At 47.1% G+C, this 70,602-nt stretch overlaps 2 protein-coding genes across 2 annotated transcripts in view; both read right to left on the minus strand.

The window, feature by feature from the left end:
* Positions 1 to 2,763: 2,763 nt before the first annotated feature.
* Positions 2,764 to 34,354, minus strand: LOC140188673 (pleckstrin homology domain-containing family N member 1). The gene is made up of 12 exons (XM_072245164.1): positions 34,269 to 34,354; positions 32,958 to 33,033; positions 29,657 to 29,713; positions 25,522 to 25,668; positions 24,400 to 24,486; positions 17,554 to 17,617; positions 15,513 to 15,646; positions 12,093 to 12,239; positions 8,336 to 8,422; positions 7,061 to 7,136; positions 6,035 to 6,111; positions 2,764 to 5,425 (listed from the first exon to the last, which is right to left on the minus strand). Exons 1-12 carry the CDS (start codon positions 34,352 to 34,354, stop codon positions 5,342 to 5,344), a joined length of 1,122 nt encoding a protein of 373 aa, XP_072101265.1. The 3' UTR covers positions 2,764 to 5,341.
* Positions 34,355 to 56,166: 21,812 nt separating this feature from the next.
* The window catches only part of LOC140188466 (protein polyglycylase TTLL10-like), a 23,059-nt gene continuing 8,623 nt past the window's right edge, over positions 56,167 to 70,602 (minus strand). The window contains exons 4-11 of the mRNA XM_072244756.1: positions 69,463 to 69,583; positions 67,791 to 67,879; positions 67,091 to 67,262; positions 66,165 to 66,336; positions 65,012 to 65,152; positions 63,299 to 63,415; positions 57,066 to 57,159; positions 56,167 to 56,942 (exon numbers count right to left, since the gene is read on the minus strand). Of these exons, the coding sequence (XP_072100857.1) occupies positions 56,437 to 56,942; positions 57,066 to 57,159; positions 63,299 to 63,415; positions 65,012 to 65,152; positions 66,165 to 66,336; positions 67,091 to 67,262; positions 67,791 to 67,879; positions 69,463 to 69,583 (1,412 nt within the window). The 3' untranslated portion in view covers positions 56,167 to 56,436. The remainder of the gene's footprint in view (positions 56,943 to 57,065; positions 57,160 to 63,298; positions 63,416 to 65,011; positions 65,153 to 66,164; positions 66,337 to 67,090; positions 67,263 to 67,790; positions 67,880 to 69,462; positions 69,584 to 70,602) is intronic.

Consider the following 70,602-nt stretch of genomic DNA (forward strand, 5'->3'; position numbering starts at 1 on the left):
CGTAACTTCCGCCACCTCCAACGGGATCCCACCACTAAGCACATCTTTCCCTCCCCCCCCCCCTGCATTCCGCAGGGATCGCTCCCTACGCAACTCCCTTGTCCATTCGTCCACCCCACTGATCTCCCTCCTGGCACTTATCTGTGTAAGCGGAACAAGTGCTACACATGCCCTTACACTTCCTCCCTTACCACCATTCAGGGCCCCAAACAGTCCTTCCAGGTGAGGCAACACTTCACCTGTGAGTCGGCTGGGGTGATATACTGCGTCCGGTGCTCCCGATGTGGCCTTGTATATATTGGCGAGACCCGACGCAGACTGGGAGACCGCTTTGCTGAACATCTACGCTCTGTCCGCCAGAGAAGGCAGGATCTCCCAGTGGCCACACGTTTTAATTCCACATCCCATTCTGACATGTCTATCCACGGCCTCCTCTACTGTAAAGATGAAGCCACACTCAGGTTGGAGGAACAACACCTTATATTCCGTCTGGGTAGCCTCCAACCTGATAGCATGAACATCGACTTCTCTAACTTCCGCTAAGGCCCCACCTCCCCCTCATACCCCATCTGTTACTTATTTTTATGCACACATTCTTTCTCTCACTCTCCTTTTTCTCCCTCTGTCCCTCTGAATATACCTCTTGCCCATCCTCTGGGTCCCCCCCCCCCTTGTCTTTCTTCCCAGACCTCCTGTCCCATGATCCTCTGGTATCCCCTTTTGCCTATCACCTGTCCAGCTCTTGGCTCTATCCCTCCCCCTCCTGTCTTCTCCTATCATTTTGGATCTCCTCCTCCCCCTCCAACTTTCAAACCCCTCACTCACTCTTCCTTCAGTTAGTCCTGACGAAGGGTCTCGGCCTGAAACGTCGACTGCACCTCTTCCTACAGATGCTGCCTGGCCTGCTGCATTCACCAGCAACTTTGATGTGTGTTGTCTGTGATATTAACCCTGATTCTGATTCTCGCTTTGACTTCAATTACTCATTCTCAAAAGTTCATTAAAATTACACTGCCGGAAGTTGCAGACTTGCAAATAAATCAGTGCACACTCCCTTTAAAACTGAAAGTGATGATGTACCCTAAGCTAGTGATTCAGAGAATGGAATGGCAGGTTTCAGGTACGGGGTTTCATTCCCAATCCATGGAGCACCATTGGGATATAACACTACCATAACTAGTTTACACGTCTAATGGGGATGTTAATTCACAGAACAATCCTGATGTCATTTTCTGCAAATCAATACAAATCACCAAGTGGAAACGCCAACTCAGAAGGGGAAGACTGTATCCCGCAGATAATGTTTCTTCAGCAATATTTACACGTCCTGACGTATTTGCTGGAAGTTTCCATTTTCTTGAGCTTCTGTGACAACCATCGACCACTAAACCATTTCTGCAAACCACTAGTTAGCAGAAGACATCGGAATTAATATTTCTTGTAATTAGAGGGAGTTGAAGTGTCTTGAGGAGTAAAATCCCGTCAAACTCAGGAATGATCCAGCGCCCCGCAGTCACCATAGAGTGGTGCTGTGAGGGGCTGGGGGTGCAGGATCGTCCACTGAGCAGGTCCCAGTCAAAAGGCAGGGTGAGGGTGGAGATTTACTGAATGATCCTGGGTTGAGGAGCTGTTCGGTGGAAAAGGACAAAACGACATCAGGATTAGAATCAGGTTTATTATCAATGACACCTCTGGTAAAATTGATTGTTTTGCAACAGCATTACAGTGCCAGACATAAAAGTTGTTATAAGTTAGAAAAATAAATAATTAGATCAATAGCCTCAATAGTGTTCATAGGTTCAATGTCCATTCAAAAATCTAAAGGCAAAGCTGTTGTAAAATGTTGAGTGTGTGTCTTCCTGTGGTGCTTTCTCCTTGGTGGTAGCAGTGAGAAGAGGGCACGTCACAAATGGTGAGGGTCTTTCTGAGGTGCTGCCTCTTGAAGACATCCTCTTGAGTGCTCGTGATGGAGCTGGCAGGATTTACAGCCCTCCCCAGCCTCTTGCGATCCTGTGCATTGGAGCCTCCACACCAGACGGTGATGCAACCAGTCAGAAAGCTCTCTATGGTACGTCTGTAGAAATTTGATGGAGTCTTTGGTGACATACCAGTTCTCCTCAAACTCCTAATGAAATGTAGCTGCTGATGTGCCTTCTTTGTAATTGCATCAATATGTTGGGCCCAGGTTAGATCCTCTTAGATCCTCAGAGATGTTGACACCCAGGATCTTGAAACTGCTTATCAGTCAATGACGACTGATGTGTTCTTTGACTTACCCTTCCTGTAGTCTGCCTTAGTTCTTTGATCATGCTAATCTTGAATATGAGGTTGTTGTGACACCACACAGCCAGCTGATCTATCTCCATCACAGGAGCAGGGAGAAAGGATGGGTGGTATCTGCCGAGAAACTGTTGCCTTTGACACCAGTCCTGTCCCCTGTTCCCATCACACCCTAATTCCACCCCCACTACAGACCCATCTCCTTCCGTCCCATCTACTCTGAGGTCAGAAAATGAAGGCCCAGCGGTCAGCGGGTAAGGCTTTGAGTCCAGGGTTATGGGTCAGCGTGTGAGGGTCTGGAATCAGCAGGTGAGGTTTGAGTTTGAGGGTGAGGGGGTCAGTGGGTTAGTGAGTGACACTGTGGGGTTGGGGGTGAGGTCTGGGGCAAAGGGTATTGCACCTGAGCAGTTTATTTCTTCAGCCAGTCAGTGGGAAATGAGAAGACAACAGTTTGAATGAAACAAGTAGTGCATAGAGAATTACTTCAAATTGAAATGTCTTTATTTAAGAGAACCCTTGCATGAACAGTGACTTCACCACAGGAGGTGTTGGGACAACTGAAGAGATGAGCAGTTGTTGGTCACAGGTAGGTTCTGTCTTGTGAAGCTGGCTTCAGTGTATGATTTTCCAGTCCACGCGAGTAACACACTCCGTCTACACTAATGACATCATCACCCGTGTTGGCCATGGAGGGAAATTGAAGGAAGTAGTAGGAGGTGACCAGATCACATTATTAAACCCCACTCCATGTGCTCTGTGCCATTGATGGGTGTGAATCAGCGCGCATATTCTCTCTGATCCTGTTTTTATTGTGTCTGCCCACACATCACACTGCCAATGCTGCCTGTAACCCTCTCCCTTGCCACGAGCAGTCTCAAACCCCCGATTTAATATTTCCATCGACCACAGGAATATTTCTGACTTAACCAGAGCCCGGAATGACATCCAGTGACAGGTACAGGCAGGGTGTGAGGCAGCTATATCTCACACCCGGTCGGTGGGATCTACTCATTGTCTCACTGGGACTGAAGATACAGGTAGGAGGGTGCAAATACTGCACCAATTCACCTCCAATACATTTTACATCCAAAGAAGTACTCTGTCACTGTGGTCACCTGACAAAGGACGAAGCCAGGTTACTCACAGAAAGTCCCTACAAACACAAAAGTGATAATGACCAGAGTGGGAGCACAGGAGTGAATTCACTTCAGAAGGCAGAAGGAAAATAAAGACTGCACAATATTATGGACTGTCAGGGAAAAGAACGGGTCATCAGGGGAAAGGATGGTCCATTAGGGGAAAGTGTGGACCATCAGGTGAAAGTATAGACCATCAGGGGAAAGTATAGACCATCAGGGGAAAGGATGGGCCATCAGGGGAAAGGATGGGCCATCAGGGGAAAGTGTGGACCATCAGGGGAAAGGATGGGCCATCAGGGGAAAGGATGGGCCATCAGGGGAAAGTGTGGTCCATCATGGGAAAGTATGGACCATCAGGGGAAAGTATGGACCATCAGAGAAAAGGGTGAACTAGGTGAGGTTTGATGGTCATCCCCACTCTGCAGCTGGTGCCATGATGGGGTGAAGGAGGATCTGTAGACTTGTGCAAAGCTCAGCATACAACACCTATCTTGTTGTCTCTAAATGCGATATGATGAGCTTGGAAGAGTTGTCATTCAGCCAACACCAAGAAGCCTGAAGCACTGGCAATCATTTGATCATTTGGCCCATCGAGACTGTGTGGTCTCCGCGAATGAGCCTTACTCCTTGATGCTCTCCACAAGTATTGCTTCAGCGACTACAAAATAACTTCTTTCAGAACTTTTTATTATTCTTCCCTCCCCATTCAACCTGTGAGACAAACCCTCATCACTCCACGGGTATCTCTTCCTCAATCCAGAGGCCATTCGGGGAAGCTGCTGGCTTCTGTACTCATGGCCAGAATCATAGCACAAAATGTTTTCAAACTTATTGTCCAAATCTGCAGCACAGACACCCGTTGCAAGTCAGTACTAGTGCCTAGCGAGTTGTAAAGTTGAGAGGTTAGTTCACAGTTACGCTTTCTTCATGAGGGTGAGAATCTTTTACACAATAATCTGCAAAGCTGTTGGTACAGAGCTAGAACAATCCTGCACAAACAACTTTGACTGGCAGGAAATGATATGCTTCCTGTTTTGAAAATGAACGAGTTTCGACACTAGGACCTTTAGAAACGGAAGGTTGAAGATTCATTAACAAATAGCTGTTCATTTAAGAAAAAGCGCACTTCATGTGAACTGGGTGTGACTAAGATGATTGTTGGGCAGGTGTACTGAACCCAAAATCACCTGCAACAGTTTTCCACTTGTCACACCTCAACTTCTGTGGGGTCAGTGTCTGTCCACTACTGGATCAGTGTGTGCTGCTGGGATCTGTGTTCATGGGCTGCTGGGGTCAGTGTGTGGTGCTGGGATCTGTGTTCATAGGCTACTGGGATCAGTATGTGCTGCTGGGATCTGTGTTCATGGGCTGATGGGATCAGTGTGTACTGCTGGGACCTGTGTCCATGGGCTGATAGGATCAGTGCATGCTGCTGGGACCTGTGTCCATGGGCTGATGGGATCAGTGCATGCTGCTGGGATCTGTGTCCATGGGCTGATGGGATCGGTGCGTGCTGCTGGAGTCTGTGTCCACGGGCTGATGGGATCAGTGCATGCTGCTGGGATCTGTGTCTGTGGGATGCTGGGATCAGTGCGTGCTGCTGGGATCTGTGTCTGTGGGATGCTGGGATCAGTGCGTGCTGCTGGGATTTGTGTCTGTGGGATGCTGGGATCAGTGCATGCTGCTGGGATCTGTGTCTGTGGGCTGCTGGGGTCAGTGTCTGTGGGCTGCTGGGATCTGTGTCTGAGGTAATTGACGGTATACTCCCTGATACCACATCTCTGGTCATGTTATGTGACACTGTGGTCAACAATAAAAGGTGACCTGGCAACTTAGTAACCCAAGGTTCAGATCCAACAGCCATCTCTGTGCATCTGGACGAAGGTGTTGTTTCTCGCGTTGTGGCTCAGTGAAACGAAGCTCTAGTAGTGGCAGCTGCTCCTCTTTTTCGGCAGTCGGGGTGGGGGTTGTCGGTTAAAGGGCAGGGTGCTGGTGCTGTGGTCGGGCTGAAGAGGAAACACAACAAAGCTCTCTCACTTCCCTGTGACTGTCGAGCCTGACATGGTTTGTTTGTGTTCATCAGTTGAGGACTAATCACTTCAATATTTAATTAACCATGGGAAGGAATGGATAATTGGGCTCAATTTCACCTTACCCCCTTCCAATCACCCTGCATTCCCCCAGTCACCTCCTGCCTTTAGTTCCTCGAGCTCATTCTGAAAGCAACTCCCCCACCCCTAGGTATCGAGCATTTCATCCCCATCACTTGATTCAATCACCTGATCCCCACCCCTCCCATCCCATCACAATACTGTACCCCATCCTGATGATCTGATCTCCCATCTGCCTCAGTAACTTTGTGATTGACAGTAACATAACGTCTCTATGTGGTACTGTTGCCACAAAACAACTCATTTGATGACACATACTGGATGTCAGTGTTGATAAACCTGATTCTGATTCACAAGTAACAAGTTGTGTCGTATAGAAAGCTTGAAGTTAGGAAAGGACAATGTGCTGACTGAACCCTAATGTTAATACTCTGTATAGTTTAAATTTTAACCTCAGAACATGTTTTAAGTTCCAATTCCCACCAGTTGATTCTCGGACCGTACCTTCTGTAGGTGGAAAAACCACTTTTTATATTCACTGGGCCTGGCACAGGAGACTTGCACGGGTTCCATCATTTCTCCTGCAGGGACAAAGAACCACAATTATTCCAGTAAAACTCTATCATGGATGGTGCAAAACCAGGCTGTGAAAGGAGGAAGGTTGGGCATGTGGCTAGGAAGCCATCCCGTAAAATCTCAGAGCTACAGAAACTCCAACAGAAGCTCCAAAGACCCTATCCCTGGGAGGGGAAGGATCTTTGATGGGCTACACCTGAGGACAACCGGCCCAGGACTGAGGGCTTTGATGAGCTGCTGTTGGTGGACAATGCTCCAATCAAGGAGATGGGCTTAAGTAAGTTTATCCATATACCAGAGAAAGGTTGTTCTGTGGGTTTAGGGGATCTCGAGAAGTGGAGCCAGAACCCAAGGAGAACAGAACATGTCTCAACTGTTCTTGTTGGGGCTGAGAGGAAAATTGGATCAGCCATGATGAAATGGCAGAGCCGACTTGATGGGCCAAATGGCCTAATTCTGCTCCTATATCTTGTGGTCTTATGGTCAACCAACAATACGACATTGTCAGCCAGAACATGACTGGACTGCAGACTGTTAGCCTTTGTTACCCTGCAAAAAGGGAGGGGGAAAATACTGCTGGAGGATTTCTTCAGTGAAGACTCTTTCAGAAGGACCCTCACCCAAAACAATGTCTGTCCATCTCCTTCCACACATGCTGCCTGATTCGCTGAGCTTGTCCAGCAGTTGGTGTGTTGCACCAGTTTGCAGCATTTGTAGTCTCTTGTGTCTCCAAAAGAGGAGATGTTCAATCCCAAACTTGGACCATCCCTCTGCCCCCAGATACTGCCTGTCCTGCTCGGTTCCTCCAACAGTCCAGTTCTTTTCCCTGTCACCTTACGTGCTGCCGGTTACAATGGTGTTCACAGTGTTACATCAGTTTGCCTTGCTGAGGCCAAAGGATTTCCCATCAGTTGAAGATATACATCAGGACCATGACTTGGGGATATGAGTTACCTGTAATTTCAAATTCCAGGTGTCCAATTCGTGCTGATCTTTCCAAAGCTCTGATGCTTTGTGTAGGAAGTCTGCCCTGTATGGGACAGAACATCTGTTAAACCTTTGTGGCTCTCTCACTGTACTCTTCTATAATAACCGACTGCGCTGACTTTAACACTCTGAGTCCCAAGCACAGTGCAATTGATTACGTTCAATAAAAAGAGTTGCACTTAAAAATACTCAACACTGAATCTCCATCACAAGGAGTCTTGAAACAAGTTCTTGCTGCTAACTTGCATTGTTCAAAGTAGGTTTGTAAATTTATTATCAAAGTACGTACACGAAGGAGGTACGCCTCCTTGTAGCAGCTGCAAAACCAAGAAACCCAATGTAACCCATTCAAAGAAAAGAAGACTATCAAACACCCAACATGCAGAAAAAAGAAAAATCGTACATACAATAAAAGTAAGCAAATAACATTCAGAACGGAAGTTCATGAAAGCGAGTCCATGGTTGTTGAACTAAATTAGGGAATTGTTTGCAGTTTTTTGCAATTTGCATTGTAGAGGAAAGCAGTACAGGCTATCTCATTAAATATCTGTCTGACGCAGTGAGATATATTTTTGCATTAGAGGGCGATTAAGGGTGATGGGATTAAGGCAGGAAGATGGGGCTGAGTCCATGGCCACGTTGTGATCTTATCGAATAGCAGAGCTGGTTTGATGGGCCAGATGGTCAACTCCTGCTCCTAGTTCTTATGTTCTTAAGTTGGTCTAATGGCTCACATTACATCTTCACCTTTGTGTTGGTCAACAGTCCCACAGGCACTGACTTCCTCCCAGCTGTTTCCAGCTGTGCGGTTTTACTAAGGCCAGCTCCATGCAGATGTTTCGACCAGGAGTCACTGGGTGTTGGGCAGAGGCTTTTCTACCACAGAGGGCTGGCACATTGGAGTTGCAGGAGTGGAGGCTGGGCAGAAGGGAGGGTGTCACATTCAGGTGGCTGTGCTTGGGAAGTCATGGCAACAGGGAGAGGACTTTGACATCCTTCTTTGGATTGGCTTGAGATGAGGAAATCCTTGTCTTCTCGGAATCTGGCACTGGAAATATCAACAGTCTGGGAAAAAGGGAAAGGGAATTGTTGTTTTTTGTTAAGGTTTTTAATTGACATATAGGCTTTGGCAACAGTAAAGTCTGCTTCAGCACCAGGGTGGCTGTGTGTGCAGGAGACCTGCTTCACAGTTTAAGGTGGCATAGAGGTTTACCTCAGAAGTGATAAAAAGCACACACTTACCTCGTACTGAACAGCAGTTTTCTGCTCATCAGTGGAAAGTATAATAAGATCATCCAGAAATAAAACCATGATTCTTTCCTCAAATCTCTGAATAAGTTAAAAACAAATTAAACCACGTCAGTGAAGCTGAGAACAGGTAAACGGAGTTGCATCTTTAGTAGAATATGATAGGTGTAGTGTCTGCTCTAGGTAGCCAGCATTGAGCACTGGGTATTCTTGCAATGGATACTGGGTACTGGGCTGCGGGGTGCATGACACGGATTTAAGGGTGCAGTAACCCACATTCTCAATGGGTCAGGGGAACCATTCAACCACAGGGTGCATGGAATGGAAGCTAAATTCTTTCTCAAGTATGAAGAACGAGGAAACTGTTCATGTGACCCCAACAAGTGACAGCTGAAGGAACTGGCCTGGGTCAGATGTCCCAGAAAATGACTCGTGGTTCTGAGGTAGTACAGGAGAAATCTGTGTGTGAAGGTGGGGAAAGAACCTGTTACAAGTAACAGAATGTCTAGTATTTATATTTAGGTAATGGAAGCTGATAAGTTTTAAACAACAGCGTGGAAGATCTTTTAGTGCCTGACCTTTGAAGGCTCATGCTGTGGTGAGTAAGTTTCCTTTATCTGCTCTTTACACCGACAGTTCCAGTCCCTGTCAAAGGTTCTGTGTACAGATCTCATCACTGTTCTCTCTCTCTATGAGCTCACCGGGCCTGTCACAGGCATTCCTGATCATACTGCGGCCTCCACAGCTCTGCGAGGAGAAGTCCGATCTGAAGAGGCAGGCTGAAGGACAAACTTTGGGTACCTCCGACCTCTGCAGCTCGGTTTGGTAATGAAGACAGCTCACAGAGAAATACAACACGGAAACAGATCATTCGACCTGTCATGTCCAGGCTGACCAATGGGCTGTTCTCTCAGTACTTGGTCTGTAGTCCCTCAACCCCGACCCCGACCCCGTGCCAGTGCTGTCTCAGTGTTCACCTCTGCACAGCTATCAGTGACTATTCCGCCATTATTCTCAGCCTCTCAGCACCTCCCTCTGCAACTGGATCCTTGACTTTCTGACCAATTAGTAAGGATAGGCAGGGACACCTCCACCATGACTGGCGCCTTACAAGGTGGTGTTCTCAGCCCCCTACTCTACTCCTTGGACAACCACGACTACAAGAGATTAAGAATACACTTAAGAGGGAAATCAGGTGGGCAAAGGGAGGGCATCAGATCAATCCGGTAGGTAAAGTGATGAAAATCCCAAGAGGATAAAGAGTATAACAGTGGCTAGGGAGAGAGCAGGTATCCTTAGAGATCAGCAGGGCTGTCAGTGTCTCAAGCTGCAGGAGATGGGTGGCAATTTTAATGCATACAGCATTTCTCCTCAGTATTTACTAGAGAAAATCTTGCTTACTCAAGAGATGAGGGAGACAGTTGGAGATGTTTTGGATGACAATTATATTGCCAGGGTGTATGTCTTTGCAGACTTACAGTGGATAGGTTAATCATTTGGATGATGGAATTGATGGCTTTGTTGCAGAGTTTGTGGGTCATAGGAATAGAGGTGGAGGGGCAGGTAGTTTTGAGGAAGCAGGGAAATTACAGAAGGACTTTGACAGATTAGGAGCTTGGGCAAAGAAGTGGCAGATGGAATACACTGTCTGGAAGCATATGCTCATGCACTTGGGTAGAAGAAATAGAAGGGTAGACTATTTTGTAAATGGAGGGAACATCCAAAAATCTGGGGACTTGGGAGTCCTTGTGCAGGATTCCCTAAAGCTTAATTTACAGGTTGATCAATAGTGAGGAAGGCAAATGCGATGTTAGCATTCATTTCAAGAGGACTAGCATGTTGAGGCTTTATAAAGCATTGGTGAGGCCTCACTTGGAGTATTATGAGCAGATTTGGAGGGCAGAAGCTGGAGAGGGTTCAAAGGAGGTTTATGAAAATGATTCCAGGATTGAACGGCTTGTCATATGAAGAGTGTTTGATGGCTCTGGTCCTGTATTGATTGAAATTCAGAAGAATGAGGGGTGACCTCATTGAAACCTATGGAATGCTGAAAGGTCTTGACAGAATGAAGGTGGAGAGGATGTTTCTCATGGTGGAAGAGTCTAAGACCAGAGGACACAGACTCAGAATAGAGGGTATCCTTTTAGAGCGGAGATGAGGAGGAATTTCTTTAGCTAGAGAGAGGTGAATCTGTGGAATTCTTTGCCACAGGCAGCTGCGGAGGCCAAGTCTTTATGTATATTTATTCAGAAGGGTAGATAGATTCTTGATTGCTCAAGGTATGAAGGGATATGGGGCTGAGAGGAAAAATGGATCAGTCATGATGAAATGGTAGAACTGACTTGATGGAGCAAGTAGCCTAATTCTGCTCCTATATCTTATGGTCTTATGATCTTATATAAATCCCCAGGGCCTGATCTAGTGCATTATTGGACATTGTGGGAGCCTAGAAAGGAAATTGCAGAGACCCTTGCAGAGGCATTTGCTTGATTGTTACCCACTGGTGAAGTTCTTGAAGACTGGAAGGCGGTTAATGTTGTTCCATTGTTTAAAAATAGTAGCTGGAACAAGCCAGAGAACTACCTGCAACACACATCAAAGTTGCTGGTGAACGCAGCAGGCCAGGCAGAATCTCTAGGAAGAGGTACAGTCGACGTTTCGGGCTGAAACATCAACTGTACCTCTTCCTAGAGATGCTGCCTGGCCTGCTGCGTTCACCAGCAACTTTGATGTGTGTTCCTTAGTTTTCCAGCATCTGCAGAATTCCTCGTGTTTACAGAGAACTACCTATTGGTGAGTATTGAGAAAGTTACTTGGGGAAATTCTGAGGCACAGGATCTATCAGCATTTGGATTAGGAGAAGCATCGTGGCTTTGTGTGCGAGAAGTTGTTCTTGACAAACCTTTTAGAGCTTTTTGAAGAATTAATCACAGAGGTAGATGAGTGTAGAGCAGTGGAAGTTGTTTCTTTGGATTTTAGAAAGCCTTTGACAAGGTCCTTGCTAGTAGGCTGGTCAGGAAGGTAAGGTTCTATGGGACCCATTTAGGTGGATTCAACATTGGAACATTGAAGCAGAGGAGGGTTGTTGAAGGTTGTTTCTTGGATTGGAGGCCGATGACTAGTGGGGTGTCACAGGGGTCAGAGTAAAGACCCTTGTTATTTGTTAGCTATATAAATGATTTGCATGTGACTGCACAAGGCTTTGTCAGTAAGTCTGCAGATGACCCAAAATTAGGAGGTGTTGACAGTGAAGACGATTCTGTAGGTTACAGGGTGATCTTGATCAGTTAGAAAGTGGTTTGAGAAGGGACAAATGGATTTCAGTACAGATAAGTATGAGGTGATGCATTTTGGAAAGTCAGACCAGCATAGGTCTTGTACTAGGGGGTGTAATGGAAAACAGGGACTTAAGAGTACAAGTGATTAGTTCACTGGAAGCAATGACACATGTTGAAAAATGCATTTAACATGCTGGCCTTCATTAGGCAGAGCTGCAAGTATAGGAGTCGCAATTGTACAAATCATCGGTAAGGCCGCACCTACAGTACAGTGTTCAGTTTTGGTCTAGGAAAGATGTGGTTAAACTGGAAAGAGTGCAGAAGACTAGTTATTACTAATTAGTTATTGATAGTTAGTGATAATCAACCAGTAGTTCATGATGTGCTGACTTGCTGCATCCTCCCAGCTGTTTAGGATGAGGGTGAGGGGTCACAGATAACATGCAGAGGAGGTAAGCAGGAAAAGGACAGACCTGGCTGTGTGCAAAGCGGATTTGCACCATGGACAGATAGACAATGTGTCCCATGTGCTGAATGGGAGTTCCTTCCCAACCCTGGATGGGGTTCTGCCGTAGGTACTTCTCGAGCTCCAGCCTCTTCCACACTTCATCGCAGGGAATCTTGGGTTAAACCAACACACGCAGAATATATTACAGTGACTCAAAAGATGCAGCCCTTTCACCGAGCACATGCGGAAACTTCAAGAAAGTTCGAGGAAATTAGTCAAATCACAAAGGTGAACTTGTGTTCTCTTGTGGTATGGCAGGAAGCTGATAAATAGGTGACGAGATCTGTAGGCAGTGATTACCATAACCTGCGCCGCCCTCAGGCTGAGATCCAGACACAGTGTGTCTTTCCCTTGCTTAACCCTCTCATGCTGAGTTACGGACCCAGCAATGGCCTCAGAGTAAATGAATGTCAACTCACTGGTTTCCATCCATCTACCATCTACCTCCTGTGGCCTTTCAAATGTTCCCCTTACCCATTTTTCCCAAAGAAGTTATCCACACATTAACCACAAATGGCACTGTGGGTCTGTCACTGGGTCATGAATACCCATGTAGGCCTAACATTGGCTCACAGATTCCCGTGTGGATCTGTCACCGGGTCGCGGATCCCCGTGTGGATCTGCCACCGGGTCGCGGATCCCCGTGTGGATCTGCCACCGGGTCGCGGACCCCCGTGTGGATCTGCCACCGGGTCGCGGACCCCCGTGTGGATCTGTCCCCGGGTCGCGGACCCCCGTGTGGATCTGTCCCCGGGTCGCGGACCCCCGTGTGGATCTGCCACCGGGGCGCGGACCCCCGTGTGGATCTGCCACCGGGGCGCGGACCCCCGTGTGGATCTGCCACCGGGTCGCGGACCCCCGTGTGGATCTGCCACCGGGGCATGGATCCCCATGTGCATCTGACCCCCGTGTGGATCTGCCACCGCCTCGCGGACCCCCGTGTGGATCTGTCACCGGCTTGCCGACCCCCCGTGTGGATCTGCCACCGGGGCATGGATCCCCGTGTGCATCTGACCCCCGTGTGGATCTGCCACCGCTTTGCGGACCCCTGTGTGGATCTGTCACCGGGGCGCGGACCCCCGTGTGGATCTGCCACCGCCTCGCGGACCCCCGTGTGGATCTGCCACCGGGTCGCAGACCCCCGTGTGGATCAGTCACCGGGGCGCGGACCCCCGTGTGGATCTGCCACCAGGTCGCAGACCCCCGTGTGGATCTGCCACCGCCTCGCGGAACCCCGTGTGAATCTGCCACCGGGTCGCAGACCCCTGTGTGGATCTGCCACTGGCTCGCGGACCCCCGTGTGGATCTGATCCCCGTGTGGATCTGCCACCGGGTCGCGGACCCCCTTGTGGATCTGATCCCCGTGTGGATCTGCCGCCGGGTCACGGATCCCCCTGTGGATCTGCCGCCGCCTCGCGGATCCCCGTGTGGATCTGTCGCCGGGTCGCGGACCCCCGTGTGGATCTGACCCCCGTGTGGATCTGCCGCCGGGTCACGGACCCCCGTGTGGATCTGATCCCCGTGTGGATCTGCCACCGGGTCACGGACCCCTGTGTAGATCTGCCACCGGGTCGCGGATCCCCGTGTGGATCTGCCGCCGGGTCGCGGATCCCCGTGTGGATCTGCCGCCGGGTCGCGGACCCCCGTGTGGATCTGCCGCCGGGTCACGGACCCCCGTGTGGATCTGCCGCCGGGTCACGGACCCCCGTGTGGATCTGCCGCCGGGTCACGGACCCCCGTGTGGATCTGCCACCGGGGCATGGATCCCCATGTGCATCTGACTCCCATGTGGATCTGCCACCGGCTCGCGGACCCCCGTGTGGATCTGTCACCGGGTCACGGACCCCCGTGTGCATCTGACCCCCATGTGGATCTGTCACCGGCTCGCAGACCCCCGTGTGGATCTGCCACTGGCTCGCGGACCCCCGTGTGGATCTGCCACCGGGTCGCGGACCCCCGTGTGGATCTGCCACCGGGTCGCGGACCCCCGTGTGGATCTGCCGCCGCCTCGCGGATCCCCGTGTGGATCTGTCGCCGGGTCGCGGATCCCCGTGTGGATCTGCCGCCGGGTCACGGACCCCCGTGTGGATCCGCCACCGGCTCGCGGATCCCCGTGTGGATCTGTCACCATGTCGCGGACCCCCGTGTGGATCTGTCGCCGGGTCGCAGACCCCCCTGTGGATCTGATCCCCGTGTGGATCTGCCACCAGCTCGCGGACCCCCGTGTGGATCTGTCACCGGGGCGCGGATCCCCGTGTGGATCTGTCGCCGGGTCGCGGACCCCTGTGTGGATCTGACCCCCATGTGGATCTGTCGCCGGGTCGCGGACCCCTGTGTGGATCTGACCCCCATGTGGATCTGTCGCCGGGTCGCGGATCCCCGTGTGGATCTGCCACCAGCTCCCGGACCCCCGTGTGGATCTGTCACCGGCTTGCGGACCCCCGTGAGGATCTGCCACCGGGGCATGGATCTCCGTGTGCATCTGACCCCCGTGTGGATCTGCCACCAGCTCGCGGACCCCCGTGTGGATCTGCCACCGGGTCACGGACCCCCGTGTGCATCTGATCCCCGTGTGGATCTGTCACCGGGTCACGGACCCCCGTGTGGACCTGTCCCTGGGTCACGGACCCCCGTGTAGATCTGCCGCCGGGTTGCGGATCCCCCTGTGGATCTGTCACCGGGTCGCGGATCCCCGTGTGGATCTGTCGCCGGGTCGCGGATCCCCATGTGGATCTGTCACCGGGTCGCGGACCCCCGTGTGGATCTGCCGCTGGGTCACGGACCCCCGTGTGGATCTGCCGCCGGGTCACGGATCCCCCTGTGGATCTGCCGCTGGGTCACGGAACCCCGTGTGGATCTGTCACTAGGTCGCGGACCCCTGTGTGGATGTGTCACCGGGTCGCGACCCCCGTGTGGATCTGCCGCCAGGTCACGGAACCTCGTGTGGATCTGTCACCGGGTCGCGGATGCCCGTGTGGATCTGCCGCCGGGTCACGGATCCCCGTGTGGATCTGTCACTGGCTCGCGGATCCCCGTGTGGATCTGCCACCGGGTCGTGGACCCCCGTGTGGATCTGCTGCAGGGTCACGGAACCCCGTGTGGATCTGCCACCAGGTCACGGAACCCCGTGTGGATCTGTCACCGGGTCATGGATCCCCCTGTGGATCTGTCACCGGGTCACGGATCTCTGTATGGGTCTGACACTGTGTACTGATCTGATGTTTTATTCTTGATTCCTGTTCCTCTGACTCCCCTTCACTAGAGTCACTACCCCACGGAGGACTGTAGGCTCGCACAGACCCTTGCACTCTTCCGTTAATGGATCAAGAGCCCGTGTCAGTGCCTGACATGGTCGCTGGTGGTTACTGATGCAGTCGTCACTCACCAGCATTTCCAGTCTGTGCTGTTTATGGGGTCGATAGAGGGAAGCCTTCTTCACTCTCCTTGGTAAATGGGCCATCCATATTCGGAACTCTTCCTCGTTGGAACACATTATTATCTTGGAGTCAAACATTGAACCTGTGAGAATAAATATGACAAATATAGGATTGAGTAGAAATTTATCCTTGCTGGAACTGTGTGTGACATTGAAGAATAAATTCTCCTGTCAGGAAATGTTATAACAGAAGAATCCCTGGTCCTGCAGCCAGGAATGAAAGGGTTAATGCACGAGGAGTGTTTGCTGGCTCTGGGCCTATACTCGCTGGAGTTTAGAAGAGTGAGGGGGTATCTCATTGAAACCTATCAAGGCCTAGGAAGGCAAAAGAGATATAGAAAAGCATCTTGTACATACGGCAGCAGCAAACAATGATTCCTTGGGCGACATCTTCCAGATGGTCAATCATTTTAGCTTTTCTATGTCTTCTACTTATTCTTTTTATCATAATTTTGTTTTTGAAACTGTTGGGGCCTGTGACTTACAGCCTGTAGTTCGATGGAGTGAGCTAGCACTCTGCCATCCCTGAGAAAACTCCAGGAGAGAAATGCGAGCACGAGCTATCGTGAGGAGAAGCTCAGAGGTGAGATGAGGGGCCATGATTGACTGCATTTCTCACTGATTGAAGTGTTGAGGTAGATTGAAATATCAAGGCAAATACGGAAGAGAGCAAGCAGTTCTTGAAAAGGCCACTTGAGCTAGTTTGTGTTTCTGCCCTCAGTGGGGTCACTGGTTGGAGGTCCTTCCCCTTGGGAAGGCGGTTGGGTCTCGATGCTCTCGGAGGTGTTACCAGAACTCTGAGGTTTATGGATTGGACTGTAGTTATATTGGCCTCCTTCAGTTCTGTGCTACTTTTTGTATTCTTGCTCATTCTTTCTTGTTGCAGATTGGCGATTGGTGGTTTGGGTGAACTGTTTTTTTTTATGCGAGTGAGGGGTTGGGGGTGGGGACTTTGGGGTTTGCAAGTTTTTGCTTATTTTTCTTTTAGTGTGGTGGGGGATTGATGTCTTCCTTTTAACTTCTTTTATGGTCTTCTGTATTTTATGGCTATCTGGAGAAGACAAATCTCAGAGTTGTAATCTGTATACATACTTTGAAAATAAAATTAACCTTTGAACCTTTTTAGATAGTGTGAATGTGGAGAGGATGTTTCCTGTAGTGAGGGAGTCTAGGACCAAAGGCCATAGCCTTAGAACAGAGAGATGTCCCTTTGGAAGAGAGATGAGGTGAAATTTCTTTAGCCAGAGGCTGGCGAATCTGTGAAATTCATTGCCACAGATAGCAGTGGAGGCCAAGTCATTGAGTATATTTAAAGCAGAGGTTGATAGGTTTTTAAGAATGTCAAAGGTTATGGGGAGAAGGCAAGAGAATAGGGTTTAGAAAGAAAATAAATCAGCCATCATGAAATGGCAGTGTAGACATGAGGGACTGATTGGCCTAATTCTTCTTCTATGTCTTATGGCCAATGCTCTAGATCCAGGTTTGTGTTTCCCACCAGGTTCACAACTGCATCTCAGAGACCTCACGGGGGTCCATCATTACCTCAGGCCAGTAGTATCCATTTAAAACCAGACGGACTTTCCTCCCAGTGGCTTCCTCATGTACAGCCCATTCCCCTCAGTGCCAGTGTCCTCAGGCACCTGTAACCTGTAACCAAGTCATTTTGTCACACCCCCCACACCTCCTGCTCAACCACCCTGTGCACATCATCCAAGTCCAATCCTCCCCATCCTCCCTCCAATGCCCCTGGGCTGAACTTGACCTCCTCCACACTTGTCCCGACCCATCCCACTGCCCTACCTGTCCCTTCCCCTGCACCAGCTGTGTCCCTGAAACCCTCCAATTCCGCCTGTGCCCTACCCTGAGCCCTGGAGTGTTGGGTCAAATGGGCACAGAGCCTCAGAGAAAGACACCCATGTCTATGGAACATGAGCACTTTGTGCTTTGCACTCAGGCTGGGGACGGGATTATCTGGATCCTTCGTGCTTACCTGTAATTTCAAATGTGTTCTCCACTAACATTCTGACTGAAATCCCCGACAGAGGCAGCAGGCCCTGGGAAACAGAGAGAAGAAGGTTAACACTCATGTACCATTGTCCCCATATCATGGGCTCTGCCTCCTTCGGTTGGTTTACTTAATTTCTGCTTTTGTTATTCACCAGTTATAAGGCCATAAAACATAGGAGCAGAATTAGCCCATTTGGCCCTTCAAGTCTGCTCCACCATTTCACCATGGTTGATCCAATTTTCTTTTCAGCCGCGATCTCCTGCCTTCTCTCTGTATCCCTTCATGCTCTGACCAGTCAGGAATCTATCAATCTCTGCCTTAAATATACATAAAGACATGGCCTCCAAAGCTGGCTGTGGCAAAGAATTCCACAGATTCACCACCCTCTGACTAAAGAAATTCGTCCTTATCTCCGTTCTAAAAGGGCGCTCCTCTATTCTGAGGCTGTGCCCTCTGGTGTTAGACTCTCCGCCATTGGAAACATCCTCTCCACATCCACTCTATCAAGGCCTTTCACCAGTCTCCAGTTGCCCCTCATTCTTCTGAGTTCCAGTGAACACAGGTCCGGCGCCGTCCATCCTGGAATCATCCTCATGAACCTGCTTTGAACCCTCTCCAGTTTCAGCACATCCTTTCTCAGATAAGGTGCCCAAACTTGCTCACAACACACCAAGTGAGGCCTCACCAGTGTTTTATAAAGTCTCAACATTACATCCTTGCTTTTTTTATCTAGTTCTCTTGAAATGAATGCTAACATTGCATTTGCCTTCCTCACCACAGACAATCCTGCACAAGGACTCCCAAGTCCCTTTTTGCCTCAGTTTTTTTGTATTTTCTCTCCATTTAGAAACAGTCATCCCTTTCATTTCTTCTCTCAGTGCATGACCATACACTTCCTGACACTGTATTCCATCTGCTATTTGTTTGCCCATTCTCCTAATCTGTCTAATTCCTTCTGCAGACACTCTACTTCCTCAAAACTACCTGCCCCTCCAGTTATTATTTTGTCGTCTGCAAACTTTGCAACAAAGCCATTAATTAGATTAGATTAGATTAGATTAGATTATGAGGACACACAGTTCTCTTTTATTGTCATTTAGTAATGCATGCATTAAGAAATGATACAATGTTTTTCCAGAATGTTATCACAGAAACACATGACAAACCGACTTAAAAACTGACAAAAACCACATACGTTATAACATATAGTTACAACAGTGCAAAGCAATACCGTAATTTGATAAGAACAGACCATGGCACAGTAAAAATCTCAAAGTCTCTCGAAAGTCCCATCATCTCATGCAGACGGTAAACCTCCAGCACTGCAAACTTGCCGATGCAGCATCCCGGAAGCATCCGACCACAGTCCGACTCCGAGTCCATCCTAATACTCCCATCTTCCGACCAGCTCTCCGACACCGAGCACCATCTCTGTCAAGCGCTTCGACCCCGGCCCTGGCAACAGGTGATACACAAAGCTGAGGATTTGGGGCCTTCGTCTCTGGAGATTCTCGATCGCACAGTAGCAGCGGCAGCGAAGCAGGCATTTCAGAAGCTACTCCAGGTGTTCCTCCGTGCTTCTCACGGCTGTCTTCATCAAATCAGGATTGTGCACGGCACCCCTAGTTACACATATCGATATCATTTGGAACGGCCGCGCGCACTGCGTCGGGTGGCCATCTTCTCCTCCCTACATTGTCCAAATCATTAACATATAATGTAAAAAAACTGGTCCCAACACAGACCCCCTGTGGAGCACCACTAGTCACTGGCAGCTAACCAGAAAAGGCTCCCTTTATTCCCACTCTTTGCCTCATGCCAATCAGCCACTGCTTTATCCATGCTAGAATCTTTCTTGTAATTCCATGAGCTCATAGCTTGTGAAGCACCCTCATGGTGGCACCTTGTCAAAGGCCTTCTGGAAATCTAAATACATGACATCTACTCAGTCTCCTTTGTCTATCCTGCTTGTTATTTCTTTAAAAAACTTCAACAGGTTTGTCAGGCAAAATTTTCCCTTGAGGAAACCATGCTGACTATGGCCTATTTTATCACGTGCCTCCAAGTACCCTGAGACCTCATCCCTAACAATTGACTCCAACATCTTCCCAGCCACTGAGGTTAGACAAACTGGCCTATAATTTCTTTTCTCTGCCTCTCTCCCTTCTTGAAGAGTAGAGTGATATTTGCAATTTTCCAGTCTTTCGGAATTATTCCAGAATATAGAGATTCTTGAAAGGTCATTACTATTGCCTCCATGATCTCTTTCAGAACCCTGGGGTGTACACCATCTGGTCCAGGTGACTTTCCTACCTTCAGACCTTTCAGTTTCCCAAAACCCTTCTCTCTAGTAATGGAGACTTCACACACATCATGACCTCTGACACCTAGAACTTCCAGCATACTGCTAGTGTCTTCCACAGTGAAGACTGATGCAAAATACCTATTCAATTCATCTACCATTTTGTTGTTCCCATCACTATCTCTCCAGCAGTCTGATATCCACTCTCGCCTCTCTTTAATACTTTAAGTATCTGAAGAAAATTTTGGTGTTAATATTATTGGCTAGCTCACTTTTGTATTCCATTTTTACCTTCTTAATGACTTTTTTAGTTGCCTTTTTTGGTTTTTAAAAGCTTCCCAATCCTCTAACTTCCCACTAATTTTTGCTCTACTATATGCCCTCTCTTTGGCTTTTTTGTTGGCTTTGACATCTCTTGTTAGCAATGGTTATGTCATCTTTCCTTTAGAATACTTCTTTCTCTTTTGGACGTATATATCCTCTGCCTTCTGAATTCCTTCCAGAAAATCCTGCCTTTGCTTCTCTACCATCATCCCTGCCAGTGTTCTTTTCCAATCAATTCTGGTCAACTCCTCTCTCATGCCTCTGTAATTTCCTTTACTCCACTGTAATACTGATACATCTGACTTTTGCTTCTCCTCAAATTTCAGGGTGAATTCAATCATATTATGATCACTTGCCCCTAAGGGTTCTTTTGTCTTAAGCTCTCTAATCAATTCCGGTTTATTGCACAACACCCAATCTGGAATAGCTGATCCCCTGGTGGGCTTAACCATGAGTAGAAATTCCTCCTCTTGGAATCCCTCGCCAATCTAATTTTCCCAATCTACCTGCATATTGACGTTCCCCAAGTCTATTGCAACACTGTCCTTTTGGCATGCATTTTCTATCCCCTGTTGTAATTTCTAGGCCACGTTGTTACTACTGTTTGGGGGTTTGTATACAACTCCCGTCAGGGTCTTTTTACACTTGTGTTCCTTATCTCTATCCATAATGATTCAACACTTTTTGACCATATGTCACCCCTTTCTAATGACTTAATTTCATTGCTCACCAACAGAGCCATTCCACCCCCTCTGCTTTTCTGCCTATCTTTTAGATACAATGTTTATCCCTGGACATTAAGCTCCCGGCTATAAATCTTCCTTCAGCCATGATTCAGTGATGCCTACTACATCATACCTGCCAATCCGCAACTGTGCCTCAAGTTCATCGACGTTATTTCATATGCTACATGCACTTAGATATGACACCTTTAGTCCTGTATTCAGCTCTTTAGATTTTGTCTGCCTTTTACATTGCAACTCACCCTGTTGACTGAAGTTTTGCCCAATCATTGTCTCCCCTTGCTAAGAGTGACATTTTGTGGTTTTTGTAAACTTCTTACATCATCCTCAACACTATCACCCTGGCTCCCATCCCCCTGCCAAATTAGTTCAAACCCTCCCAAACAACTCTAACCAACATGCAAACAAGGAAATTGGGCCCCTGGTTTAGGTGTAATCTATCCCTTTTATACAGGTCATACCTTCTCCAGAAGAGATCCAAATGATCCATAAATCTGAATTCCTGCCCCTTTCACCGGTTCCTCAGCCACACATTCACCTGCCATATCATCCTATCTTACTCTCACTGGCGCATGGCATAAGGAGCAATCCAGAGATTACTACCCTGTTTCTTATCTTTTTAAATCTTTTTATTAATTTTCAAAATTATAAACTCAATAACAATGTTGATACAAAGAGATTGGAATAATCTTAATCAGCATATACAAAAAGGATTTTAAGTAACATAGGTATAATAGACTTCCAAACTCATAATAAAATTAGTCATTAAAAAAAGAAATAAAAAGAAAAAAAATATATAAACACAGAAAAATCCCCAAAAGAAAAAGAAAATAAAAACCCAAAAAGAAACAGAACAAAACAGGGCTAGACCAATATCTTGAATCAGGTATGTTCAGTAATGTCGTCAACTCCGATCCTGTATTCATATAATTTAAGTTAAAAAAAGATTTGGAAAGGTCAGATTACATCATATGAAAATGTTGCATAAAAGGTTTCCAAGTTTCTTCAAATTTAACTGAAGGATCGAAAATATCACCCCCAATTTTTTTCTAAATTTGAACTTAATATAGTTTGAGAAAACCATTGGAATGTGGTTGGAGGATTGATTTCCTTCCAGTTCAACAAAATCGATCTTCTCGCCATTAAAGTAACAAAAGCTATCATCTGACAGGCTGAAGAAGACAAAGATCTATGTTCTACCATCGGCAATCCAAAAATTGCCAAATAGGATGGGGTTTTAAATCAAAACATAGAACTATTGAAATAATATCAAAAATATCTTTCCAATATTTTTCCAAAAGAGGACAGGACCAAAACATATGAGTTAAAGAAGCCACCTCAGAGTGACATCTATCACAAGTAGGGTTTATATGGGAATAAAAACGAGCTAGTTTATCTTTGGACATATGAGCTCTGTGTACTACTTTAAATTGTATTAATGTATGTTTAGCACATATAGAAGAAGTACTGACTAATTGAAAAATTTTATCCCATTTCTCTATAGGTAGACAAAGCTGAAGTTCCCTTTCCCATTCATTTTTAATTTTATCAGATATACCTGGTTGTAATTTCATAATTATATCATAAATAATTGCTATTAATCCCTTCTGAAAAGGATTTAAACCTAAAATTTTATGTTTCTTAACTTTGTACCTAGCTCCCTAAAATCTCTGTTCAGAACCCCCTCACCTTGTCTACCCATGTCATTGGTGCCAAAATGCATCAAGACTTCTGGCTGCTAACCCTCAACCTTGAGAGTGCCATGGATCTGATCTGAGACATCCCTGATTCTGACACCAGGGAGGCAACATACCAACTGTGCGTCTCTATCATGCCCACAGAACCTCGTCTCTGTTCCTCTGATTAAGGGATCTCCTGTCTCTACTTCAGTCCTCTTCACCTCTCCACTCTTGTCGGGTGCCAGAGACCTGGTCACTGTTTCTCCCCCCGGCAGGTCGTCACATCAACAGAATCCAAAGTTTTATACTTATTATGAGGGGAACGGCCACAGGTGTACTCTGCACTGGCCATGCATTTCCCTTCCTTCTCCTGACAGTCACCCAGTTACCTGTCTCCTGCAATTGAGGGGTGACTACCTCCTTGTAGCTTTTGTCTACCACCTCCTCATTCTCCCGTATGAATCAAAGGTCATCGAGCTGCAGCTCCATTTCCTGAATACGTTCTCTCAGGAGCTGCAGCTTGGTGCACCTGATACAGGTGGGTTTATCTGGAAGACAGGACTTCCCACATCCCACACAGAGTACAAAACACCGCCCCCGGAGACATTCTCACAACACTCGTCTGCCCGAACAGATAAGGGTGAATAAGTAAGTACTGAAAGAGAATAACTTACAAGATATTTTACCTCACCCGACCCTGATCTTGCCGAAGCCTGATGAGCCAAAGACTGGCTCGCTCACAAGAATGGCTGCTCTGCCTGCACTTGAGTTATTTTTATTGGACCTTTCTAATGAATCCTTCCAGCTGACTGGATGCTCCTCAACTCAGAGAAACTGCCGCGTCTCAATGGCCATCCTGACTGGAGGTTGGCTCCTTTTACTCACCCCTGATGTCGGTTGCCCTTCTCAGGAAACTCAGTTATCTGGCTCAGTGTTATGTGTCTGTTCATGTCCACACACCTGCACCTGGGCTACACATCTGCCTGTCTTCTGCAGACATGCATGTGGTGGGAAACTGTGATACTGGGATACTGTTGGTGTTGGAGAACTGCAGTGTTGGAGAACTGCAGTGTTGGAGAACTGCGGTGTTGGGGAACTGCAGTGGAGGGGAGCCGCAGTGATGGGGGACTGCAGTGGAGGGGAGCCGCAGTGATGGAGGACTGCGGTGTTGGGAAACTGCAGTGGAGGGGAGCCGCAGTGATGGGGGACTGCGGTGTTGGGGAACTGCAGTGGAGGGGAGCCGCAGTGATGGGGGACTGCGGTGTTGGGGAATTGCAGTGGAGGGGAGCCGCAGTGATGGGGGACTGTGGTGTTGGGAAACTGCAGTGGAGGGGAGCCGCAGTGATGGGGGAGTTTGGTGTTGGAAAACTGCAGTGGTGGGGCACTGCGGTGGAGGGAAACTGCAGTGTGGGAAACTGCAGTGGCGGGGGATTGTCGTGGTGGGGGACTGCGGTGGTGGGAAACTAGTGGTGGGGAGCTGCAGTGGCGGGGGATTGCGGTGGTGGGAAACTAATGGTGGGGAGCTGTGGTGGTGGGGGACTGTGGTGGTGGGAAACTAATGGTGGGGAGCTGTGGTGGTGGGGGACTGAGGTGGTGGGGACTGCGGTGGTGGGGACTGCAGTGGTGGGGTCTGTGTTGGTGGGGATCTATGGTGTTAGAGGAGTCAGTACTTGTAGCTAGAGCATCAGCGACCTGTTTGACCCCTCTTTCTGAGAAACCATCCCCACCCGTTCTCAGCCTGTGTGGCCCATTAGAGGGTAATGATACAACAGGATGTTACCTGATAGAGGAACCTCTCTGTCTCATCGTCCACAGCCAGAATCAGCAGATGCAGGGGGAAGAGGACGAGGTGCCTCCTGCTCTTCTCCTGCAAAGATGAGAGAACGTGTCATGGCAGGTCTAGTTCCTGTAACCCAGGTCCACCTGTTCCCACTGCTGAGTCTCCCCCTGATTCTCTGCCCTCCCTCTTCATCACCTGCTCTCCCAAGACTCTCCGCTCAGTCCTGATATCCCACCTGCCCTGAGCTGGAGCGGGTCGATAGAGCGATACAGAATGGAGACAGGCCCTTTGGTCTAACACAGCCAGGTGAACTAAAGACTCACCCATTTGCCCGTTTATTTATTGAAGAACAGTGTGGCACGGCCCTTCTGCCCTTTGAGCAGTACTGTCCAGCAATCCCCTGATCTAATCCGAGCCAAAAACCATGCGATAACTTACAATGACCAACTACCCTACCAGCTGGTACATCTTTGGACTGTGGGAGTAAACTGGGGCACCCAGAGGAAACCCATGTGGTCATGGGGAGAATGTACAAACTCCTTACAGAGAGTGGTGGGAATCAAACCTGGGTCACCGGTACTGTAAAGTGCTGTGCTCAGATGGTGGTGGGAATCGAACCCGGGTCGTCCATACTGTAAAGTGTTGTGCTAACTACTACACCATCGTACTGCCCTAAGTTTAGTCTACGTCCTTCTACACCTTTTGTATTCATGTACTTGTCCAAACTTCTTTTGAACATTGTTAATGCATCCATCTCTACCACTTGCAACAGCTCGTTCCACTCATCCACCACTCTCTGTGTGACAAGGTTGACTCCCAGGTCCCCTTTCAATCTTTCCCCTCTATGCCGACAGTTCCTGCACTTGCCTCCCATCTGAAAGGCTGAGGCACCTCCACGGTTTCTGTGTGACTGAACCTCTTGGTCCACCTCACTCGAATGGCTGACCTAGTGAGGTTGGGTTCTCTGTGAGACTCTCTGATTCCGTCAGTTCAGAGGATGTGAAAAGGCTCTGCAGAAATGAGGCTGGTTCTCAGTACATCTTCCGCCAGAAGATGGCTGCCAGGCTACAGGGTGATGTTGTCTAAGAGGACATGCCTAGTGAGGAGCTGAGAAGGAGTTACCTCAGTGTATTTGTTGTGAAGCACCGCTGAGGATGACCACACGACCTCCCCCAGGGATGTGATGTTCTCTCCTTCCCAGCCTAGAATAGGTTCCGTGCAGATAATCTTCTCCAGGTCTCCACGTGACTTCCCCCACAGTACCTCAACCTGCGAATATCAGACGTCACTAAGTAAACGTGCATTTGTTAACACATCCAGGTAAAACACAGATACGTTTATTCTATACATCTGGGTCGGTTTCTTAGAGTAATGGCTGTGCTTTGAGGAGGCATTAATCCACAAACTCACAGTAAAGCAGTGATTGTAGAAGGGTTGAATTTGAAATGCAGTTTCAGAGTGAAAAATTGGGGACTGAAAATTAAATAAAAGCAATTATCACAGAGCTGGGTAATATTGTCTGGTGCAACTGACAAAGGGTGAGCAGGTAATATGGAAATATTACCGAAAGATCAGCAAAGGGACATCCCAGTGAGGGAAAGAAGCTCCACATCCTGTCTCTGTCTGTAAGGAATTTTTACGCTCTCCCTGTGACCATGAGGTTTCCTCCGGGTGCTCTGGTTTCCTATTACGTCCCAAAGACATAAGGGTCAGCAGTTTAAAGTGTGTAATTGGCTGGTGCAGGCTTGTTGGGCCAGAAAGGCCTGTAAGTCAGTGGTAGAGGATTGGAAACAATGAGAAGGGTGCACCGTCTGTAGCTAAGCATTATTGAGTGGGCACTGGAGCAGGTGTACAGTGTGTGAGCACTGGAGCAGGTGTACAGTGTCTGTGCACTGGAGCAGGTGCACAGTGTGCGAGCACTGGAGCAGGTGCACAGTGTGCGAGCACTGGAGCAGGTGCACAGTGTCCGTGCACTGGAGCAGGTGTACAATGTTCATGCACTGGAACAGGTGTACAGTGTTTGTGAGTCAACACCGGAGCGGGCGCACAGTGTCCGTGAGTCTGCACTGGGGTAGATATACACTGTTGATCCTCACTTGAGGGAAGCCATGCAGAGGGTGTCACACAGTAAACTTGTGATGAATGAGATGCCACATGCAGATTACATCCAATATGAAAGTTCTGAGGGATATTGATAGGAGACTTGGGCCCATTGAGGGTAACTAGATGGAAATCTCTTCCCTGAATGGTGTATAATGTCCATTCTGGGGACCTCGGGAGGTGGAGTCACTGAATGTTTCAAATTCAAAGGGAGCAGGCATTTAAGTGACAAGGGATCTTGGAGAAAATCTTCCCCTTTCCCCATCCAATGAGACAAGGAATCCTGTGGAAATGGTAAAATTAAATAAAGACAGAAAATGCTGGAAATTCCCAGCAGGTGAGATAGTATCTGTGGTGTCCTCAGAAGTGGGTGGAGATTTGTTGAAATGAAACAAATTCTCTCCTTTCTCTACACAGACACCATCTGACTGGCTTTCAAATTTCAGCAGTTTCTGTTTTATTCCAGTTCCAGCACCTGCAGTATTTCATTTTCTGACGCTCAAAACCGTCGTCATCTTACAGAGTACAGGAAAAAATCCCTGATCATGTTGGCCAACTGCGCGTGATTCTACCGTGTGACCGTCCCTCAGTACTAACCCTCCCACAGTGCGACACTCCCTCAGTACCACCCCTCCCTCAGTGTGACTCTCCCTCAGTACTAACCCTCCCTCGGTACCAACCCTCCCACAGTGTGACGCTCCCTCTGTACCAACCCTTCCACAGTGTGACCCTCCCTCAGTACCACCTCTCCCACAGTGTGACTCTCCCTTAGTACCACCCTCCCACAGTGTGACCATCCTTCAGTACCACCGCTCCCACAGTGAGACCCTCCCTCAGTACCACACCTCCCTCAGTGTGACCCTCCCTCAATACTAACCGTCCATCAGTGTAACTCTCCCTCAGTACTAACCCTCCCTCAGTGCGACCCTCCCTCAGTACCACCCCTTCCACAGTGTGACCCTCATTCAGTACCACCCCTCCCACAGTGTGACACTCCCTGAGTACCAACCCTCCTACAGTGTGACCCTCCCTTAGTAGCACTGCTCCCACAGTGTGACCCTCCCTCAGTACCACCCCTCCCACAGTGTGACCCTCCCACAGTGTGACCCTCCGTCAGTGTGACCGTCCCTCAGTACTAACCCTCCCTCAGTACCACTCTTCCCACAGTGTGACCCTCCCTCAGTACTAACCCTCTGACAGAGTGACCCTCCCTCGGTACCACCCCTCCCACAGTGTGACCCTCCCTTAGTACCACACCTCTCTCAGTGATACCCTCCCTCAGTACCACCTCTCCCTCAGTGTTGACCCTCCCACAGTGTGACCCTCCCTCAGTACCACCCCTCCCTCTGTGAGACCCTCCGTCAGTACCACCCCTCTCTCAGTACCAGCCCTCCTTCAGTGTGACCCTCCCTCAGTGTGACTCTCCCTCAGTACCACCCCTCCCATAGTGTGACTCTCCCTCAGTACCTCCCCTCCCACAGTGGGACGCTCCCTCAGTACCACCCGTTCCACAGTGTGACCCTCCCTCAGTACTAACCCTCCGACAGAGTGACACTCCCTCGGTAGCACCCCTCCCTCAGTGTGACCCTCCCTCGGTACCAACCCTTCCACAGTGTGACCTCCCTCAGTACCACCTCTCCCACACTGTGACTCTCCCTCGTTACCACCCCTCCCACAGTGTGACTCTCCCTTAGTACCACCGTCCCACAGTGTGCCCCTCCCTCAGTACCACCCCTTCCACAGTGTGACCCTCCCTTAGTACCACCCCTCCCTCAGTGTGACCCTCCCTCAGTACCACTCGTCCCTCAGTGTGACCCTCCCACAGTGTGACCCTCCCTCAGAACTAACCCTCCCACAGTGTGACCCTCCCTTAGTACCACCCCTCCATCAGTGAGATCCTTCCTCATTACCACCCCTCCCTCAGTGAGACCCTCCCTCAGTACCACCCCTCCCTCAGTGAGACCCTCCCTCAGTACCACCCCTCCCTCAGTGTGACCCTCCCTCAGTGTGACCCTCCTTGGTACCACCCCTCCCACAGTACCACCCCTCCCACAGTGTGACCCTCCCTCGGTACCAACCCTCCCATAGTGTGACCCTCCCTGAGTATCACCTCTCCCACAGTGTGACCCTCCCTCGGTACCACACCTCCCTCAGTGTGACTCTCCCTCAGTACTAACCCTCCCACAGTGTGACCCTCCCTCGGTACCAACCCTCCCACAGTGTGACCCTCCAAGTGTGTGACCCCTCCCTCTATACCACCATAGCCCACAGTGTGACTCTCCGTCAGTACCACCCCTCCCAGAGTGTGACTCTCCCTCAGTACCGCCCCTCACAGTGTGACCCTCCCTCGGTACCAACCCTCCTACAGTGTGACTATCCCTCAGTACCACCCCTCCGTCAGTGTGACCGTCCCTCAGTGTGACCCTCCCATAGTGTGACCCTCCAAGAGTGTGACCCTCCCTCAGTACCAAACCTCCCACAGTGTGACTCTCCCTCAGTACCACCGCTCCCTCAGTGTGACTCTCCCTCAGTGTGACCCTCCCACAGTGTGACCATCCCTCAGTGTGACCCTCCAAGAGTGTGACCCTCCCTCAATACCACCACCGCCCACAGTGTGACTCTCCATCAGTACCACCCCTCCCACAGTGTGACTCTCCGTCAGTACCACCACCGCCCACAGTGTGACTCTCCGTCAGTACCACCCCTCCCACAGTGTGACTCTCCGTCAGTACCAACCCTCCCACAGTGTGACCATCCCTCAGTACCACCCCTCCCACGTCGGAATGCTCCCTCAGTATCTTCCCTTTCACAGTGGGTTGCTCTCTTAGTACTGTGTTCCTACAGAGGGATGCTCTCTCTATAACTCCACCCCAGCATGGGAAGCTTCCTCACTACTGCCCCTCGCACAGTAGTGATCTGATTTGTATGGGGCGGGGAGAGTTACTCTTGGCAAGTCTTCACTGATGAACATTATAAAAGAGGGTCTTTGCTTTGTCTTTTAAAGAATGGACGGCAATCAAGTGATTCCAGTTGACTGGCCAAATGAACCCACCCCCCGGCCACCTGCCCTCATGGAGATTGCTGAGGATCATTGGACGGGTGGCTGAGAGAGTCTGACACCCCACTCAAGCCCAGGGCATTTGCTAAACTATCTTACCCGGGACAGCTCTTCCAGACGATCCGCAAACACGTGGTCACCTGATGAATATTGAGTCTGAGGAACAAGGTTGGAAAATTAAACCAATTAAAATGGTCAGCACAGTAGCTTGTGGTTAATGTAACACATTACAGGGCCTGCAATCCCAGTTAAATTCCCACCCATGCCTGTAAGAAGTTTGTATGTTCTCCCTGTGTCTGCATGGGCGCTCCAATTTCCTCCCACAGACCAAAGACGTACTGGTAGGTGGGTTAATTGGCCACGTGTGTAACGGGGCAGTGTGGACTCGAAGGGCTGAAGGGCCACTTGCTGGGCTGTGTCTCTAAATATAATAAATTAATACATAAACTAACGTCAGTCAGAAGCTAAACACAGACACACACACACACACACACACACACACACACACACACACACAGAGGTTCCGTATAAAATGACAGGGACAAATCTTGGGCAAAGAGTTCTGTGAACCAGGGCTCTGGGAGAACTGTTAATCCGCTCCCATTCTGAGCAGGCCTCACACTTTCCCCCTCCCACTGTGTGTGTGTCGGCAACATTGGCCACTTCTAGCTGCGTCCGCAACAACCAAGAAATTTATGCTCATGAATCGTCCACCAAGATTCACATAAATCCTCTGCCATGCCAGTGATGGAGAGGCGCTGGTTTGGCATCTTCTGGATGCGTTGGCATGCTGAACAGTGCAGGGTAAGCTTCTCGATCTACTGATTTATCCCAGGCTACCAGACAAAGTTTCAAGCCAATGTTTTCATTTTGACCAGACCTAGATGATCAGCACATAGCTCCTCCAACACTTTAGCTCTCAGCTTGGATGGTACAACTCTCAATCTCCACATAAGGCAACCCCATCAAGAGCAAGTTCATCCCGGTGATGGTAAAAGTGGGGAAACTGAAGTTTCTGCTACAGATTCCAGTCATTCTACGTTGTCATACAGACTTGAGTCAGTGTGCTGTCTTTTCTGGTTTCTCCTTGGATCATCTCTGCTGTAATAGGGAGACTTTCAATTTGCATTACGGAGAATAAGTCAAGACGAGTGTCCTCTTTTGTAAATTTTTCAGGTATTTCCTTTTCCAAGGACAAATGGAATAATCCATCAGCATTTCCATGCTCGGTCATCCTCTTGAATTCAATCTTGTAATTGCGTCCTCCAAGAAGCACAGCCCAATCGTGTTGCTGCTGCTCATGGAGCACCCTTCTGTGGAATGAAAATGGACACTAGAGGTTGATGATCATCAATGAGGGTAAACTCTCTCCCATATAAACTCAAAGCCTCTCTGTCAATCTGTAGCGGTAAAGGAACGTGATAAGGCAACGGGCATTCCCTTCCATCACTCATAACATATGACATGACGGCACCTATACCATAAGGTGAGTCACCATTGGCAAGCTTCACTGGACAATGTGGATCGTATTGTGTGAGTAAGTGTCTGACATTGCCATGTCCTTTGTCTTTTGGAAAGCCACCTCATTCTGCTTTGTCCATTGCCATGTCTTCCTGACCTGCAGTAACGAGATCGAAGAGTGGAGCACAGTGGCCAGGTTTGTTGTAGTTGTGCTCTGATGATGTCACCTCGACTGGTGACAAAAAGTTTGCGACTTAACCTTCAGGGCTCGGCGAACAACCTTACAAACAATGTCTTATAGTAATTGACAGATCCTAAACAGGACCACAACTGTGACACATCCTTTGGCCATAGGGCATCCACCAGTGCTTCCATTTTCTCAGCACACTTATGCATCAGTGGTGTGACCACACTAAGTGATGCTTGGTGTAAAGAATTCACACTTGTGTTGTGCTTTCAGCCCATAATGCTCTAATCTTTTTAATGCTGTCTTGAGATTTTGGAGTTGCTCCTTATCTTCCTTACCAGTAACAGATTTTTCATCAACAGCTTTCAGATTGCTGCTCTTTTTGAAACTGCAACTTGACTTTTTATTTTTTTCTCTTCGCTGTGTAGTCCATTTACTTTTGTTGGCCCAACATGCTCTTTATATGTGTCCTACTTTGTTGCATTTTCTGCAAGTTTCACCTTTGAACCTGCATTTTTTTGGTACACGTGAGCCCCTGCCACAACAGTAACACAAGTTGTTCAGTAAGGACAGTTCTGTTATGCTCACTTCATTCCTGACTGCAATTCAATTGCTTCTCTGGCTGCTGTTTTCATTGATATTGCGATTTCAATTGTTCATTTAAATGTAAACTGTGCCTCAGTTAGGAACATTTTTGAATGTTTTCTTGTAACATTCCTCAGATTAAAAGACCTCTCCATGCATCATTAAGCCCATCACTGAACTGAGAGTAATCAGACAGTTCAGCCACATAAGCTGAAATGGACTTCTCTTTCTTTTAAATCTGCTTATGAAACCTAAAGCATTTTGCAATCAGCAATGGTTTTGGTTTTCAATGTTCCTGCAATAGTTTCACAATATCAACAAAGCTCATTTCGGCTGGTTTGGTTGGAGTAGTCAAACTGTATGTTCTTCCACCTATTGCACTCAACAAGACTGGCACTCACTTCCTATCAGCTATTCCATTTGCTTTAAAATCAATTTGTTCAATATACATCATCCAGTTATCTTTTATGCAATTCAATGCATCTATCTTTCTGATGTAGCCAGCATTTCTGCTTTTCCTTTTACTTATTTATTAATATTATCACATGGTACTCATGCTTATGAACCTGTAAACTTAATCTATTTTCTGAAGTCAAGTTTATTGTCATTTAACTAAATACATATGTGTATATAATGTATATAACCATGTAATGTGTATAGAAGTGAGACGTTTCTATGAACCAGGGTGTAAAGCACAATAATACACATAACACATATACTCAGGATAACTTATGAAGGTAAGAATAAAATCTACAGATGAATTGCACATAAATAACAAACTAAAGTGCATTAATATTTTGGTTTTTAAACTTGCCCGTCCCTGTCCCTTCCAGAAAAAGCACGTGCTGCACTTCAACGGGTAGGTGGTCGTCTCAGGTTCATTTTAAAACTTCCTCATCACCGCTGTTATGTTTTGTAACTCCAAAACATAAAATTAATTGGAAGAGAAACATGGGACCGGGGATAAATGTGTCTAACTTGTTTTTACTTTAAGTGGAGCATGCACATACAATGTGGTGGTATACTGACATACGCCATTCTCTAATTTTACATATAACCCATAAAACAACAAAGAATGCTTAATGAAACAATATATCTCCAATATTACCCGGGGCTCAGCCTGACAAGGCTCCAGCGTCAGTGGGACCTGTCTAGAGAGGGACCTACCTGCGCCAGCTCTATCAGTCTACCCAGCTCTGGGGGTGAGGTAACATCTCGGTCACTCACTGCAAGGGGGGAGTGTCTGTGGGAAGGAAAGGTGTAAGTAAAATCTTCACAATCTGGTAATAAAAACAGAACATTCTGGAAACACTCAGCAGCTGAGGCAAGTCTGTGGAGAGAGTTAATGTTTCAGTCTGGATCCTTTTTCAGATGTGAGGAAGAGAGAAAGTTGGCTTGAAGTTCTGGAGCCGATAGCAAGGTAGGACAGGACGGGGGACATCTCTTGACAAGGTGAGGCCCCGCATACAGAGAACAACGCTGTCTTCTTGTTAGGAAAGGGTGAGACAGAGGCATCTCTGATGGGCTGAAGCCCTGCATACAGAGAACAACGTGGTCTCCACCTTAGGGAGAGGCGGGATGGAGGCATCTCTGACAGCAAGAGGCCAGCACCTCGGTGGGAGAGATGGTGGGTTGGGGAGGAGCTAACAGAATGAACAACTCATAACCATGGTACATAGTGCGGATGGTGCACACTATGTGGTGGCCTTCCCCTCATTGGTGGGAGAGGGGGTGGGTTGGGGAAGAGCTGTCCCAGTGGATAAATAACCCTGGTGCATTGTGCTCACTGTGTGGTGGCGATGGAGAAACTGATTATTTAATGTGCTGAAAGTGTTGGTTGTTTTGCCGTTGGTGACGTTGAACTTTGTCGTGGGTGATGTTGAGATTTGTCATGGGTGACGTGAACTTTGTGAGACTTGTTGAGCTGCTCCCTGCTCACTTCTAGACCCTGGTCCCGCTCTGGGCCAAAGGTGAGTTGAGGTCTGGAGCCAAGAATGTAAACTAGGCACTGTCAGGATGTTACACTCAGCAGGTTATGGTGAGTTATGGAAGTGTGCAGCATTCAGTGGGTGAGCACTGGGAGAGGGAGCACCCAGTGGGTAGGTGCTGGGACAGGGGCTGCACTGGGCCAGTCAAGTGTTTACTTGTGGAGGGGATCTCCCAGCCTGTTCCAGGCAGCTCAGTGCAGGGGTCAGCACCTAGGTTAGAGGTCAGGTTGTACTCAGACTTGGCACCCACCCCTACAGCCACCATTTGTGTGTCAGGATTGAGTGGAGCTGTGCTGTGAGAGTCTGTGGACACTTGCCTCCCACAGGGACCCAGCTGCATGTGAACTCTCACAAATCACCCCTCGTCCAGCCCAAGCTACATAGCACAAATCCTTTGACCCAAAACCTTCAAACTTTGATTCCTCAGGCTGTGCTGGTGTCCCAATAATTGCTGTGTTCAGATTATTGGGGAACAGAAAGTGGGTCGTACCTGAAGCTTGGTATTTGTACCAGATCCTCCTGTTCCTGTCCTGCGGAGTTTCTGCAGCACCGAGGGGTAACGCTGACGCATCCCATTTCTAAACCACACGCCTGCACACGCGGTGTCCAAGCCCACTCACTGGCTTCACATCGGCACATCATAAACTTCCCACTGAACCATCTTGCTTCAGAGAACACGTCACTCTGTAACCATAAAATACACTCTGCAAAGGAACAAGCTACTAAGATATATTTGCCCAAAATGCGTGTTCTGTTTTCCTGTCTCTGGTTTGTGCGGAGACCTGGAGAATGCAAAGTGGACAAATTCACTGATAGTCCCTGTGAAACGTGGTTCATGTATGACTGCTTCAAAACTTCTCTCCTTCCTGTGTCAGAATCTCCTTCTGCTTCAGCTTCCTGTTGTTTTCTTGACGTAGGCTGGTTGCTGCACTCTGCCTGCTGGTAATCTTCTCTTTGTAAAAGTAATGATACATTCACACACCAAGTAAAATGGTCCTCTCGGTATTGTTCATGGTCTCAGGAATCAGAAGGCTCTCAGTTTATGTTTAGTCAGTTAGTCAGCCCTATCGCACACCTGGTAAATACAAAACACTACCTACCACAAAATGCCACAAACCACCGTGGCAATTGATAGCTTATGCTCCGGACAACTATTGGCAGGTTGGGTCTGGAGAATTTTCATTATGGAGCTCAGAAGTGATGTGGAATGATATTACAATCAGATCTTAATAAGATAAGATAATATAAGATAAGACAAATTAGGCCATTTGGCCCATCGAGTCTGCTCTGCCTTTTCATCATGGCTGATCCATTTCCCTCTCAGCTCCAATCTTCTCCCTGTAACTGTTCATGCCCTGACTAACCAAGAATCTACCAACCTCTGTCTTAAATATACCCAATGACTTGGCCTCTACAGCCACCTGTGGCAATGAATTCCACAGATTCACCACTCTCTGGCCAAAGAAATTCCTCCTCACCTCTGTTCCAAATGGACGTCTTTCTATTCTGAGGCTGCGCCCTCTGGTCCTAGACTTCCCCATCATAGGAAACATCCTCTCCACATTCACCCTATTTCGACCTTTCAATATTCCATAGGTTTCAATAAGATCCCCCCTCATTCTTCTGAATTCCAGTTAGTAGAGGCCCTGAGCCATCAAACACTCCTCATATGATAAGCCTTACAATCCCGGAAACGTTTTTGTGTATGTACTTTGAACCTTCTCCAATTTCAGCACATCCTTTCATTGATAAGGGACACAAAACTGCTCACAGTACTCCAAGTGAGGTCCCATCAGTGCTTTATAAAGCCTTAAAGTTACATTTTGCCTTTATATTCAAATCCTCTTGAAATGAATGCTAACATTGCCTATACTTTCTTCACCACTGACTCAATTTGCAAATTAATTTTTAGGGAATCCTGCACGAGGACTCCCAAATCATGTTGCACCTCAGATTTTTGTATTTTCTCTCCACTTAGAAAATAGTCTACCCTTTTATTTCTTCTACCAAAGTGCATGACCATACACTTCCTGACACTCTATTCCATCGGCCATTTCTTTGCCTATGCTCATAATCTAACTCGATCCTTCAGTAGTCTTTCTGTTTTCTCAAAACTACCTGCCATTCACCTATCTTAACATCATCTGCAAATTTGGCCACAAAGCCATCAATTCCATCATCCTTATCATTATATTTAACGTGAAAAGAAGCAATCCCAACACCAACCCCTGTGGAACATGACTAAATTAGATTAGATTAGATTATGAGGACACTCAGTACTCGTTTATTGTCATTTAGAAATGCATGCATTAAAAGTGATACAATGTTCCTCCAGAATGATATCACAAGAAACACTAGTCTGGGATTTTTGTAATGTAAGGCGAACCAGATAAAACTCAGTTGTGAACGGGGAACCTCTCTGCCCGCTCAGACGCTCGTGTTTGTTGTGAACGGGGAACCTCTCCGCCGGCTCAGACGTTCGTGTTTGTTGTGAACGGGGAACCTCTCCGCCGGCTCAGACGCTCGTGTTTGTTGTGAACGGGGAATCTCTCCGCCGGCTCAGACGCTCGTGTTTGTTGTGAAAGGGGAATCTCTCCGCCGGCTCAGACGCTCGTGTTTGTTGTGAAAAGGGAACCTCTCCGCCGGCTCAGACGCTCGTGTTTGTTGTGAAAAGGGAACCTCTCCGCCGGCTCAGACGCTCGTGTTTGTCGTGAACGGGGAACCTCTCCGCCGGCTCAGACGCTCGTGTTTGTCGTGAATGGGGAACCTCTCCGCCGGCTCAGACGCTCGTGTTTGTCGTGAACGGGGAACCTCTCCGCCGGCTCAGACACTCGTGTTTGTTGTGAACGGGGAATCTCTCCGCTGGCTCAGACGCTCAGTTTGTTGTGAACGGGGAATCTCTCCGCCGGCTCAGACACTTGTGTTTGTTGTGAACGGGGAACCTCTCCACCTGCTCAGACGCTCGTGTTTGTTGTGAATGGGGAATCTCTCCACCTGCTCAGACACTTGTGTTTGTTGTGAAAGGGGAATCTGTCTGCCGGCTCAGACGCTCGTGTTTGTTGTGAACGGGGAATCTGTCTGACGGCTCAGACGCTCGTGTTTGTTGTGAACGGGGAATCTGTCCGCCGGCTCAGACGCTCATGTTTGTTGTGAACGGGGAATCTCTCTGCCGGCTCAGACACTTGTGTTTGTTGTGAACGGGGAACCTCTCCGCCTGCTCAGACGCTCTTGTTTGTTGTGAATGGGGAATCTTTCCGCCGGCTCAGACACTTGTGTTTGTTGTGAACGGGGAACCTCTCCGCCGGCTCAGACGCTCGTGTTTGTTGTGAACGGGGAACCTCTCCGCCGGCTCAGACGCTCGTGTTTGTTGTGAACGGGGAACCTCTCCGCCGGCTCAGACGCTCGTGTTTGTTGTGAAAAGGGAACCTCTCCGCCGGCTCAGACGCTCGTGTTTGTTGTGAAAAGGGAACCTCTCCGCCGGCTCAGACGCTCGTGTTTGTCGTGAACGGGGAACCTTTCCGCCGGCTCAGACGCTCGTGTTTGTTGTGAATGGGGAATCTCTCCACCTGCTCAGACACTTGTGTTTGTTGTGAAAGGGGAATCTGTCTGCCGGCTCAGACGCTCGTGTTTGTTGTGAACGGGGAATCTGTCTGACGGCTCAGACGCTCGTGTTTGTTGTGAACGGGGAATCTGTCCGCCGGCTCAGACGCTCATGTTTGTTGTGAACGGGGAATCTCTCTGCCGGCTCAGACACTTGTGTTTGTTGTGAACGGGGAACCTCTCCGCCTGCTCAGACGCTCTTGTTTGTTGTGAATGGGGAATCTTTCCGCCGGCTCAGACACTTGTGTTTGTTGTGAACGGGGAACCTCTCCACCTGCTCAGACACTCGTGTTTGTTGTGAACGGGGAACCTCTCCGCCTGCTCAGACGCTCTTGTTTGTTGTGAATGGGGAATCTTTCCGCCGGCTCAGACACTTGTGTTTGTTGTGAACGGGGAACCTCTCCGCCGGCTCAGACGCTCGTGTTTGTTGTGAACGGGGAACCTCTCCGCCGGCTCAGACGCTCGTGTTTGTTGTGAACGGGGAACCTCTCCACCTGCTCAGACGCTCGTGTTTGTTGTGAATGGGGAATCTCTCCACCTGCTCAGACACTTGTGTTTGTTGTGAAAGGGGAATCTGTCTGCCGGCTCAGACGCTCGTGTTTGTTGTGAACGGGGAATCTGTCTGACGGCTCAGACGCTCGTGTTTGTTGTGAACGGGGAATCTGTCCGCCGGCTCAGACGCTCATGTTTGTTGTGAACGGGGAATCTCTCTGCCGGCTCAGACACTTGTGTTTGTTGTGAACGGGGAACCTCTCCGCCTGCTCAGACGCTCTTGTTTGTTGTGAATGGGGAATCTTTCCGCCGGCTCAGACACTTGTGTTTGTTGTGAACGGGGAACCTCTCCACCTGCTCAGACACTCGTGTTTGTTGTGAACGGGGAATCTCTCCGCCGGCTCAGACACTTGTGTTTGTTGTGAAAGGGGAATCTGTCTGCCGGCTCAGACGCTCGTGTTTGTTGTGAACGGGGAATCTCTCCGCCGGCTCAGATGCTCGTGTTTGTTGTGAACGGGGAACCTCTCCGCCGGCTCAGACGCTCGTGTTTGTTGTGAACGGGGAACCTCTCCGCCGGCTCAGACGCTTGTGTTTGTTGTGAACGGGGAATCTGTCTGCCGGCTCAGACGTTTGTGTTTGTTGTGAACGGGGAATCTCTCTGCCGGCTCAGACGCTCGTGTTTGTCATGAACGGGTATCTCTCTACCGGCTCAGACGCTTGTGTTCGTTGTGAACGGGGAATCTCTCCGCCGGCTCAGACACTTGTGTTTGTTTCTTGCAAGTATTAATTCCAACCAGGGCACTGCTGCAGGATCTCCTCCTTGACTCAGTCAACTACTTTTTCCTCCCCATCATCGGCCATTACCATAAGAGTTTCTTCCTCAAAGGGGCACCGCCCAAGATCAACAATCCCCCACCATCCAGGCCATGCCATCTTCTCACAGCTCCCATTGGGCAGGAGGTATAGAGCCTGGAGTCCTGCAAGAACAACTACTTCCCTTCAACTATTTGGATCTTGAACCAACCTAAATGACCCTAATCAGTAGCAAAGCTATGACCACTTTACACTAAAACAGCCTTTTCTTTTGTTCTAATTGTTCTTTACTGTGAACATTGTGTTTAATTTACATTTTTTTCTGAATGTTGTGTTTCTGATACTCGGTGTCTGTGATGCTGCTACAGGTAAGTTTTTCATTGCACCTGTGCACAAGTGGACTTGCGTAGATGAAATAAAGTTGACCTCACTTGACTTGGGAGACGGGATGGAGATACACTCTACCAAAGGAGGTGTAAGACACTCCTTCCCTGCACTAGTCTGCAGGTCACCCTTGGGCAAGGTGTAGCACCTGATTAGCTCCTCAATCAGGGTCACATGACGCCATGGGAGCAGGTGGTGGATGGTCGTACGAGCAGCTGGTGCATATCACAAGTCCTGGTTATGCGACCACTGACACCAGGCAGATGATCTCTGAAGAGTATTGATAATGGCTGGGGTCACCCGTCTTGTAAAGACACTGCCCAGAAGAAGGCAATGGCAAATCACTCCTGTAGAAAAATTTTGCCAGAACAATCATGGTCATGGGACAATGATTGCCCACATCATATGGCATGGCGCCTAATGTTAATGTAATACAACATGGCGCATAATGATGATGATGACTGGACTTGAGGGACCCGATGGTCAACTGCTGAAGCTAAAGACATCGGTTATCTTCGATCCCCTGGAGGTGAGGGAACACGGAGCAGATTGGATCAAGCACTGCTGAATCGGCAGCATTATAGGGCACCTCCCAACTGCACAAAGACATTCTCAGTGCATGGTGTGGACACAATGTCATCAAAGGACTATGTGTTGACATTTCCTTCTGTTACAGAACAGGACGCACTGAACTTGCAAAACTTAGTGGCGATTGAGAAATCTAAAAGTAAGGTCAAAGTTCCTCTATTTCAGAAAAAAAATACCAGTGCATTTATTTCTGTTTCTTCATTAGTTAAATGACTGTTAGATCTGCTGGTGGAACAGCCCCAAAGTCTGGTGGCCTAGTTCAGATGGAACGTGGGGTGAAAAATGGCAAATGAGTGTGAGGTGTTGCATTTTGGGAGGAAAGAACCAAGCAGGATAGGACTTGCGCGATGAGTGGTAGGGCACTGAGAAGTGTGGTAGAACAGACTGAGCTGGAAAGAAAGATCCATAATTCCTTGTAGGTCGCATCATAGGTAAATAGGGTCATAAAGAAAGCTTTGGCGTACTGGCTTTCTTAAACCAACGTGCTGAGTACAGCAGTTACGATGTTATGTTGAAGTTGTACAACATTGGTGAGGCCTAATTTTGAGTATAGTGTGCAGTTTTGGTCACCTACCTACAGGAAGGATATCAATAAAATCGAAAGAGTACTGAGACCTAAGCTATAGGGAAAGGTAGAACAGGTTAGGACTTCATTCTCCAGAGTGTAGGAGAATGAGGGGAGATTTGACAGGGGTATACAAAATTATGAGGGGTATGGACAGGGTAAATGCAAGCAGGGTTTTTTTCCACTGACACTGGATGAGGCTGGAACTAGAAGTCATGGATTAAGGGTGAAAGTTGAGCTGTTAAGAGGAACATGAGGGGAATTCCTTTGCTCAGAGGGTAATGAGAGTGTGGAATGGTGGAACGAGCTGCTAGTGCAAGTGGTAGATTTCACTATTTAAGAGAAATTTGGAAAGGTACATGGATGGGAGGGGTATGAAGGACAAGTGGAGATCAATGGGACTAAGGAGAATAATATTTTGGCATGACTAGATGGGCTGAAGGGCCTGTTTCTGTGCTGGAGTTTCTATGACTCTATGTCCGTATGTGAGAACAGAGTAACTCCACAATGCCACTGCTGAGTGGGGTTTGATGATGGGATGTGAAAGTCGCCACTCGGGACAGACAGACCGCAAGTAACAACAGCACCAGAAATAGAATCCATACCTTGGAAATTTATCGAAGAGTTCGGCAGGTTGATAGTCGACACAGACTGCGTCTGCACTGTACCGGATCACCTGGTGGCATGGTGCTGGGTGATGAGGTAATGGGGGAAAGGTTAACACTGAGCATTGGGGAAAATAAGCTGAACTGCTCTGATACGGAGAGGATGTCGTCCCTGGTCCCATCCAGATCTTTCACAAGAGTCCAGGAAGCGGAGAATACTACATAGATTTAACGCTTGTTTGTGTGTGTGTGTGTGTGTGTGGGGGGGGGGAGGGGGTGGGAGAGGGAGAGCTATAGACTCACAATTTTTCTTAAAGCCCCTTTTGGGATATTACAGGGTGGTTGAAGAGTTCCCTGGGGAGCTCTGCGAGCCGTTGTGATGCAAAGTTTCAGCCTGAAACAGGAACAAACCCACAGATTCTGTTTAATCCACTGAGTTCTTCCAGCGGTTTGTTTCCAGCTCAATATCTAAACGAGTCCCTTTTACCTGCATTTGGCCCGTTTCCCTCTATGTGGGTCCCTGTCCTTTTAAGGGTCATAGATGTACCTGTCTCTACCCCTTTCTTTGATAACTCATTCCACGTACGCACCATCTTCTGTGTGAAAAACGTGCCATCAGATCGTCTTTGAATTTCTCCTCACCCACCTTAAACCTAGGCCCTGTAGTTTGAGACACCCTTACCCTGGGAATAAAGACGGTGACTATCCTTATCTATATTTCATGTGATTTTATAAACCTCCATCAAGCCACACCTCAGCCTCCTCCGCTCCAGGGAAAAGTTCCAGCCAGTCCAGCCTCTTCTCATTTATCAAGCCCTCCAGTCCCAGCCATGTATCACATCTACACAAAATATTGTCGCAGAGCCATCATCAGGGACCCCCACTACCCAGGCCATGCTCTCTTCTCACTGCTGCCATCAGGAAGGTGGTACAGGAGCCTCAGGACCCAAACCAGATTCGGAAACACTTATTACCCAGCAACCATCAGGCTCTTGAACCAGAGGGGACATCTTCACTCAACTTCACTTGCCCCGTCATTGAACTGGACTCACTTTCAAAGGCTCTTCATCTCATGTTCTTGATATTTATTGTTCATTTATTATTATTATTACTTTCTTTTGTATTTGCAGTTTGTTGTCTTTTTCATGTCTGTCTTGCTGTGTGTGATATTTCATTGATTCTATTGTGTTTCTTTGTATTTACTATGAATGCCCACAAGAAAGTGAATGTCAGGGTTGTATATGGTGACAGATATGTACTACAATAATAAATTTACTTTGAACTTTTGAAGGTACTTGAGAATCATTTTGCACTCTCTCTTGCTTGAGGGAGACTGAAGGAGTGGGATGTAGGGAGGGAGATTAAGGAGGGAGATATTAGGAATGGGAGAGGCAGATGTAGCAGAAGAATTAAGCAAACATTTGGCCCAGAGCTAACTTTTATTTAACCCTATGCTTCCACCTTCCCCCCGTAACCTTTAAACCCTTTACTAATCAGAAACCTATAAATCTCCACTTTAAATACACCCAATGACTTGGCCTCCACAGCTGTCTGTGGCAATGAATTCCACAGATTCACCACCCTTGGGTAAACAAATTCCTTTTCATTTCAGTTCTACAGAGAACTCCCTCTATTCTGTGGCTGGGTATGTATGTAGGTCTATAACCAGAAACCAATGGCTTCCTGGCACTGGGGATGGGTGGTGGTGCAATCTGAAATCAAGAAGGGACGTGATCCCTTTGGGTGGAAGCTTCAGCTTGTTCTGATGTGGTGCCTGTGGTCAGGCTGAGTGTGTATGTGGTTCGAGTTGTGTTTGTGTCAGTGAGTGTGTGTGGGGTTAGAGTTGTGTTTGTGGCAGTGAGTGTGTGTGGGGTTAGAGTTGTGTGTCTGTTAATGAGTATGTGTGGGGTTAGACTTGTGTTTGTGTCAGTGAGTGTGTGTGGGGTTAGAATTGTGTTTGTGTCAGTGAGTGTGTGTGGGGTTAGAGTTGTGTGTGCGTAAGTGTGTGTGTGTGTGTGTGTAGGGTTAGAGCTGTGTTTGTGTCAGTGAGTGTGTGTGGGGTTAGAGTTGTGTTTGTGTCAGTGAGTGTGTATGGGGTTAGAGCTGTGTTTGTGTCAGTGAGTGTGTACAGGGTTAGAGTTGTGTTTGTGTCAGTGAGTGTGTGTGGGGTTAGAGTTCTGTTTGTGTCAGTGAGTGTGTACGGCATTAGAGTTGTGTTTGTGTCAGTGAATGTGTGTGGCATTAGAGTTGTGTTTGTGTCAGTGAATGTGTACGGGGTTAGAATTGTGTTTGTGTCAGTGAGTGTGTATGGGGTTAGAGTTGTGGTTGTGTCAGTGAGTGTGTGTGGGGTTAGAGTTGTGTTTGTGTCAGTGAGTGTGTACGTGGTTAGAGTTGTGTTTGTGTTAGTGAGTGTGTACGGGGTTAGGGTTATGTTTGTGTCACTGAGTGTGTACGGCGTTAGATTTGTGTTTGTGTCAGTGAGTGTGTACGGGGTTAGTTGTGTTTGTGTCTGTGAGTGTGTGTGGGGTTGGGGTTGTGTTTGTGTCAGTGAGTGTGTGTGAGGTTAGAGTTGTATTTATGTCAGTGAGTGTCTGTGGGGTAAGAATTGTGTTTGTGTCAGTGAGTGTGTACGGGGTTAGAGTTGTGTTAGTGTCAGTGAGTGTGTGTGGTGTTAGAGGTGTGTTTGTGTCAGTGAGTGTGTACGGGGTTAGAATTGTGTTTGTGTCAGTGAGTGTGTGTGAGGTTAGAGTTGTGTTTGTGTTAGTGAGTCTGTACGGGGTTAGAGTTGTGTTTGTGTCAGTGAGTGTGTGTGGGGTTAGAGATGAGTTTGTGTCAGTGAGTGTGTGTGGGGTTAGAGTTGTGTTTGTGTCAGTGACTGTGTAACGGCGTTACAGTTGTGTTTGTGTCAGTGAGTGTGTGTGGGGTTAGAGTTTTGTTTGTGTCAGTGAGTGTGTGTGGGGTAGCAGTTGTGTTTGTGTCAGTGAGTGTGTACGGGGTTAGAGTTGTGTGTGTGTCAGTGAGTGTGTGTGGGGTTAGAACTGTGTTTGTGTCAGTGAGTGTGTGTGAGGTTAGAGCTGTGTTTCTGTCATCGAGTGTGTACAGGGTTAGAGTTGTGTTTGTGTCAGTGAGTGTGTGTGGGGTTAGAGTTGTGTTTGTGTCAGTGAGTGTGTACGGGGTTAGAGTTGTGTGTGTGTCAGTGAGTGTGTGTGGGGTTCGAGTTGTGTTTGTGTCAGTGAGTGTGTGTGGGGTTAGAGCTGTGTTTGTGTCAGTGAGTGTGTACGGGGTTAGAGTTGTATTTGTGTCAGTGAGTGTGTATGGGGTTAGAGTTGTGGTTGTGTCAGTGAGTGTGTGTGGGGTTAGTGTTGTGTTTGTGTCAGTGGGTGTGTGTGGGGTTAGAGTTGTGTTTGTGTCAGTGAGTGTGTGTGGGGTTAGAGTTGTGTTTGTGTCAGTGAGTGTGTACGGGGTTAGAGTTGTGTGTCTGTCAGTGAGTGTGTGTGAGGTTAGAGCTGTGTTTGTGTTACTGAGTGTGTACGGGGTTAGATTTGTGTTTGTGTCAGTGAGTGTGTGTGTGGTTAGAGCTGTGTTTCTGTCAGTGAGTGTGTGTGGGGTTAGAGTTGTGTTTGTGTCAGTGAGTGTGTAACTGGGTTACAGTTGTGTTTGTGTCAGTGAGTGTGTGTGGGGTTAGAGCTGTGTTTGTGTCAGTGAGTGTGTACGGGGTTCGAGTTGTGTTTGTGGAAGTGAGTGTGTGTGGGGTTCGAGTTGTGTTTGTGTCAGTGAGTGTGTGTGGTTAGAGTTGTGCTTGTGTCAGTGTGTGTGTGGGGTTAGAGCTGTGTTTGTGTCAGTGTGTGTGTGTGGGGTTCGAGTTGTGTTTGTGTCAGTGAGTGTGTGTGGTTAGAGTTGTGCTTGTGTCAGTGAGTGTGTGTGGGGTTAAAGTTTTGTTTGTGTCAGTGTGTGTGTACGGGGTTAGAGTTGTGTTTGTGTCAGTGAGTGTGTGTGGTGTTAGAGTTGTGTTTGTGTCAGTGAGTGTGTACGGGGTTAGAGGTGTAATGTGTTAGTGAGTGTGTACGGGGTTAGATTTGTGTTTGTGTCAGTGAGTGTGTGTGGGGTTAGAGTTGTGTTTGTGTCAGTGAGTGTGTGTGGGGTTAGTGCTGTGTTTGTGTGAGTGAGTGTCTACGGGGTTAGAGTTGCGTTTGTGTTCGTGAGTGAGTGCGGGGTTAGAGTTGTGTTTGTGTCAGTGAGTGTGTATGGGGTTAGATTTGTGTTAGTGTCAGTGAGTGTGTGTGGGGTTAGAGCTGTTTTTGTGTCAGTGAGTGTGTACGGTGTTAGAGTTGTGTTTGTGTCAGTGAGTGTGTATGGGGTTAGAGTTGTGGTTGTGTCAGTGAGTGTGTACGGGGTTAGAGTTGTGTTTGTGTCAGTGAGTGTGTGTGGGGTTAGAGCTGTGTTTGTGTCAGTGAGTGTGTACGGGGTTAGAGTTGTAATGTGTCAGTGAGTGTGTATGGGGTTAGAGTTGTGGTTGTGTCAGTGAGTGTGTGTGGGGTTAGTGTTGTGTTTGTGTCAGTGGGTGTGTGTGGGGTTAGAGTTGTGTTTGTGTCAGTGAGTGTGTGTGGGGTTAGAGTTGTGTTTGTGTCAGTGAGTGTGTACAGGGTTAGAGTTGTGTGTGTGTCAGTGAGTGTGTGTGAGGTTAGAGCTGTGTTTGTGTTACTGAGTGTGTACGGGGTTAGATTTGTGTTTGTGTCAGTCAGTGTGTGTGTGGTTAGAGCTGTGTTTGTGTAAGTGAGTGTGTGTGAGGTTAGAGTTGTGTTTGTGTCAGTGAGTGTGTGTTGGGTTAGAATTGTGTTTCTGTCAGTGAGTGTGTGTGGGGTTAGAGTTGTGTTTGTGTCAGTGAGTGTGTAACTGCGTTACAGTTGTGTTTGTGTCAGTGAGTGTGTGTGGGGTTAGAGCTGTGTTTGTGTCAGTGAGTGTGTACGGGGTTCGAGTTGTGTTTGTGTAAGTGAGTGTGTGTGGGGTTCGAGTTGTGTTTGTGTCAGTGAGTGTGTGTGGGGTTAGAGTTGTGTTTGTGTCAGTGTGTGTGTGTGGGGTTCGAGTTGTGTTTGTGTCAGTGAGTGTGTGTGGTTAGAGTTGTGCTTGTGTCAGTGAGTGTGTGTGGGGTTAGAGTTGTGTTTGTGTTAGTGTGTGTGTACGGGGTTAGAGTTGTGTTTGTGTCAGTGAGTGTGTGTGGGGTTAGAGTTGTGTTTGTGTCAGTGAGTGTGTACGGGGTTAGAGCTGTGTTTGTGTCAGTGAGTATGTACGGGATTAGAGCTGTGTGTGTGTCAGTGAGTGTGTGTGGGGTTAGGGTTGTGTTTGTGTCAGTGAGTGTGTGTGTGGTTAGTGCTGTGTTTGTGTGAGTGAGTGTGTACGGGGTTAGAGTTGTGTTTGTGTTAGTGAGTGAGTGCGGGGTTAGAGTTGTGTTTGTGTCAGTGAATGTGTATGGGGTTAGATTTGTGATTGTGTCAGTGAGTGTGTGTGGGGTTAGAGCTGTGTTTGTGTCAGTGAGTGTGTACGGGGTTAGAGTTGTGTTTGTGTCAGTGAGTGTGTATGTGGTTAGAGTTGTGTTTGTGTCAGTGAGTGTGTGTGGGGTTAGAGTTTTGTTTGTGTCAGTGAGTGTGTGTGGGGTAAGAGTTGTGTTTATGTCAGTGAGTGTGTACGGGGTTAGAGTTGTGTGTGTGTCAGTGAGTGTGTGTGGGGTTAGAACTGTGTTTGTGTCAGTGAGTGTGTGTGAGGTTAGAGCTGTGTTTCTGTCAGTGAGTGTGTACAGGGTTAGAGTTGTGTTTGTGTCAGTGAGTGTGTGTGGGGTTAGAGTTCTGTTTGTGTCAGTGAGTGTGTACGGCATTAGAGTTGTGTTTGTGTCAGTGAATGTGTGTGGCATTAGAGTTGTGTTTGTGTCAGTGAATGTGTACCGGGTTAGAATTGTGTTTGTGTCACTGAGTGTGTACGGCGTTAGATTTTTGTTTGTGTCAGTGAGTGTGTACGGAGTTAGTTGTGTTTGTGTCTATGAGTGTGTGTGGGGTTGGGGTTGTGTTCGTGGCAGTGAGTGTGTGTGAGGTTAGAGTTGTATTTATGTCAGTGAGTGTCTGTGGGGTAAGAATTGTGTTTGTGTCAGTGAGTGTGTACGGGGTTAGAGTTGTGTTAGTGTCAGTGAGTGTGTGTGGGGTTAGAGGTGTGTTTGTGTCAGTGAGTGTGTACGGGGTTAGAATTGTGTTTGTGTCAGTGAGTGTGTGTGGGGTTAGAGATGAGTTTGTGTCAGTGAGTGTGTGTGGGGTTAGAGTTGTGTTTGTGTTAGTGAGTGTGTACGGGGTTAGAGTTGTGTTTGTGTCAGTGAGTGTGTGTGGGGTTAGAGATGAGTTTGTGTCAGTGAGTGTGTGTGGGGTTAGAGTTGTGTGTGTGTCAGTGAGTGTGCGTGGGGTTAGAACTGTGTTTGTGTCAGTGAGTGTGTGTGAGGTTAGAGCTGTGTTTCTGTCAATGAGTGTGTACAGGGTTAGAGTTGTGTTTGTGTCAGTGAGTGTGTGTGGGGTTAGAGTTCTGTTTGTGTCAGTGAGTGTGTACAGCATTAGAGTTGTGTTTGTGCCAGTGAATGTGTGTGGCATTAGAGTTGTGTTTGTGTCAGTGAATGTGTACGGGGTTAGAATTGTGTTTGTGTCAGTGAGTGTGTACAGGGTTAGAGTTGTGTTTGTGTCAGTGAGTGTGTATGGGGTTAGAGTTGTGGTTGTGTCAGTGAGTGTGTGTGGGGTTAGAGTTGTGTTTGTGTCAGTGAGTGTGTACGTGGTTAGAGTTGTGTTTGTGTTAGTGAGTGTGTACGGGGTTAGGGTTATGTTTGTGTCACTGAGTGTGTACGGCGTTAGATTTGTGTTTGTGTCAGTGAGTGTGTACGGGGTTAGTTGTGTTTCTGCCAGTGAGTGTGTACGTGGTTAGAGTTGTGTTTGTGTTAGTGAGTGTGTACGGGGTTAGGGTTATGTTTGTGTCACTGAGTGTGTACGGCGTTAGATTTGTGTTTGTGTCAGTGAGTGTGTACGGGGTTAGAGTTGTGTTAGTGTTAGTGAGTGTGTGTGGGGTTAGAGGTGTGTTTGTGTCAGTGAGTGTGTACGGGGTTAGATTTGTGTTTGTGTCAGTGAGTGTGTGTGGGGTTAGAGTTGTGTTTGTGTTAGTGAGTGTGTACGGGGTTAGAGTTGTGTTTGTGTCAGTGAGTGTGTGTGGGGTTAGAGTTGTGTTTGTGTCAGTGAGTGTGTACGTGGTTAGAGTTGTGTTTGTGTTAGTGAGTGTGTACGGGGTTAGGGTTATGTTTGTGTCACTGAGTGTGTACGGCGTTAGATTTGTGTTTGTGTCAGTGAGTGTGTACGGGGTTAGTTGTGTTTGTGTCTGTGAGTGTGTGTGGGGTTGGGGTTGTGTTTGTGTCAGTGAGTGTGTGTGAGGTTAGAGTTGTATTTATGTCAGTGAGTGTCTGTGGGGTAAGAATTGTGTTTGTGTCAGTGAGTGTGTACGGGGTTAGAGTTGTGTTAGTGTCAGTGAGTGTGTGTGGTGTTAGAGGTGTGTTTGTGTCAGTGAGTGTGTACGGGGTTAGAATTGTGTTTGTGTCAGTGAGTGTGTGTGAGGTTAGAGTTGTGTTTGTGTTAGTGAGTCTGTACGGGGTTAGAGTTGTGTTTGTGTCAGTGAGTGTGTGTGGGGTTAGAGATGAGTTTGTGTCAGTGAGTGTGTGTGGGGTTAGAGTTGTGTTTGTGTCAGTGACTGTGTAACGGCGTTACAGTTGTGTTTGTGTCAGTGAGTGTGTGTGGGGTTAGAGTTTTGTTTGTGTCAGTGAGTGTGTGTGGGGTAACAGTTGTGTTTGTGTCAGTGAGTGTGTACGGGGTTAGAGTTGTGTGTGTATCAGTGAGTGTGTGTGGGGTTAGAACTGTGTTTGTGTCAGTGAGTGTGTGTGAGGTTAGAGCTGTGTTTCTGTCATCGAGTGTGTACAGGGTTAGAGTTGTGTTTGTGTCAGTGAGTGTGTGTGGGGTTAGAGTTGTGTGTGTGTCAGTGAGTGTGTGTGGGGTTCGAGTTGTGTTTGTGTCAGTGAGTGTGTGTGGGGTTAGAGCTGTGTTTGTGTCAGTGAGTGTGTACGGGGTTAGAGTTGTATTTGTGTCAGTGAGTGTGTATGGGGTTAGAGTTGTGGTTGTGTCAGTGAGTGTGTGTGGGGTTAGTGTTGTGTTTGTGTCAGTGGGTGTGTGTGGGGTTAGAGTTGTGTTTGTGTCAGTGAGTGTGTGTGGGGTTAGAGTTGTGTTTGTGTCAGTGAGTGTGTACGGGGTTAGAGTTGTGTGTCTGTCAGTGAGTGTGTGTGAGGTTAGAGCTGTGTTTGTGTTACTGAGTGTGTACGGGGTTAGATTTGTGTTTGTGTCAGTGAGTGTGTGTGTGGTTAGAGCTGTGTTTCTGTCAGTGAGTGTGTGTGGGGTTAGAGTTGTGTTTGTGTCAGTGAGTGTGTAACTGGGTTACAGTTGTGTTTGTGTCAGTGAGTGTGTGTGGGGTTAGAGCTGTGTTTGTGTCAGTGAGTGTGTACGGGGTTCGAGTTGTGTTTGTGGAAGTGAGTGTGTATGGGGTTAGAGTTGTGGTTGTGTCAGTGAGTGTGTACGGGGTTAGAGTTGTGTTTGTGTCAGTGAGTGTGTGTGGGGTTAGAGCTGTGTTTGTGTCAGTGAGTGTGTACGGGGTTAGAGTTGTAATGTGTCAGTGAGTGTGTATGGGGTTAGAGTTGTGGTTGTGTCAGTGAGTGTGTGTGGGGTTAGTGTTGTGTTTGTGTCAGTGGGTGTGTGTGGGGTTAGAGTTGTGTTTGTGTCAGTGAGTGTGTGTGGGGTTAGAGTTGTGTTTGTGTCAGTGAGTGTGTACAGGGTTAGAGTTGTGTGTGTGTCAGTGAGTGTGTGTGAGGTTAGAGCTGTGTTTGTGTTACTGAGTGTGTACGGGGTTAGATTTGTGTTTGTGTCAGTCAGTGTGTGTGTGGTTAGAGCTGTGTTTGTGTAAGTGAGTGTGTGTGAGGTTAGAGTTGTGTTTGTGTCAGTGAGTGTGTGTTGGGTTAGAATTGTGTTTCTGTCAGTGAGTGTGTGTGGGGTTAGAGTTGTGTTTGTGTCAGTGAGTGTGTAACTGCGTTACAGTTGTGTTTGTGTCAGTGAGTGTGTGTGGCGTTAGAGCTGTGTTTGTGTCAGTGAGTGTGTACGGGGTTCGAGTTGTGTTTGTGTAAGTGAGTGTGTGTGGGGTTCGAGTTGTGTTTGTGTCAGTGAGTGTGTGTGGGGTTAGAGTTGTGTTTGTGTCAGTGTGTGTGTGTGGGGTTCGAGTTGTGTTTGTGTCAGTGAGTGTGTGTGGTTAGAGTTGTGCTTGTGTCAGTGAGTGTGTGTGGGGTTAGAGTTGTGTTTGTGTTAGTGTGTGTGTACGGGGTTAGAGTTGTGTTTGTGTCAGTGAGTGTGTGTGGGGTTAGAGTTGTGTTTGTGTCAGTGAGTGTGTACGGGGTTAGAGCTGTGTTTGTGTCAGTGAGTATGTACGGGATTAGAGCTGTGTGTGTGTCAGTGAGTGTGTGTGGGGTTAGGGTTGTGTTTGTGTCAGTGAGTGTGTGTGTGGTTAGTGCTGTGTTTGTGTGAGTGAGTGTGTACGGGGTTAGAGTTGTGTTTGTGTTAGTGAGTGAGTGCGGGGTTAGAGTTGTGTTTGTGTCAGTGAATGTGTATGGGGTTAGATTTGTGATTGTGTCAGTGAGTGTGTGTGGGGTTAGAGCTGTGTTTGTGTCAGTGAGTGTGTACGGGGTTAGAGTTGTGTTTGTGTCAGTGAGTGTGTATGTGGTTAGAGTTGTGTTTGTGTCAGTGAGTGTGTGTGGGGTTAGAGTTTTGTTTGTGTCAGTGAGTGTGTGTGGGGTAAGAGTTGTGTTTATGTCAGTGAGTGTGTACGGGGTTAGAGTTGTGTGTGTGTCAGTGAGTGTGTGTGGGGTTAGAACTGTGTTTGTGTCAGTGAGTGTGTGTGAGGTTAGAGCTGTGTTTCTGTCAGTGAGTGTGTACAGGGTTAGAGTTGTGTTTGTGTCAGTGAGTGTGTGTGGGGTTAGAGTTCTGTTTGTGTCAGTGAGTGTGTACGGCATTAGAGTTGTGTTTGTGTCAGTGAATGTGTGTGGCATTAGAGTTGTGTTTGTGTCAGTGAATGTGTACCGGGTTAGAATTGTGTTTGTGTCACTGAGTGTGTACGGCGTTAGATTTTTGTTTGTGTCAGTGAGTGTGTACGGAGTTAGTTGTGTTTGTGTCTATGAGTGTGTGTGGGGTTGGGGTTGTGTTCGTGGCAGTGAGTGTGTGTGAGGTTAGAGTTGTATTTATGTCAGTGAGTGTCTGTGGGGTAAGAATTGTGTTTGTGTCAGTGAGTGTGTACGGGGTTAGAGTTGTGTTAGTGTCAGTGAGTGTGTGTGGGGTTAGAGGTGTGTTTGTGTCAGTGAGTGTGTACGGGGTTAGAATTGTGTTTGTGTCAGTGAGTGTGTGTGGGGTTAGAGATGAGTTTGTGTCAGTGAGTGTGTGTGGGGTTAGAGTTGTGTTTGTGTTAGTGAGTGTGTACGGGGTTAGAGTTGTGTTTGTGTCAGTGAGTGTGTGTGGGGTTAGAGATGAGTTTGTGTCAGTGAGTGTGTGTGGGGTTAGAGTTGTGTGTGTGTCAGTGAGTGTGCGTGGGGTTAGAACTGTGTTTGTGTCAGTGAGTGTGTGTGAGGTTAGAACTGTGTTTCTGTCAATGAGTGTGTACAGGGTTAGAGTTGTGTTTGTGTCAGTGAGTGTGTGTGGGGTTAGAGTTCTGTTTGTGTCAGTGAGTGTGTACAGCATTAGAGTTGTGTTTGTGCCAGTGAATGTGTGTGGCATTAGAGTTGTGTTTGTGTCAGTGAATGTGTACGGGGTTAGAATTGTGTTTGTGTCAGTGAGTGTGTACAGGGTTAGAGTTGTGTTTGTGTCAGTGAGTGTGTATGGGGTTAGAGTTGTGGTTGTGTCAGTGAGTGTGTGTGGGGTTAGAGTTGTGTTTGTGTCAGTGATTGTGTACGTGGTTAGAGTTGTGTTTGTGTTAGTGAGTGTGTACGGGGTTAGGGTTATGTTTGTGTCACTGAGTGTGTACGGCGTTAGATTTGTGTTTGTGTCAGTGAGTGTGTACGGGGTTAGTTGTGTTTCTGTCAGTGAGTGTGTACGTGGTTAGAGTTGTGTTTGTGTTAGTGAGTGTGTACAGGGTTAGGTTTATGTTTGTGTCACTGAGTGTGTACGGCGTTAGATTTGTGTTTGTGTCAGTGAGTGTGTACGGGGTTAGAGTTGTGTTAGTGTTAGTGAGTGTGTGTGGGGTTAGAGGTGTGTTTGTGTCAGTGAGTGTGTACGGGGTTAGATTTGTGTTTGTGTCAGTGAGTGTGTGTGGGTTAGAGTTGTGTTTGTGTTAGTGAGTGTGTACGGGGTTAGAGTTGTGTTTGTGTCAGTGAGTGTGTGTGGGGTTAGAGATGAGTTTGTGTCAGTGAGTGTGTGTGGTGTTAGAGTTGTGTTTGTGTCAGTGACTGTGTAACGGGGTTACAGTTGTGTTTGTGTCAGTGAGTGTGTGTGGGGTTAGAGTTTTGTTTGTGTCAGTGAGTGTGTGTGGGGTAGGAGTTGTATTTGTGTCAGTGAGTGTGTACGGGGTTAGAGTTGTGTGTGTGTCAGTGAGTGTGTGTGGGGTTAGAACTGTGTTTGTGTCAGTGAGTGTGTGTGAGGTTAGAGCTGTGTTTCTGTCAGTGAGTGTGTACAGGGTTAGAGTTGTGTTTGTGTCAGTGAGCGTGTGTGGGGTTAGAGTTCTGTTTGTGTCAGTGAGTGTGTACGGCATTAGAGTTGTGTTTGTGTCAGTGAATGTGTGTGGCATTAGAGTTGTGTTTGTGTCAGTGAATGTGTACGGGGTTAGAATTGTGTTTGTTTCAGTGAGTGTGTATGGGGTTAGAGTTGTGTGTGTGTCAGTGAGTGTGTGTGGGGTTACAGTTGTGTTTGTGTCTGTGAGTGTGTGTGAGGTTAGAGTTGTGTTTGTGTCAGTGAGTGTGTGTGTGGTTAGAGCTGTGTTTGTGTAAGTGAGTGTGTGTGAGGTTAGAGTTGTGTTTGTGTCAGTGAGTGTGTGTGGGGTTAGAGTTGTGTTTGTGTCAGTGAGTGTGTAACTGGGTTACAGTTGTGTTTGTGTCAGTGAGTGTGTGTGGGGTTAGAGCTGTGTTTGTGTCAGTGAGTGTGTACGGGGTTCGAGTTGTGTTTGTGTCAGGGAGTGTGTGTGGTTTGAGTTGTGCTTGTGTCAGTGAGTGTGTGTGGGGTTAGAGTTGTGTTTGTGTCAGTGAGTGTGTGTGGGGTTAGAGTTGTGTTTGTGTCAGTGAGTGTGTGTGGGGTTAGAGTTGTGTTTGTGTCAGTGAGTGTGTACGGGGTTAGAGCTGTGTTTGTGTCAGTGAGTGTGTATGGGGTTAGAGTTGTGTTTGTGTCAGTGAGTGTGTGTGGGGTTAGAGTTGTGTTTGTGTCAGTGAGTGTGTACGGGGTTAGAGCTGTGTTTGTGTCAGTGAGTGTGTACGGGATTAGAGCTGTGTGTGTGTGTCAGTGAGTGTGTGTGGGGTTAGGGTTGTGTTTGTGTCAGTGAGTGTGTGTGTGGTTAGTGCTGTGCTTGTGTGAGTGAGTGTGTACGGGGTTAGAGTTGTGCTTGTGTCAGTGAGTGTGTGTGGGGTTAGAGTTGTGTTTGTGTCAGTGAGTGTGTATGGGGTTAGATTTGTGTTTGTGTCAGTGAGTGTGTGTGGGGTTAGAGCTGTTTTTGTGTCAGTGAGTGTGTACGGGGTTAGAGTTGTGTTTGTGTCAGTGAGTGTGTATGGGGTTAGAGTTGTGGTTGTGTCAGTGAGTGTGTGTGGGGTTAGAGTTGTGTGTGTGTCAGTGAGTGTGTGTGGGGTTAGAGTTGTGTTTGTGTCAGTGAGTGTGTACAGGGTTAGAGCTGTGTTTATCAGTAGAGTGTACGGGGTTAGAGTTGTGTTTGTGTCAGTGAGTGTGTGTGGGGTTAGTGCTGTGCTTGTGTGAGTGAGTGTGTACGGGGTTAGAGTTGTGCTTGTGTCAGTGAGTGTGTGTGGGGTTAGAGTTGTGTTTGTGTCAGTGAGTGTGTATGGGGTTAGATTTGTGTTTGTGTCAGTGAGTGTGTGTGGGGTTAGAGCTGTTTTTGTGTCAGTGAGTGTGTGTGGGGTTAAAGTTGTGTTTGTGTCAGTGAGTGTGTACGGGGTTAGAGTTGTGTGTGTGTCAGTGAGTGTGTGTGAGGTTAGAGCTGTGCTTGTGTTAGTGAGTGTGTACGGGGTTAGATTTGTGTTTGTGTCAGTCAGTGTGTGTGGGGTTAGAGTTGTGTTTGTGTCAGTGAGTGTGTGCAGAGTTGGAGTTGTGTGTGTTAGTGAGTGTGTATGGGGTTAGAGTTGTGTTTGTGTCAGTGAGTGTGTGTGAGGTTAGAGTTGTGTTTGTGTCAGTGAGTGTGTATGTGGTTAGAGTTGCGTTTGTGTCAGTGAGTGTGTACGGCGTTAGAGTTGTGTTTGTGTAAGTGAGTGTGTGTGAGGTTAGAGTGTGTTTGTGTCAGTGAGTGTGTGTGAGGTTTGAGTTGTGTTTTTGTCAGTGAGTGTGTACGGGGTTAGAGTTGTGTGTGTGTTAGTGAGTGCGCATGGTAGATCCTCGCTCCGAACATCACTGCCACTGGCAAGAGACTGTGTCAGAACATGGCGAACGCTGTCTGCAGAGGTAAAGTGAAATCACCTGCTCTCACAACGATGGAGTGAATCAAGTCCTCGACCCAATGGACTGCCGCCGGAGTGAGCGATGGTTCTGAGGGGAAAAACCGTGTCTTTCACCTAATATTCATTTGCTTCTGGGTAACAGTTCACTGTAAATTGTTTTCAGATTGGAGATATGGCTGGGTTAGAGACTGTGATACGACAGAGAGCACCATCCTTCATAGTGTGGGTGAAATTTCCATCCTCTGATTGTGACCGGGCCCAATATCGCCCCTGACTATCTGCTGAGCCATCTCATCAATTCCCTAAAATACCAACTGCTACCGTCAACTGTGGATGGTGGGGTGGAGACGAGTCTCTCCCAAAGGAGGTGTAGGGTACTCTGCTCGGCAGCAGGTCACCCTTGGACAAGGTTTAGCACCCGATTAGCCCCGATCAGGGTCACATGAAGCCGTGGGAGCAGGTGGTGGATGTTTGTATGAGCAGCTAGTGCAAATCACAAGTCCTGGTTATGTGACCACTGACGCCAGGCAGACAATCTCTGAAGAGTACTGATAATCTTGTAAAGACTCTGCCCAGAAGAAGGCAATGGCAAACCACTCCTGTAGAAATATTTTCCAAGAACTATCTGAGGATTAACTAATACTCACATTAAAAATTAAGAAGTAAATGATCAATATCAAATTGGCTGAATTATTAACAAAGGATAGAATAACAGATGAATTACTGAAAGTCTAAATGGGACATTTTCCTGTCCAATGGAAAACTTTTACTGATGAACAGGTGAGCCTTTAAATGGGACATTTTACTGATGGACAGGTGATCCTGTGGGATTATTTTACTGATGAACAGGTAACTCTATAAATGGGACATTTTACTCATAAACAGGTGAGTCTGTAAATGGGACAATATACTGACGAACAGGAGAGAGTGCAAGTGGGCTTTTTACAGGTGAACAGGTGACTCTGTAAATGGGACATCTTACTGATGAACAGGTTACTCCATAAATGGGAGATTTTACTGAAGAACAGGTGAGTCTGTTGATGGATTATTTTACTGATGAATAGGTAACTCTGTAAATGGGGCATTTCACTGATGAAAGGTAGAGTGTTAAATGGGATGAACAGGTAACTGTGTAAAACGGACATTTCACGGTTGAACTGGTGATTATGTATATGGGACATTTCACTGATCAATAGGTGAGCCGGTAAATGGAAGATTTTACTGATAAGCAAGTGGCTCTGTAAATGGGACATTTCACTGAGAACAGGTGGATGTCTAAATGAGATATTTTACTGTTGAACAGGTGAGTCTGTAAATGGGGCATTTTGCCAATGAACAGGTGGCAGTTTCAATGGGACACCTCACTGTTGAACTGGTGATTAGGTAAATGGAACATTTTACTGAGAACAAGTAGATCTCTAAATGAGATATTTTACTGTTGAACAGGTGAAAGTGTTATTGAGGCATTTTGCCGATGAACTGGTGATTAAGTATATGGAAGATTTTGCTGATGAACAGTGAATTTATCAATGGGACATTTTACTAATGAATGTTGACTGTGTAAATGGTACATTTTACTGATGAACAGGAGGCTGTGTAAATGGGACAGATTTTATTTTGACAAGACAAATTTTCCAGACCAATATGATCTTTTTCTTCTTTCCATCTGCGACTTGTTTTTGAATATTGCCATTTTCATTATTTGAAGTTATTTTGTATTTTGTATTTAGTGCAGAAAGTGTATCGCAGCACTCCTGCAGCCTGACTCAAACAAACTCTCCTCATGGGGCAATGTTATGTGTATAGCTGGCTACCAGTTCTGTCTAAGCTTCACTGTGTTGTCCTGCATGGTTTGGGAACTGAAAGAAGAAGCTGCTCTCTACTTGAGGAATAGATTACTTTCCAGACTTGTACTTTTTTGAGGTATCTGTGTGAATTTTCTGTTGAACGGAGGAACAGCTGACATGGGGATCATCAGGCCTTCAGCCTCAGTTCTCCACTCCTTCAAGTATGCAGTCTGGCTGGCAGACGGTGGGTTGTTGGCTTTCACCATGTGTTTCATACAGGACAGGCTCTGGATCTTGGTAATGCTCGGCAGCTGTCCACCGGGTGGTGGGGAAGAGACCTTCAGAAGACTTTCCCTTTCAACTTCATCGTGGTCCGACATCAACCGAGACTCTTCCTGCTTTCTGACAGGGTTTTTCACCAAACATTTTGGCTGTGAAGTTTGTTTAAGAAACATCGGGGAAATCTTATCTTCTATCCCTGGTATTGACTTCTGTCCCCTTTGCATGCCATTGTAGATTAGCACAAACTCCCTTTGTGACTCTAGTGGTAAGGTGAGCAGCCCTTTTCTGCTTTTCTTGAATATCTCAATTACTACATCTGAAAATGAAGAGGGGACATTGTTTGATTTACATCTCATTTCATTATTAAATAAGTCTACCTTCTATCATTTGAGATATGTTTTTTTCAATGAAACAACAATGTGTGTGCTGACCCTCTTACCAAGAGTCTCATAGACCAGCCGGGGAATGAGAGACTGGAGTACAGAAGAGTGTCTCTGTAGAGATGGGTTGGCGTTTATCTCCAGTAACCAGACCTACAAACAAATCACACACAGCTTGTAAGCCAGGTTCAGTTTTGCGTAGTAGGTGAATTAAGGGTTATGGTGTTATGGGGAAAAGGCAGGTAGGTGGAGTTGAGTCCCTGGCCAGATCAGCCATCAACTTATTGATGGGCCAGATGGCCTACTCCTGCTCCTGTTTCTTACATTCTTATGTTCAGTTGTGCACAGGACAGATGAACTGTTGTGTATGTACAGGAATATGGTTCAACCATGTGTAGATGGGTCTGACCTTTTCTGATCTAACGCTTCTGCGTAATATGTACAGGAACATGGTTTGACCATGTGTGGAGGAGTCTGACCTGTTCTGACCCAACGCTTCAGCGTAATATGTACAGGAACATGGTTTGACCATGTGGGGATGAGTCTGGACCTGTTCTGGCCCAGTGTTTCAGCGTAATATGTACAGGAACATGGTTTGACCATGTGTGGAAGAGTCTAACCTGTTCTGGCCCAACGCTTCAGCGTAATATGTACAGGAACATGGTTCAACCACATGTGGAATGGTCTGACCTGAACTGGCCCCATGCTGTCGAGCTGAATTGAAAGAAGCTTCAGAAAAAGATGATGGTGATGAAATGGTGATGAAACATTTGCAAGCAAATTACCAAGATTGGAGAACAATCCAACACCACCATGGACCACCCAAGCCACATATTTTCCTGAATTATTTCCAGAAAAAGATTTGTGTGGGTGTTTCCAGAACTGAGTGGTTTGCCTGGCAATTGCAATGGTATTGTCCTTTGTGATTCACCTTCTGTGAAAATAAACCATGAGTGATAATTGTAGTTCTGCCCCTTGGCTTGTGAAGTTGTTGCATTTTTTCCCAGATTTACAGTGATCTGTTGTTTGGAGATCCTGGGCTTGACAGCAGCCCCTGGCCATGTGCTGTAGATGTCTGAATACTCCTGGGCTTGACAGCGGCCTCCGGCCATATGCTGTAGCTGTCTCAATACTCCTGCTTACACAATGGAGATGGAGATGTCCACACTGTCCATAGACGTCTCATGAGAAACCATGCTTCACGAGAGAACCTTCCCCCCTCAGCCAAACCCACAGCAGAGCGACACCCTGAATCAGGAGGATTCCCCTTTAACTAATGGCTCCTTTCAGACTTCCTGCCCTCTCACCTACCGACCCCCAACTATTATCCAGCTCTCACTGAGTGCCCAACATCCTGCTACATCATTAACCCAACTACATCTCCTCAATCAGCTCCCAGCTCCGGCCCAACCTCACTGCCCCTCATGGGATCTGGGCCTCGTGGCAAGCCCTGCCTCTCAGTCCACCAATGTTGTCCCACCTCCTTGCCCTCTCTTCACCAACTCCACACTTCACGCCTACAAACCCTTCTCCCTCTGATCCACCAGTCAGGCCTCTGACTCTGGCAGATTCTGCATTTATGACGACTCTCTGGACAGGAAGGAAGGGCTGTCCCATGTAGAGTTTTGAGTATCCCAGTCATCGAGTCATACAGAAATGGCCCTTTGACCATCATGCCTCTGCCAGCCATTCAGCTTGTCAACATTAATCCCATTTGGCTGTCTTTGGTCTATACTTTTCTGTATGTTTTCATTTCATTGCCTTTGAAAGGCTGTGACTGTTCTCACTCCATTGCTGTCCAGATAGAAACTGCTCTCTGTGGAAAACCTTCCACAAGAGTCTCATTAAACTTCTTCCTCTCACCTTAAGTCTACCCTCTTGTTTTTGCAAGCCCAAGCATGAGAGGAGGATTCTGATAATCTTATCTGTAACTGTCATGTACTGACTTCCTTCCACCATCAGCTTCCTTTACTCCACGGACAACAAACACATATCCAGCCTCTCCACATAACTGAATTCTCTAGTTCACAAAACATCCTGCTGAAGCTCCTCTGTCCTTTTTCCAGTTCAACCACGTCTTTCATCAAGTGTGGTAACTAGAACTGGAACACAGTGCACCAAGTGCTGTCTAACCAGTCTTTTGTAACATTGCCACATAATGCCCTTTCCCTCTCCTGTGAAAGACCTCCTGACTTTCGGTCCTCAGGTTCCAATAAAGAGAACTATTCCCCATGCGATGTCACCTCTCTGCAGCAGAGAACCCTGGGGCACTTTACCTCGGAACTCAGTTCTCTGGGAAATTATGAAAAGGTTTCTTCAGAGTAGAAGTGGTTTTCACTTTCAGGTTGACCTAAATCTATCTGCAAATGTATGGGAGTTACCAGGAAATGTAGCAAGGCATTTGCCGGTGAGGGAAGGAGTGGTGCTGGCTGCAGCTAGTGGTGGTCAGGTGAATGACAGAGAGGGGTCAAGGTGAGGTCAGATAAATATCGGGGTAGAACCTGATGCAATATGGTGGTAAAGGGTTGGATAGTATGGATTTCTTGGACCAAATTACTCTCTCTCTTCTGTAAATGCTCTAAATGCCTTTGGGTGGGACTCAGCACCGTCACCAGGCCCATCAACAGGAACCCATTCTGAGGGAGTCAGTTTTGTCTGTGGCAATTCATGTCTCATGAATTTGGTTGAGCTTTTTGAAAAAGTTGCCGAGAGGATTGATGAGGGCAAGGTGGTAGATTTTGGCTACATAGACCTTAGCAAGACCATTGAGAAGATTCCGTGTGGTAGATTGGATTAGAAGGTTAGATCACATGGGATCCAGGGTGAGCCAGCAAACTGGATACAAATTTGGTTTTCAAGTTTATGGGATGGTAGTGGAGGGTTGTTTCTCAGATTGGAGGCCTGTGACCAGTGGTGCTTCACAGGAGCTGTACTGGTCCACTGTTGCTTGCCATATGTGTTAAGACTGGATGAGGAGCTAGGTGGTAGGATTAATAAGATTACCCATATCAGCAAAGTTTGTGGTATAGTGGACAGTGAAGAGGTTGTCTAAAACTACAATAGAATTTAGAGCAAATGGGAAAGAGGCACGGGGATAGGGAATGGAAGTTAACTCAGGGACATTCAAAGTGATACAAAGACAAGCTCCACAAATCAGGTACATAGTATCTGCGGAGGCAGACGGATGCCAAGGCTTTGGGCTGACACCCTGCTTCGGGACTGAGTCTCAGTGGGAATGTGGATGTGGAGCAGAACAGTGAAAAGAGTGAGAGAGGAAAACGTGGTTGGGAACTTGGCTGATGTTGGGTGAGATGAGAACTAGAAGTCATGGGTTAAGGGTGAAAGGTGACATGTTCAAGGTGAGCATAATGGGGATCTTCTTCACCCAGAGGGTGGTGAGAGTATGGAGGGAGCTGCCAGTGCAAATGGTGGATGTGAGGTCAATTTCAACATTGAAGGGAAATTTGGATGGGAGGGAATGGAGGGCTATGGTCTGGGTGCAGGTTGATGGGACTAGGAGGAATAATGGCTTGGCATGGACTAGATGAGCCAAAGGGCCTGTTTCTGTGCTGTAGCATTCTATGACTCTATGACTAACTTTTTCAGAGTGGCCAAACTTTCGAGAATTCAGAGAGGTAGAATGGAGACACAGAGACGGCAGAAACTGGAATCTGGAGCGAAAAACAAAGATGCTGCTGGAGGAACTCAGTGAGCTGAGCAGCTTCTGTGGGGGTGAAAAGATGTGGTCAATGTCTTGTGTCATGACACCACATCATAACCCCTGCATTGCGAAGCTAAGCCATACAAACACAGTGCATGGCAGGGCTCTGGGAGTGTCGCTGACCAGAGGTACAGAGTTCCTGAAAGTGCCAGCAAAGGTAGTGAAGGCGGCATATAGTTCAGGCTTTGGGTACAAGAGTTGGGACATTGTGTTACAGTTGAGTGACGATTGTGTTGCAATTGAGAGATCCAGCACTTTGCTGTCCCTGAGAAGATTCCAGGAAGCGAGCGCGTGCTCGGATGGCCTCGAAGTGAAGAAGCATGTTCGACTCCATTTTGCTGATTAAAGCATCCATTATCGCTGATTAATGCCTCGAGGAAGATTGGGACATCAAGGCAAATGTGGAAGTCGAGTGTGAGTTCAACACTGACTGTATTCCTTATGATTGCTGTCAAGATGGAGTCTGTGAGTGACCTGTGTGGTTTGCTGTGGCAGGCATGTAGGCCTCCCTTTCGATGAATGTCGGTGATATTGGAGGAAGGTATCGTGGTTCTGCGTTTACAGATTGCACTATTGTGTTCAGGGACTGTGGACATTTTCAGACTTACGGTTTTTATATTCTGTGTTTTTTGTTGTCTGTTCATTTTCCACTTTGCTGTGTGAAGGGAGGGTATTTGGGGGTTGATGTTCTATTGTGTTATGTTAGTTTTTTTGTGTGGGTTTTTTTGGGAGGGGTCGATGTTCATGTCCCTTTTTTGGGGGTTGATGATCGGGATGCCATTCATTTTTGTGTGGGGGGGATGCATTTGATGATTCTGTCTGAATGACTTACATTTTCTTTCTTTGTTTTGTGGCTATCTGGAGAAGATGAATTTCAGAGTTGTATATACATACTGTACATGCTTAATAAATGAACCTTTGAACCTTTGAGTTATACATATATGTCACTGCCAAGGCCGTACTTGGAGTATTGTGCACAGTTCAAAGTAAAGTTATTATCAAAGTACATATAGGTCACCATATACAATCTTGAGTTTCATTTTCTTGTGGGCATTCTCAGTAAATACAAAAACACCATAGAATCAATGAAAGACCACATCCAATAGGATGGACAAACAACGAAATTGCAAAAGTCACTGAACTGTGCAAAAACAAAAAGAAGAAGAAAGAAATAATAATAATAAGAAGAAATACAAAATAAACATCGAGAACATGAGATGAAGAGTCGCTGAAAGTCAGCCCATAGGTTGTGGTAACAGTTCAGTGATGGGGCTAGTGAAGTTTATCCACTCTAGTTCAAGAGCCTGATGGTTGAGAGGTAATAACTGTTCCTGAACCTGGTGGTGCAGGTCCTGAGACTCCTGTGTCATCTCCTAGATGGTACCGGTGAGAAGAGAGCATAGCCTGGATGATGGAGGTCCCTAATGAAAGATGCTGCTTTCCTGTGAAAGCACTCCACGTAGATATATTCAATGGTAGTGATGGCTTTACCCATGATGGACTCCGCCATATCTACTACTTTTTGTCAGCAGTACAGGAGGTGTGTAGTTAAAGGGGAGAAGATGCTGAAGAGATTCACCATGATGTTGCCTGGATTGGAAAGCTTCAGTCAACAGGAGAGCTTGGAGAGGGTGTCTTCCCTGGACTGGAGGTCATGTATCAACAGGAGAGATTAGAGAGGCCGTTTTCTCTGGATTGGAAAGCTTGAGTCAATGGGAGAGATTGGAGAGTTTAAGTCAACATGAGAGATTGGAGAGGGTGTTTCCCCTGGATTGGAGGAGCTGAGAGGTAAAATGATGGACAAATATAAAATTATGAGAGACCTGGATAGGGAAGATGACTTTTCCAACTTTTTCCAATCTGTGCAGTAGCCCCTCCATACCAGACAGTGATGCAGCCAGTTAGCGTAGATAGCCATGGTGATTGGCACTTGGCTCAAATGGAACATGACAATGAACCTGCATTCATTGACGCCATGAAGCGAATGCAGAGGGTGAGTGCTAGCTGCTGGCCTTTTGGTTGGTTGCTCTGTACCAGAGAGGGGAGAGCCTGCTTCTCTGCCTGGAGAATGTTGCCCAGGTTTTTTTCTGCATTTTGGCTGTGGACTTTGAATATAGACTCTTTTCTTCAGGCTTATAGTTTTTTCTATACTCTTTTTTTGTGTGTGAGAAGTGGGATTTTGGGGTCAATGTGCCTGATCCATTTTGTTCCATTTTTTTGTGTCGGAGGAGGGATTTGAGGAGGGGTTGGTGTACCTGATCTGTTTTGCTCATTTTTCTTTTGTGGGGAGATGGGATTTAGGTTTGATGATCGTGCTGCCTTTCTGTTCTTGGTTTTATGGCTACCCGGAGAATTAAAGAATTTATTTGCAATATTGCCTTAAAGTTCCCTTTTTCTTTAAAGCAGAGACAATCTAGTGTTAGAATCTTCAAATGCCTGTTATGAGGGAAAATGCTTTCTGAAGATAGATATGGTATACACCCTTTCTATTCAGTCTTCTAATGAATGGGTTTGCACTCACACAGAATGTAAAGAAAGTTAAAAACGGAAGAAAATGAGAATGATAATCACCTTGAAATTTTGATCAATAATAAAATCACAGCCCATGAGGTCAAAGAAGCCCAATTTTGAGTCCAGTTTGGTCTTGGCACAATTTAAACAAGTTTTCATGATCTCCTGCATTCTCCTCTGAGGGAAAAAGTTGTTCTCAATCATATTCATGAATAAATGTTAATACATTAACATATATTAATAGATTAACCCTCATGTCTACCCTATCAGACAACCCCTTCTTCTCTCTATCTCCCCCACTTTCTGCAATGTTAGACATAGTTTCCCCCTTCTCCAGAAAGGTTGGAGAGTCTTTGGTGTGAAATGTTAGCTTTGTTTCTCTCTCCACAGATGTTGCCTGACCCATTGAATGTTTCTAACATTTCGTGTTTTATTTCAAATTTCTAAATATCTGCAGATTAGTTTTAATTTCTGTAATCAGTTTTGTCTTGCAGGGATTAGTGCTCGGACCTCTGTGCTTTGTCATTTATATAAATGATTTGGATGACGACATAATGCTTTTGAAGACAGGACGATTTCATTAGTTGTAGAGAGTGAAGAAGATTGTCCAGTAATACAGATGGGGCAAAGATCAGCTGGAATTTAATCTAAACGAGTAAGAGGTAATGTACATTATGAAGTTAAATTCCGGTAGAGTGCTATATATAATTCTTTATATAAATTCTAGTAGGGTAAATGGAAGGGACCTTAGAATGTTGATGTATAGAGAGACTTCGGGGCACAAGTTCAAAACACTCTGAAAATGGAGTTGCAGGTCGATACAGTAGTGAATAAGGAGTTTGGTAAGTTAGCCTTCAGACGAAGAAACTGAGTCTAATTTGGGCCGTCATGTTGTAGCTGTACAAGGCATCGTTAGACTACACTTTGAGTATTGTGTACTAGTCTGGTCACCACACTACAAGAAGGATGTGATGGCTACAGAGAGGATGCAGAAGAGATTTGCCAACTGTTACCTGGAAGAGAGGGCTGTAGATATAAAGTGAGATTGGATGGGCTGTGTTAATTTTAAATGAGATCTTTTACCCTGTTTAAGCAAGACTAAAATTAGAGTGTGCTTGTTTATAGTGAGAGAGGAGAGATTTAAAGATTGGTGGGGTAGGTTTTTCCAAACAGAATGGTGAATGTCTGGGACGAGCTGCCAGAGGAGGTGGTGGAGACAGATATAACTGCAATATTTATTTGGCATTTGGAGAGATAATTGGATCAGAAAGATGTAGATAGAGGCATTCAGTTCTAAAGCAGGCAGATGGGATTAGTGTAGACAGTGAAATGTAGTCACATCGTGTTAGTGTAGCGTAGAGAGTGTAGTGTGGTGTTAGTGTAGTGAGTGTCGTGTGGTGTCAGTGCAGTGTCGTGTCATGCCAGTGTAGTGTAGAGAGTGTAGTGTCGTGTTAGTGTAGTGCTGTGTAGTGTAGTATTAGAGGAATGTTAGTGTAGTATTAGAGTAATGTTGGTATAGAGAGGCATTAGGGTTGGTGCTGCTGAGGTGTGCTGCAAGGCCCCATTTCTGTGCTGTACGATTCCATGATCGAATGAGTATTTGCGTCCACTAGTGACTTAGGCAATATGTTCCAGATTTCACCTGCCCTCAGGGTGAAGAAAGATTCCACAAATGTCTTTTAACTCTCTTGTCCCTTACCTGACACCCCTGCCTTCTGTAGGCCACTACTCTGGTGCTAATATGACTAAATGAGGGACAGAAAACATGCTCACAGTAAAATCAATGAAGACCCAGTCCTTTGGGAGATGTTTCGATTCCATGTACCTCTCATTAATGTAGTCATTCAAGCGTTCCATGGACCAGATTGTGTCTTCCTTCATGTCCTTGTACCTGGGGTTCTTTCTCTGAATGAACTGCGGGTAAGAAAAGACAGATCCAGCAAATGAACAGTGACTGGAGGAGAGTATGGGGGGGGATGTCAGAGGTAGGTTTTTTTATACAGAGACTGTTGAGTGTGAGAGCCTCACTGCCAGGGGTGGTACAGTACTCCAGAGGCCAATATAGTACATATCTCTAATTAAGCACATTTAATGCTAGATGGCCAAATGGATGATAGAGAAATGGAGGACTATGTGGGAGGGAAGGGTTAAATTGATTTTAGAATAAGTTGAAAGGCCAGCACAACATGATGGGCTGAAGGGCCTGTACTGTGCTGTATTGATCTATGTTCTATGAAATGAGGAGGAGTTGCACCTTACCCCTAGTACTATAGGCACGTCAGTTTGAAGTGGTTCAAAGCCTCACAGGTACAGTGGCACAGTTGGGAACAGGCAGACAGTGGGTCAATGAGATCTGTGTGGGTGACTCAGTTCCCCATCACCATGCCATTTACCCCATGTCTGGGCCAAACCTGGAACTGGTTCCCAGAAATGGAAACAAGAGGATGGGGTTTTCCTGTCCAGAAGTTCCTGGCTTCTGGCAATACCATGTTTATTTTCTGGTTTCCAATGGAATGAAAAGCAGACCCATTCATTCCAGCCCGGGCCTTCCTCCCAGTCGCCAGCTGAGCTCTCCAAGTAGAATGGGACACTGTGTCCATAAGACCAGAAGACATAGGAGTAGAATTAGGCCATTTGGCCCTTCGAGTCTGCTCTGCCATTCCATTATGGCAGATTTATTATCCCTCTCAACCACATTTTCCTACATTCTCCCTTTCACACCGTGTCTTTGTCGCTTTGACCTGGCCAGCTACCTGGGCCCCCATTTCTTAATCCTGATGCCGCACTGACTGGTGGTCTGATTACTGCTGTACAGGTTCAGCCGTTCTGAGGAATGAGTCTATCGGTTAGGATCCTGGGAAACACATGAAGACCCAGTTGGGATGTGCCGAGGGGTGTGACATCATCACGTGCATATTCGACTTGCCTGATTGGTCAGGTGAGTTGTCAGATCATCGGAAGCCGGGCTATATACGTTGCAGGTTGACTTGGCGTAACCATGGTGAAAGAAGGCCATATATGGTGAGGTGCAGGCGATCAGGAAGAAGGAGCGGACATCAAACTTCCTGCCATCTAAGAGCAGTGGTCGGCTGATGTATCTAAGAGTAAATCATACAGACGTTTCAACTCAACCCTGATTATTCTGTGATAGGAGAGTGTGTGATGTCATTTCCCATGGTGACTGTGTCCTCAGTGCACTGACTTTTAAATTGTTTCTCAATGGTTGGACAAGACCCGTGCTCGCGTCATCAGACTACTGAAAATACAGGCTATCTATACCTTAACTTCCCTTCCCCCACGCTGAACACATGCCCACAATTCGCTTCATTCCATGGGTAGTGTAGCTGTTAACATGACACTATTGCACCTCGGGCATCCTGGAGGTCAGAGTTCAATGCTAGTGCCCTTCTGTAAGGAGTCTGTGCATCCTCCCTGTGGAATGCACGGGTTTCCCCTGGGTGCTTAGGTTTCCTCCCATGGTCCAAACACATACCCGATAGGTGAATTGATCATTGTAAGTTGTCCCGTGATTAGGCTAGGGTTAATCAGGGGTGTGAGGTTGCTGGTGGGGGCACGGCTTGAAGGGCAGGAAGGGCCTACTCCACACTGTATCGATAAATAAAAGTAAATAAATGAAATTCTCTGTCCAGGCAAAGAACTTTTGTAATGTCCCTGGCCTGAATGGCTAGCCCTAATTCTGTTTCTACACCACCCTGCTGATTCTCCACTCCCCAGTCACTGTACCAACCCTGTAAAGTGTACTTGCACCAGGAAGAGCTCTCTTATTTTTCTCAGCTCTGGCTAGTGGAATCCCAGGTTGTTAGATCTCTGGTTTACTGTGCCCTCTTTTACCTCTGCACCACCCTGTGGACGATGGAATTATACTGTGTAGGCTTGAGCAGCGGGTTGTCTTCCACACTTTGCAGCTTTTCACGGAGTACTTTCACATCATTCCTGGACCTGAGGAGGAAGATTCCTCGTCCCTCTTGTAAATTGCCAGGTTTACAAATCCAAATCTGACCAGCTGTGAGAAAAGGTAAGAATCTGAAACTGAAGTGTAAAAACAGAAACAGCATTGTCCGTGGTCACCACAGTTCTGGTCAACAGGGCAGGTTTTTATACAAAGGATGGTGGGTGACGAGGAACGTGCTTCTGAGGTGGTGCTGGAGACAGATATACAGAGCTGGTTATAGAAATGTGCAGAAAATGAAGGGATGTGGACATTCTGCAGGCTGGAGGAATTAGGAATGTGAATCCCAGGCAAGACTTTTCTCAGCCCGTAGCAAACACGTCTCCTTGGTTCTGTCCCTCCCTGAGACAAACTGTTCCTTCAGGAACTTACCAAGTTTGGAGTTTCAGGAATGATTTACTTTTAAGCTCAGTGCCAAGTGGCCAAAGAGTGAAGCTCTGTGAGTCTGTAAGGGTGGGAGAGGGATGATTGATTGGTGAGATGGCCACGTGGTCCTTGGAATGAGGAGCCAGAGGAGAGGAAAGGGAAGGATGATGACAAGATTAAATTTGGGAAAAATATTGGGAAGAAGACAGGTTTTACCTTTGTAGGCATCAAAGAAAGCCTGTCGCTCACTTTTCACATCCATGCAGTACGACTCGGGGAAAAACTCACCCAATTTGATGGTCTTGCTGAGAAACAGAATAACAAAGAGTCAGTCAGCCTGTGAAATCCTGCAACTTCTGATGCAAAGTCAAAACTTCCAGGCAGGTTGCAAGAATGGCAGGAGATCCCAGTTTCAATAAATTACCTGTTAATATTGAGATTTCTGATGATGAGGTGACTAAAATAGCTGATGAGGACAGAGAGGTAGGTGCGGTTTACACGGACCTCAGGAAAGTTTCTGACAAAGTTGTGCATGGGAGGCTGGTCCAGAGGATTAAGACACATTGACACAAGGCGTGTTGGCTTGGAGATAGGAGACTATGTGAAGAAGGAGACCCTTGGTCCATACCACAGACTCAGAAAGATCAAGTTATTCAAAGAGTACTAAGAAGTGAGAAAAGGGATATCCCGAGTATTTTTATGAAATTACCCTTTTCATTGCAAGGATGGAATTAATTATCCAGATGATGATTAATTAAGGGTCAGGAGACATTGAGTCCTTTCACTGGTTTGCTGTGGATAAGGAACACCTCTATTAGGGGTGGGGAAATGTCAGCCAAGGAACGTGACAGGAACAAGATGGCAGTGGCGATATATGGCAATATTTTGTGGGCAGCTCTCAAAGATGTACTCCTTTTGAACTACAATCGCTGCAATCCCCAGCCTGCAGTTTCCCATTGAGACTGTACTTTTAAACCATTTAAACCAGAGGTTCCCAACCTTTCTTATGCCATGGACTAACACCATTAAGCAAGGGGTCCATGGATACCAGGTTGGGAGCTGTTGGTCTAAATGTGCTAGTGATTTTATGATCTCCTGAAGGAGTCAGCAAACTTAAATGCAGTTATGGCAGCTTAAGGTGGGCAAAATTCAGCCATTATTGCCAGAAGAGAGGGCAGAGGAAATAGCCGGGGCGGGCTTCAAACCAGATTAAAATGTTAAGGCGTGAGAGTGGAAAATGAAAGGATGTTCAGCCCCGCAACTCTGCACAGGCCAAGACCTGCCTGTGTCTGTCTGTCTCCCTCTCTTCTTGTACTACCGTTAGGCAGGAAGCACGGGCATCTTGAGTCCCTTGCTGCCAGCTTTGGGAGCAGATGTTGCCCTGCAGCCGCCAGGCTCCTGGATCAGCTTCACTCGCTTCAGCGCTGAACTGACTGCGCAACCCTGTGAACTCACTTCCGGGACCACTGCGGCTCAAGTTCTCGGTATATTTATTTACCTCTTTAAACTGTCTGCACGATCTGTCCTCTTGTTTTGCCCTTTGAGCGTTTGTCCGTCTTTGTTATGTGTGTTTTTTCATAGATTCTATTGTGTTTCTTTGTTTTGTGGCTGCCTGCAAGAAGATGAATCTTGGGGTTGTATATGGTATATAGTAAATGTATTTGGAATTTTGCTGATCACAATCTCTTTGTCATGTATACATCAGAACATGCAGTGAAATGTGTCGTTTACATGAACTATCTACACAACCTAAAGATGTGCTGGGGGCAGCCCATGACTGTCACCACAAATTCCAGAGCTAGTTTATGTCCTCCCGCCTGTGCTGCTCTCTACCGCACCACACCTCTTTTACTGACAAGTACACAAAGACACAAGCAACAATACTCACTGTGAATTCACGCCCTTTGAATATCTCATTGCTATTCTCTCATACTCCTTGAGGGAAGTGCAGAGACCTACTTTAGTGGTCAGTATCCTGTTGTTTGGGATCTGGCTGAGAATCTGCCTACCTATCAGCAGGAGACAAGCAAAAAGGAACAGAATATTAGAGGGAGGACGGGATGCATCACTGAGATCTCTTCTGAAGATTATATGAACAATGCTTATTTTAGTAACCTCTTCCCTTCTCTTTCATTCCAGTCTTTCCTCTTATCTCCTGATTTTCCACTTGTTACCTTTTCTGTGTTTTACTCTGTGAAGGAATAAAACTACTGAGCATCAGTTCCCAGTTCACCTTCTGCCATTGATGGTAATTGCGGTGACGACAGGAGTCACAGTTATACGAGGAACCTATTTCTACCAGCTTCTCGTTATATGCATCCAAAACTCACGGTTATACGAGGAGCACTGCTTTCCTGCCAATACAAGTCACGTGTGCACGCCTCACAGTCTCACTCTCTCTAGACTGGCACTGGTTTTGGTAGTGTGTGGATGTGCGGTCTTGTGCTTTTAAACTTTTGTGTTTTTACGCACGGTGCAGTGATTTTGTGCTTGAAATATTTAACTATGCCTCCTAAGCATCCAATGTCAAGTCCTGGGCCATCAGCCAAGCGGCAGAGAACCGCTTTAACACTTGGAAAAAAAGTTGGAAATTATAAACAGGGTGGCGTCAGGTGAAGGTAACACAGCTCTGGGACACTACCCTGTGCAGTTGCGGACTATGATAGCTGAGTTAGGCATCACACCAAAGCAGGGGTTTAATGCAGACAAGACCGGGCTTTTTTGGAAGTGTATACTGAAACACACTTACATAAGTAAGGATGAAAAAACTGCGTCAGGTTTCAAGGCAGCAAAAGATAGATTGACTTTGCTTATGTGTTCCAATGCCAAAGGAGACTGTCAGATGAAGCCTCTCTTACAGTCTAACCCCCGTGCTCTTTAGGATTTGAGTAAGAATATGCTTCCTGTCCAGTGTGCAGCTAACAAGAAAGCATGGGTCACTGGTCAATACTTTGAAGATTGGTTTGATAATCATTTGGCTTTTGAGGCTGAACACTACTGCTGGGAACAAAATCTTGCCTTTAAAATT

The sequence above is a fragment of the Mobula birostris genome, chromosome 27 (genome assembly GCF_030028105.1).
Source record: "Mobula birostris isolate sMobBir1 chromosome 27, sMobBir1.hap1, whole genome shotgun sequence".
Classification (NCBI taxonomy): Eukaryota; Metazoa; Chordata; class Chondrichthyes; order Myliobatiformes; family Myliobatidae; genus Mobula; species Mobula birostris.

Excerpts from the sequence above, each read along its gene's own strand:
- LOC140188673 (XM_072245164.1), bottom strand. The coding sequence starts at position 34,354 with ATGGGATGCGTCAGCGTTACCCCTCGGTGCTGCAGAAACTCCGCAGGA. Across the intron at positions 17,618-24,399 it reads CAGAGAGGTTCCTCTATCAG|GGCCTGCTGCCTCTGTCGGG; the intron begins GTAACATCCTGT and ends TCTGTTTCCCAG. Across the intron at positions 6,112-7,060 it reads CCTGGAATTTGAAATTACAG|GAGAAATGATGGAACCCGTG; the intron begins GTAACTCATATC and ends TTGTCCCTGCAG.